Genomic DNA, 72,089 nt, shown 5'->3' with positions numbered 1-72,089 from the left:
CCCTCTTTCTCTCTAATCTCAATTGTATCCACCCTTCTCTATAAAAAGGACCCAAGGGCTCTTGAGAAGGGTTGGATTTTGCCCCCAGGTAAGGCAGAATGTTGATCTTGAGAAGTTCAAGGGTAGAGAAAGAGGAGGACGCCCAGGCAAGAGGAGGGGTTCCTACTTGCAATTCACCAACACCACTACTGCCACCTCTGGAATCAGATCCCAACCACTTTTACTTTATTTTAGTTTTAATTTTTGTTCTTTCAATTCTAGTTTCGTTATTTCCTTTCTACAATTTATTTTCATTCTGTTTGATCTTCGCTTTCTTTTTTGCAGATCTGCAATTTGGCAAGGTAAGACGGAAGGCCTAACTCGAGAAGTTTGAGGGTCAAAGGAGAGATCCGAAGACTACTACCTCTGATCAGATTACATATTTTTATTTCGTTTCTTTTGTTTATTTATTTTTGCATTTATTTATGTTTCTACACATTTAACTTTCATTACTGTTTGAATTCTATATTTTCCTCAATTTAATTAATTAATTTTTATAATTCTACACTTCCCTCTTGTATTCTCTTGTCCGGATTTGAGTATATATTAATTTTTCCCTCACTTCCCTATGGATACGACCCGTTCTCACCCATTTATTGCATTTGTATTTGTTTGAGAATTGAAAAAAAAATTATAAATATTAAAACTGGTGTTTCAAAGTGGTTACAACACGCTTTCGGAGACACCACGGCCCATCAGTTTATGTGACCCGATCCTACAAACGTGCACACCGGTTCAACTGGAAAGCCGTTCCGCGCATGGGGTGATTTCCCAACGCATAGATCCGTGCAGAGTACGACTCCCTAGTCACCTGACTGAAGTAGCAGCATAGTGAATTACTCACAGCTTCGGCCCAACTTATGAAGGCGGACCAGGCGAAGACGCAAAAAAGAATGCCACTGCAGGGTACACCTCGGTTGTCGAACCCACTGACGCTCACCACCACTACTCCCACCAATCAAAGCCGTATCCTTCACCTCGGCCTCGGGAGTGGGTGGTAAGTGATGTGGGGTGGCCCAGCCCAACCCATTCTGGGCTGGAAGGCCCAGCCCACAAGCGCCAAACCCAAGTGAGGGACCGAATCCTTAACCCCACTACAATACTTAAGTGTATTCACTTGGGGAATTCAGCGTCTATGAGCAACCTCCTCCAAGTCCTCGTCCAAACCTAATTCTCCTCCCTGTACCCTGGTACTAATTTGAGCTCTATGAGCAACCTCTAGGCGGCTCAACATGCATGCATTGTGCAAAATTAAACTCAATAAAAAAACTTCCCAAAAAGATTGGTTTAGGTCATTAGTATTACCACATTGAGGGCATGAAAACTCTGGGACATTAGTTTCCTCATTCCATGATGAATAGTTTCTTTTCCGTCGAAGAGTTTTTCCAGTCTTTATAACCTAACAATAGGTTACAAATAAAAATGTACAATAAACTCCATTAACAATCACTGAGGTAACTCCTGTACTTTAATGTTTCATATTGAATTAACGAAATGAACTTAAGTAATTTATCTCGAAAAAAAAATCACTTAAGTACCAAATTAGAAAGTTGAATATTGCATGAAAATAACATCAGAACAAAAACCTATAAAGACAAGAATATTGATTAAATAAAAATAAAAGCTAAAATACCCACACACTTTGATTTATACCACCATAATCTTCTCAACACAGATACAGCTATAGGAACTTTTTCAGATCCTTCATAAGCATACCGATTTTTTAAAGACTCAAAATACATACACAGGTATCCACACACATAAGAAGCAACAAGGACATTTTTTGCCCTTCTAATTTTTAAAGCCCACTGATTGCAAGTATGGTGTTTCTCTTTCTTGTACACAACCAGTGTGGGATTAGAAACTCTACTATTCATTAAGGAAACATGATGAGGAAGCTTCTGATATAATACTAAATATTCTTAAGGCATGATAATATAATACAAATCTTTCCATCTACAGAGAATTAATATTATCAAGTTTTCAATTTTGCTAGTATTTACAAAAAAAGCTACTTTCTACTAATCTGTGGTTGAATTTTAGTAGTTAAATTTCTGATAGTTAATTCCAATGGTTAAATTCAACTTAAAGATCACCACATATTGCATTAACTTTTTTCTATTAAGCAAATATAAGATAATATTTTCTGGACAAAACCTGTTATTACTAAACTATGTATTAGGGTAATTTTTTTGTTTGACATCAAAATAAAATATATCAGGGCTACGTTTGTTTGAGGTGTAAAAACAAATTTACACTGAATATAAAATAAGAACCGGTTTGATGAGAGTGTAAATGGGAACCGGTTGTTGACCCCATTTACCCTCATTATGTTTGGATGTAATTTAAACGTTTCACACTTTCACTGCCTACCCCCTACTCCTGCATCTTGTCACTGTTTCACTTCCTACCCTGCATCTTGTCACTGCCTACGGCTATCTAGCCAGCAGCCTAGCCTAGGCCGCAATCAACCAAGAGATTGGATTTACTTTTACAGTAAGCTCCCGTCAGCTACCACCCCATAAAATTCTACAAAAGATTTTTGGGGTCAAGCAACCTTTATAACTCTGTCTCCGGCCTTGGTAAAGAGGAGAGAGATTCACCAACCGGCAACCTCATGAAACTCACAAGGAACGAAAATAATGGCACGGCTCGTGAGAGAAGATTAGGCAATGGGACGAGGGTAGGCTAGTTATTTGTACTTCAGATGTAGCTACCATTGATTCTCTGGAAACGACACAGCGTGGTTTCATCGGCCCTTATTCAAACTAATAAACAAAACAGTGCGACCGCGAGTGTAAAAGCTTTGATAGCCGCTCTAGCTACTTCATCGGCCGTTCCTGGAAACCACGCTCAAATGGCTCTGTGCATGAATCAATGGAGGCGTTACCGGAGAGAAGGGAAGAAAAAGAACTTAATCTGAGCTGATTCACGACGATTTATATCCCGAGCAAAATTGTCGGCTACAGTAAATGGATCTGACTGTGCTAACAAGTGGCTGTATTTTAGATAGTGTGCATAATTTCCATATTATTTGTACTTTTTTTATTTAATTAATAAGTTAATTAATGGATTCTATTGTGTTTTAATTACAAAAATAGTAATTTGAAAAAATAACTGAAAAGACCTGCAATATAGCTGAAGGGATAGGAAATCCATCACATGGACGCTCAAGATTGCGGAATAAAGGGGTAGAATTGCAAAAATTTTTCTTTCCCTTCAACTAGGAATCGAATTCCCTATTTAGAAAATCATATTTTCAATTATCATTCTTGAACCATAAACTGAACCAGATCTGAACCAAAAGGAGGAGAGAGAGATAATACCTGATACAGAGAAACAATACCTCTCAATGGAGGTGTTCACGCCCAAGGTAGGATCCAAAATTTGCTCCCATTGAATATGACACAGTGCAGGGTGCAGCAGAATCAGTAGTGTTCTTCCCAAAAACTTGATCATTCCCAAGAATAACCTGGACGGCTTGTGAATACAACTCCTACCGATCTTTTCTCCAAAAGATTGGAATCAAAATCCAATATTGATTTCTCCCAAGGAATGGAGATCGAATTGCTGTAGGCAGCGGCTGCAGGAAGGAGGCGGCTAGAGAGTATTTGCAGGGTGCAGAATTCTCTCTTCTGTGATCTCAGCTCTGAAGACAAGAAAGTTGGTTGTCTGTTGTGATGTGTTTAAAGGCAGCCACCCCATCTTCCTTTTATAGACTTAAAGGGATCGGCTCCTGATCCCATTAGGAGTTGTTAACCCAAATCATATCTGGATTAGAAGTCCCTTTAAGATAAGGGATAATCCTTATCTTATCTGCAGATTAGATCAGCCAGCTCCTAATCTAATTAAGAAATTTCCAAATATAAATCTCATTTAGATCTGGGACTCTCTGAGTGGATAAGATGTGGGCCCAATCCTATCAGCAGACTTTATCTCAGAATTTGCCCCTTAAAGACTAATCAAATTAGCCCAATTTGAAATGGGCTTAAGGCCCATTTAGGGTTATGTATTCATTAAGCCTTCCAAACTGCTGCCCAGTTGGGCTTCCTTGTATGGCGTGGGACCCAAACATTGATCTACACATCAGCCACATGGGTTCGGCCCAGCCTTTGTTACAAGGCCTAGCCGAATACACTGTTATGGACGGTGCACCCCCTAAAACCCATCAAATGGGCTCTATGGGCCCAACACTTACCCTAAGTGGTCCCTAAGCCAAGCCACCTTATAACACCTAGGAACTATGGGCAGATGCAAGATTAGCCTATCAAGTATTATCCTCAATGGTCTTACACTTAACCTCTCAGCCCATAATGATCATACACTGCCCGAGAAGAGAGGAACTCTCCCTCGGCTGCAAGGACAGTATTGCACTCTCTCAAGTATGGATCCCAGGAATTAAAACCTTTTGCAAATCATTTCGAAACCATAATATATATATACTTTTATATCTCATATAAAATATATTTTTCAAAACAAATCTCAACGATTGAAATCGGTTGCGGGTAGTCTCGGTTTCCATCAGTGAGAGTGCATCCCCGATCATTACCTTTGTCCAACATACCCAGGTTTTGACCCCCGCTAAGGATCTCACTGATTGGTACATCAAAGACAACCAAATCCGACACCTAGTGCAATATCATAATCGAGTCTAGGGGTAGGGTGTAAATTTCTAGTTTTGCCCATCAATCTCCAAGGTTCAGGGCAATACTGGAAATCTGGTCCAGTTCAAATATTCAATTAATCCCACACTGTATGTGCCTAGGGTCTCACCCTGGTAGCTGAGACAAGCCACCCCAACCGACTTGGTGGCGCCACAGTGTCAGCCTTGTCAGGATAGGTCTCTCTAGACCGACCCACTGGCTGTGAACATTCTAAACTAACACGAGTCTCATTAAGTGTCCAGTTTAAGGGTATTACACAGAAACATACTAAGGGAACATGAATCAAATATGTACTTTTATTCATTTACAATAAACTCATAAAGTACATTATTTTGATTGAAGCTAAGGGCATACAAAACTGTCTAACAATAGCCCCAGCACGTTGGGAGAAGACCAATACGATTTCAGCATGCATGAAGTGGGCCCCATCAACCCTAGTACGATTCGGCTGAGTTGGAGGCGTGAGTCACCAAGAGTTTTTGATAGAGTTTCTATTTCTTGTTGTACTTCTAAAAAGAAAGAAAGTCAAAGTCTATCTTAGTTAGGATTTCTAATTAGAAGATAATGATAAGATTAGATCTGAATTAAGCATATCCCATTAGTAAATTAGACTTTCTATTTTTGAGAATGAACTCCTAAGAGGTGTTGGAAACAGTCCCTCCCCCTAAGGCTATATAAAGGGGGGCAGACTAGCAATCGAAACCATTCACTGAAGGAAGGAAGTAGAATTCGTCCTCTTCATCTAGAAGCTGCGATCTCTCCATGAAGTTGGAATATCTTTTATTTTCTGGTTGAAGGTTAAGGAAGTCTTGGTTCTACAAAATTGTGAGATCCAATTGATTTTATTTCAGTTCATTCTTTATGAGTATTTATATATTTTTTGCAATTTCTTGTTTAAGATTATTTTATTGATTGAGCAACAGAATCCATTGTTCAATCGATAAAATAACATATTGCCTATTAGATCATCAAATTCGTATATGTTTGTTAGATTTAATCTTTGTAGCAAATAACATAAACCGATTATGGACAAGTTTTCGGTTCATGTTATGAACGTATATAATCTTGATAAGAACCCACTAGAAGACCTGCTCTAGGAACTCTTAAATCAAGTTGTTATGTGCACCTAGAAACTAGAAAACAAGTTGTAGTTGATCAGATTAGAACCTTAAGGAAACTAAGTCCTTAAAGAATCCAATCTTGAAGACGCCACAAAGGTTGATCACTCCCTTGATAAGTCAAGATATTGTATCCTATCAAGAACACAAGAAGGCAAAGCTAAGCTTGTTGAAAATACCACTGTATTATTGATTGATTTTTGTGTTACATATTTGTGGCATTTATATAGGCATGTAAACATCATTATCTTATAAAGAAACCCCTAATCTTATAAGGAAACTCCTAACTAATGATGATCCTTTTAATTTAGGAAAGCAAATCTGCTTTGAAATAGAAATCTTTCTAAAATACTACAACTAATGACAACTAAGCATAGAAAAGTCAAAGTAAACCAAAACAAGACAAAACAATCCCATCAATCCCATCAATACATCTTACCATACGAATTAGGCCTTTTCTTATCATGTCCATGTACCAAGTCCATCAATATATCTTATGCCATGGATTCCAAGCTTTGTTCTTCAAGATCCAAGCCTTGCTCATCGTCTTGCACATAAAGATAGGTGATTATCCTTGTGAAGCTTTGGGCACTTCTAGAATAGTCTTAGAATCTTCTAGATTAACCTCTTTGTCATACACTTTCATGATTAAGCTTTGTAAAGCCTCTTTCATCATCTTTGTTATTGCCCTAGTCATTGGTCCACCGATTCCTTGCAAAGGATCTTGAGAATATTTGGGAATATTAGCTTGAACCATTTGGCCAACACCTCGATCTCCATTAAATCTGGTTTAAACGAACTGAGCTTGTGTGTTTACTGGCCAGAATTGGGTCTCTCAATTTCTTAATGTTGTTAATAGATTAAACCCTAAAAGCTTGTTTAGGGCTATCTATTAATAAGAAAATGAATCAAAGAGTTTGTTTGGGTTGCCGAAAATACAAGTAGAGATTGGTTACTAGAGCTTGTTAGTAGCTATAACCAATTTACTCATAAGTACTTGAATTCATCCTTGCATCGATGATCAATTGTAAGAATCAAGGCTAAACTTATCCCTTCAACCGGATGCTGCCTTCTATCGAATTTACCTTTATTTTATTTTCCTTATCTTTATAACAACCCTCTACTTCATTTTCTTGGAAATAAATCAACATAATCCCTGTAGAGATGACCTCGCTCATCACTATATACAAAAATATTTAATCCGAACAAGACTTTTATTTTTGGTTGGATTCGACACCCAGCAATTTTGTAAGGTGATCAACCACCACTAATATGACTGATTTGTCGGAGAGGTTGGTAGGCCTGTTATAAAATTCATAAAAATATTTTCGCAAACTTGCCTAGGTATGGGCCATACTTGCATTGTTGACAACCTAGCATGTAGATATGTATTTCTTTACGGAATTTAGGGTACCGTCCAATAAAACTGGGACGATACTCTCTTTTATGTGCGTAGGACTCCTAAGTATCCACCCATCGGTGTCGCATGGAAGTAATTCACTAGTTGATCCAAAAGGGCCGAGTCCGTTGGCAACACCATTCTACCTTTATAGTACAGCACTGACATTTCGATAGAATACATAGGTTTGATACCTGGTTGCTGCAACAACTGCGCATTTATTACTTGGAGTTTCTTATTATTGTTTGCTTCCTCCCGTAATTGGTCCAATAGTACTATATTGGGTTGTTGGAACACATGCAATTGGAGTATGCTCTTCTCCGCTAGTTGTTTGGGTTGATGGAACAATGCATCAACAACCCTATTTGTTGCTCCAGGTTTGTATTCAATAGTATAATCAAAGCCTATTAACTTTGAAACCCTGGTCTAGAGAAAGGACCCATTGTTCCAATAGTTATTTCACACTTTGGCGATCAGTCTTAACCACAAACTTACGGCCTAGCAGGTAGGAGCGCTAACGCTGAACTGCCAATACAACTGCCATCAATTACCAGTTGTAGACTGAAGAGTGATTTTGTGTGGTATATAAGGCCTTACTGCAGAAGGCAAGGGGTTGACCATCTTGCATCAGCACTACTCCCACGCCCAGTCCTGACGCATCGCACTCCGCCACAACAGACTTGTTGAAACTGGTAAAGCTAGAGCTGGTGGGGATGACACCGCTGCTCATAAGGCATCAAATGCTACTTGGGCCATGTTATTCAAGGTGAAAGAGTCTTTCTTTAGAAGGACTGTCAATGGTGCTGCTATTATCCCATAGCTTTTAATGAAGCGTTGGTAGTACCATGTCAACCCTAGAAAGGCCCGATAATTCATAGACAAGCGGGCCCAGTCACATCCAGTGGTACACTAAAGAGTCTTTCTTGCAGTCTTAAATTCATCCAGGAGCTCATCTATTACCGAAATTGGATACTTAACTGTAATATTATTTAGTGCCCGATAATCCACACAAAATTGCCATGTCCCATCTTTCTTCTTGACAAGAAGAACGGGTGAAGAGAATGGGTTGTGGCTGGGTTGAATAAAATTTTTATCCAACAGTTCTTGAACCTACTTTTCAATTTCTTGTTTTGAAAAATAGGGATAACGGTAGGGCCTTACATTGGTAGGAGACGCATCCATAGAATTCTGTGGTCATGACTCCTTGCTGAGGGTAGATTCGTTGGTTCCTTGAAAACTGTAGCATATTGTTGGATAACGTTGCTGAGCTGTTGTTTGTAATCAGCTTGAGTCGATGTATCCTGGGCCTAGAATTGGGCCTGTATGATTTAATCCCCAGATAATGAGTTGATTTGGGTCTTGTGCTTCTTTCAACAAGGATGCCAAGCTTACTGGGCTGGCTCGGCTAGCTAAGTGGCCTTGTAAATGCACTCTTGTTCCTTCTACCGTGAAATCCATATACAAACAGGCCCAATCGCATAGAACAGGTCCATGCTGCTGCAACCATTGAATTCCCATTACAATATCAGCCCCACTTAACTCCAGTGGGTAAAGATCAATCACAAATTGTTGCCTTTGGATGCGTAACCCAATATCCGTGCAAATTCCATCGCATTGGAGTGAGGTCCCATTTGCCACATGGACCATAAATGAGGTTGTGGGCTGAGCTAGTAATCCCAATTGTTTGACTAGCACTGTGGTTACAGAGTTATGGTGCTAACACTATTGATGAGGATAGACACTTGGCAAGCCGAACTAGACCCGTCACCCTCATGGTTTTGGGTAATGAAAACCTAGCTAGGGCCTATTGTTAGACAATTTTGTATGCCCTTAGCTTCAATCAAAATGATGTACTTTATGAATTTATTGTAAATGAATAAAAGTGCATATTTGATCCATGTTCCCTTAGTATGTTTCTGTGTAATACCCTTAAACTGGACACTTAATGAGACTCGTGTTAGTTTAGAATGTTCACAGCCAGTGGGTTGGTCTGGGGAGACCTATCCTGACAAGGCTAACACTGTGGTGCTACCAAGTCGGTTGGGGTGACTTGTCTCAGCTACCGGGGTGAGACCTTAGGCACATACAGTGTAGGATTAATTGAATCTTTGTACTGGACCAGATTTCCAGTATTATACTGGACCTTGGAGATTGATGGGCAAAACTGGAAAGTTACACATGACCCCTAGACTCGATTATGATACTGCACTAAGTGTCGGATTTGGCCGTCTTTGATATACCAATCAGTGAGATCCTTAGCGGGGGTCAAAACCTGGGTATGTTGGGACAGTCTGAGAATTCATCTGAGTGGGTGATCATAGTGACAGGATCAGCCCCTTTGTCGGACAAAGGTAATAATCGGGGATGCACTCTCACTGATGGAAACCAAGACTACCGGCAGCCGATTTTTGCAAAATATATTTTATATGAGATATAAAAGTATATAAATTATGGTTTCAAAATGATTTGCAAAAGGTTTTAATTCCCGGGATCCATATATGAGAGAGTGCAACACTATTCCTTGCAGCCGAGGGAGAGGTCCTCTCTTGTCGGGCAGTGTATGATCATTATGGGCTGAGAGGTTAAGTTTAAGACCATTGAGGATAATACCTGATGGGCTAATCTTGCATCTGCCCATAGTCCCTAGGTGTTACAAGGTGGCTTGGCCCATTGACCACTTAGGGTAAGTGTTGGGCCCATAGAGCCCATCTGATGGGTTTCAAGGGGTGCATTGTCCATAACAGTGTATTCGGCCAGGCTTTGTAACAAAGGCTGGGCTGAACCCATGTGGCTGATGTGTAGATCAATGTTTGGGTCTCACGCCATACAAGGAAACCCAACTGGGCAGCAGTTTGGAAGGCTTAATGAATACATAACCCTAAATGGGCCTTAGGCCCATTTCGAACTGGGCTAATTTGATTAGTCTTTAAGGGGCGAATTCTGAGATAAGATCAGCTGATAGGATTGGGCCCACACCCTATCCACTCAGAGAGTCCAAGATCTAAATGAGATTTAGATTTGGAAACTTCCTAATTAAATTAGGAGCTGGCTGATCTAATCTACAGATGAGATAAGGATTATCCCTTATCTTAAAGGGACTTCTAATCCAGATATGATTTGGGTTAGCAACTCCTAATGGGATTAGGAGCTGATCCCTTTAAGTCTATAAAAGGAAGAGGGGGCAGCAACCTTTAAACACATCACAACAGACTACCAACTTTCTTGTCTTCAGAGTTGAGAACACAGAAGAGAGAATTCTGCACCCTGCAAATACTCTCTAGCCGCCTCCTTCCTACAGCCGCCGCCTATAGCAATTCGATCTCCATTCCTTGGGAGAAATCAAGATTGGATCTTGATTCCAATCTTTTGAAGAAAAGATTGATAGGAGTTGTATTCACAAGCCGTCTAGGTGATTCTTAAGAAGGATCAGGTTCTTTTGGAAGAACACTGTTGATTCTGCTCCACCCTGCATTGTGCCATTTTTAGTGGGAGCAGATTTTGGATTCTACCTTGGGCGTAAACACCTCTATTGAGAGATATTGTTTCTCTGTATCAGGTATTATCTCTCTCTCCTCCTTTTGGTTCAGATCTGGTTCAGTTTATGGTTCAAGAATGATCATTGAAAATAAGATTTTCTAAATAGGGAATTCGATTCCCAGTTGAAGGGAAAGAAAAAATTTTGAAATTCACCCCCTTTATTCAGCATTCTTGGGCATCCATATGATGGATTTCCTATCCCTTCACCTATAACGATTTTTCTGGTTCTATGGTCTTAGCCCAGTGTTCACCAACCGGCGATCCTTCTTCCGGTTGTCGATCCTCTTCTTCATCCTCAATCTGTAATAAGAATGCTTGTTGAGACTTGCATCTATGGTCGGGGCCAAATTTCTCTTCACAACTGTAGTAGAGATATTTGTCTTGGCAATGGTGCATCTCTGCCCACGTTAGTTTCTTGAGTGGAATAATGAGATGTGGGCCTACGTTACCTGGTGGTTTGCTTAAGATGGTGCCTTCTTTATTGGGTCCCATTCCTTTTGGTTTGGGTGCCGTAAAAGATTTGTTCATCTGCTACCGCGAACGGTTCAGATGTCAGGCTCAAGCTATCTTTTCTTCTTGGGTGCAGGTCAAGGCTGCTACGTCTCCATGAACTTCTTGGTTAGTTTCATTAGTAGTGTCATTGCATGCGCAAGGCCAGGAATAAACCTCCTCATATACGAGACTTTTCCTAAGAAGGTCTTTAATTGGGACTCATTATTTAGTGGTGGTAGATCCAATGATAACATGAAATAATTATGTAATTTTATTCATTTACAATAAACGTATCTATACATTAATCTGATTGGAGCTAAGGGCATACACTGTCTAATAGCTCCCACTTGCACTTAGGTCCAATCGGGTATAAGTCAGAGCCACATACTTTCCACGTGTTTCTCAAACACTTTCTATGTTAGTGGCTTAGTTAATGGGTCTGCTACATTTTCCGTTGATGCTACCTTTTGAATCAGGACATCCCCTCTTCCAACTATCTCTCGTAATACATGGTACTTCCTCTTGATGTGCATTGACTTCAAGTGGGCTCGCGGCTCCTTAGCCTAAGCAATGGCTCCAGTGTTGTCACACAACAGTGGAATGGGTGATGTGCTAGATGGAACTACTCCTAATTCCTAAATGAACTTTTTCACCCAAACTGTTTCCTTGGCAGCTTCACTTGCAGCCCACTGCCTCGGTCGTGGAATTTGCTATGGACCCTTGTTTGCTGCTTTTCTAGCTAACTGCACAGGACCCCATTGTAAAGATGTAACTAGATATAGACTTTCTATCATCTGGGTCTGACTAGAAGTTGGCATTAGTATACCCGACCATCTGTAGTGAACTACCATCGAAGACAAGACAATATTATTTAGTCCTCCGTAGGTATTTGAGTATGTTTTTCATAGCGGTTCAATGCTCCTATCCTGTGTTTGATTGGTACCTACTTACCACACTCATAGCCTAAGCAATATCTGGATGGCCAAACCATGGTAGATGGTTGTGAAGGAAAACATAAAGGGGACTGAAAACATTTCTTAGAACACTAAACTATTGAAAATATCTCACGATAGAAAGCACTCTACCAAAGACAGGGGCTGGAAATAATAGAATCAAAATTGACAAACTACCCTGACTAAAAAACACACCTCCGAAAACAGGGGGCTGGAAAATCAAGTCACTATCCAGTAACTGTCTTTTGACAAGTTACTTTCTATCAAGATGCAGGGGGGCTAAGAGCTCCTCCAATCAGTCTAGTACAAAACTGCCTCTCGATAGAAAGCACCCTGTCAAAAAGACAGGGGGCTGAATTACAAAGAGAGTAAGAAGTTAACACAAAACAAACATTCCTGGCCCTCACCCAAATAAGACCATTATATAATACAAGAATGGTTGTTGATAAGCACACACTTATTAATAAGCAGGGGGGCTAATAACCTAGCCAAATTAAAAATTCTTGATGTACACAATCTGCCATGTATCCCAATCATGAATAGGAATGATCACCAGACCCAACACATTGAATGCAAAGAATTAAGGCGCCACAACACCCACGATCCTCTATCCTCATCACTCTAGCACGAACCTCCAAAGCGAACCCAATGACAGAAATGTTTATCAGTAAGCTCCCATATACCAATAAGCAAGGGGGCTAATGTAGGTATATGTTGATTTCCACAACCGTAATAGCATAAGGGGTGCTAAACCGGTGCCACAAAGACACTCACAACGAGTCCACAACTTGGCAGACATCTACGATGAGCTAAGAACTTGGATAGACTTGCGATGAACTTAAAGCCCAAAATGAGTTGCGATGAGCTCAAAACTCGCATAGACTTGTGATGAGCTTAAGTTCATCACAGGTCAAGAATGAATAAAGAAACACATGCTTCACTAATGACACGCGTGACAAAGTGTCCAGTAGGATTAGAAGGGACACACGAGATAAGTATTGATGTCACCCGCACCACGTCAATCTAAGAAACTCGCAAAAGGAAGTAGTACACATCATCCTTAGATGAAAGGAAACATCATCCTTGAGATATCTCATAAGACATGTGGCGAAACCCTAACAGTGTTCCCTGACAACTAACACCGAATCCAAGATTCCCTTCTCTAATGGGAATCAAATACTTTTAGCTCATTCCTTTTGGGACCTCGAGATTTCTCCTTATAAATAAGGGTCCAACTCATAATGATATCATCATCCTATCATTTCATTCACCTTACCCTTTAGCCTACCTCCTACTCTCTCTCTTGCTCTCGGCTTTCCTTTGTCCTTCAAGAAGACCCCTATACATAGCCTAAGCACCATAATCACAAAGAGGAAAGGGCAAGGAAAAGAAAATAAGGAGAGTTCAAATGGGTATTTTGGTCATTTAATGCATTTTGTCATTTGACTTAACAGCTAGGGGTGTGTTGTCGCAAAGTGAAAGTTCAGGGGCTCTTTGTCAATGACCCCAAAGTATAGGGGGTCTTCATAATTTACCTTTTTATTTAATATGATAAATATATAATACTAGAGTCATACTCATGTTGCTACAGTATTTTAAAATTTATTTGGTTTTTATATTTTAGCATTTAATCAATGATATTATGGTTTGATCCATTTTGACCCAAATATGGTTGCTTCACTGACTTATCACATGAATAGAAATATGGTTCAATTTTTGATTTCATTTCAAAGACATCAAGAATAATGTTTTAGAATTTGTTAGATAAAAAATTAAGGGAGGTTTAGAGATTTTTTTCCTAACTTTAAAATAGTAGAAGGATATAAATAAGAAACTACACATTATGAACGAGAGTTCAAATGTAAAATGATATTTTGGCACCCATTTCATCACATAGTCAATATTCAGAAATTTCACATTTTTTCATATCGGTGATGTAGCATTAACTACATGTAGGTAGGGGTGTAAACAGATCGAATTCAAATCGGATCAAGCAATATCCGAATTCGAATCCGATTAGAAAAATTGACATCCAAATTTGATTCGATATCCAATGGATATTAAAAAATAATATTCGAATTCGAATCTAATCAAATATTTGAATATTTCAATCGATTCGAATTCAACTAATTAATTAATTTAGGTAATTAATAAATATACAAATTAATTTATTTTATTTATATAAAGTATATAAATATACAAATTATTTATACAATTTGATTATTATATATATAAATTATATAAGACATTTAAATATTTTATATATTATATATAAGAATTAAATAATTAGTCGAATTCGGATATTTATCGAATCGAATCAAGTCATATTTGAATTCAAATCCGATTAACTATTCGGTATGAATAGAATGTCCGAATTCGACCGGTTAGATATTTGAATGATTTGAACTCAATTCGATTATGTCGAATCTCAAATTCGAAATCGGATTTTCGAATACCATTGACACCTCTTGATAAGAGCCCGTTAGATGACCTACTCTAGGAACTCTTGAATCAAGTTATTATGCGCACTCAGAAGCTAGAAAACAAATTGCAGTTGATCATATTAGAACCTTAAGAAAACTAAGTCCTTAAAGAATCCAATCTTGAAGACGCCACAAGGGTTGATCACTCCCTTGATAAGTCAAGATATTGTATTCTACCAAGAACACAAGAAGGTAAAGCTAAGCTTGGTGAAAATACCATTGTATTATTGATGATCTTGTATTACATAGTTGCAGCCTTATATAGGCATGTAAATATCATTATCTCATAAGGAAACTCTTAATCTTATAAGGAAACTCCTAACTAATGATTATCTTATCAGGAAACACCTAATTGATGAGGATATTTAGGAGAATAAATCTGTTTTGAAATAAGAATACTTCTAAAAGACTATAATTAATAACAACTAAGCATAGAAAAGTCAAAGTAAAACAAAACAAGACAAAACAAGCCCATCAATACATCTTAGCATGCGAATTGAGCATTTTCTTATCATGTTCATGCGCCAAGCCCATCAAGCTTTATTCTTTAAGTTCTAAGCCTTGCATATCGTTTTGCACATAAAGATAGGTGATTATCCTTGATGAAGTTTTGGGAACTGCTAGAATAGTCTTAAAATCTTCTAGAACAGGCTCTTTGTCACGTACTTCCATGATTAAACCTTGTAGAACCTCTTTCATCCTCTTTGTTCTTGCCCTAGTCATTGGTCCACCAATTCCTTGCAAAGGATCTTGAGAATATTAGTTTGAGCCATTTGGCTAGCACTTCGATCTCCATTACCTCTACATATAGGGATTAAATGATATAAACTAAACCAAATCCACATTTCGCTAATGCACCCCATTCATGCCCAACAACACATCCCAACCATACATTAGGAATATCTCCCCATGACAAGTAAAAAGGATATTCCCAATGCACATTGAGAAGTGTTATAGAGCACATGTGGGTGAATTTGGATCAACTACCAAAACACAATCCTAACAACGTCCCAACCGGCCATTACAGCCGGACATTGGAAACATCTACTCATGAAAGACAAGAGATGTTCTCATTGCCCGGTTGTAGTGGCTTGTTGGAACAGTATGGGAAGCGTTTTATTGGTAGCAGATCCCTACTATGCTCTGTGGGGAGACAATCCCAATTCTGCTAGACTTGGTCAATGGATTAATGGGTCATTGGGCACAAAGGGCCCATTGGCACACAATGTAGACTTGTGGAGGAATCCCTTACAAATTACAACGAAGTCAACATCAAGACCCACCCATAATTTAAGAATATGCAGTAGTCCATGTTTTATTGGGTGGTCATACGACAATAAATTCATACTTAATTTGGTTCCAAAGCATGTGCATATGTCACCCCCAGGCCCATTCTAGCCAATCAAACATTCTCAAAGTTTAATTCCCCACTTACGTTGGCTTTGGCAATTCAGATCTCAGAGATGTACACCGACACATTTGCTCTATTGATTATTTTCATATTTTTTCATGGACAGAGAGGGAAAGACCCAGATTAAGGGGCATAATAGGAATAAAATAAATTGCAGAGGTCATAGGTGGTTCATAAAAATCAAAGGCAATAAAGCCCAATAGGGGTGTTCGTTAAAAAGTCCAGATCACCGAATCGAACCAACCGAAATTTAATATGATATTGCTTGGACATAGAAACGGTTTGGTTCGTTTTGGGATTTTACAGTTCGATTCGATTTGGTTTGCTGTATTTTAAAAACCAAATCAAACTATAAACCATATACCTCTATATAAATAACATAAAATTATTATTTATGCAAGCATTTATTATTAATTAGATTAAAGTAAATAGAATCGCCCAAACGCATAAAATCGTAATACAACGGTTCGGTTTGATTTCTATCTCAAAATGGTTTGATTTGGTTTAAAACATTCTCAAACAGTCAAACCCTATTTTACTTATTTAATTTCTTATTTGATTCGAGATCTTTCCATTATTCCATACTGCAACAAATGACCAAACCAGACGGTCAACAGCCCCTTTAACCAGCCCATATCCCACTCACTAACCTCTATAATGGGCACCTCTTTTTATTATCTTCACTGAAAACGGATGAGAGAGGAATTTATCTTGCCACGTGTCAAAAGTTAATTAATTTGAAAATTCTAATGATAGAAGCTTACGTGGGAACCATCCAAGTCGTTGATAAAACAACCTCAGGCTCAGGAATGCTGATAGATACCCACTGTTTTTTGTTTCTTTTTATAAAGAGTGATTTTTTATGAAGGCATAAAAGCGTGATTTAAGCTTGATTATTTTGTCTTTTAATTATAGTTGTAGACAGTCTCCAGTCTCTACTGTGACTCTGCGATCTACCCCCCGAGTTTCGCTCTTGACAACGAGCGAGACTTCGACTGTTAATGGATCTCTGAAATCCCTCTTAATAGCTTCTTCTTTCGAATTCCAACCCTAGACAAGGAAAGATGGCGAGCTCTCGAGCAATCTCAGAGAGAAACAATGGAGGAGCCGCTCAAAGCTTACTCTTCCCTAACAGGCTCTTCCTCTTCGCCTTTGCCGTCTCAGTATTTCTCTTCGTTATTGCCTTTACTTTCTTATCCTCAACCTCTGATTCAAGAGCAGAGACTGATCTGGTAAGTAGTTCGCTTTCAAGTCCTTCTCTTTTCTGCTTTGTTCTGGTTCTTCTCAAGTAACTGAATCTTGTTTTTCTGCTTGAATTAGGGCGTCGTGGCTTCTGGTTTTAATGGCGGCCTATTTGCTAGGCGATCCGTCCTTTCTGTCAAATCCGATCCACTTAAACCACGCGTGGATCAGATCCGGAAGCAGGCCGACGACCACAGAACTCTCGCCCTTGCTTACGCTTCATTCGCGCGCAAGCTTAAGCTCGAGAACACAAAGCTTGTTAGGGGTTTCGCTGATCTCGCTCGGAATTACACGGATCTCATGTCCAGGCCGTCCTATCGGTCTCTTTTTAGCTCTGATGACGTTTCCATCGACGAGTCTGTGCTTCGGCAATTCGAGAAGGAGGTAAAGGAGCGGATCAAGGTGACGCGGCAGGTGATTGCCGAGTCCAAGGAATCCTTCGATAACCAGCTGAAAATTCAGAAGCTTAAGGACACGATTTTTGCTGTCAATGAACACCTCACTAAGGCGAAGAAACAAGGTGCTTTCTCGAGTTTAATTGCTGCCAAATCCATCCCAAAGAGCTTGCATTGTGTCACGATGCGGCTGATGCAAGAGCGAATTGAGAATCCAGAGAAGTATTCGGAGGAAGGAAAGACGCCTCCTCCGGAACTGGAGGATGCTAAGCTTTACCACTATGCAATTTTTTCCGATAATGTGGTCGCTGCGTCTGTTGTGGTTAATTCGGCGGTGAAGAATTCGAAAGAGCCATGGAAGCACGTTTTTCATGTCGTAACTGACAAGATGAATCTTGGGGCAATGCAAGTCATGTTCAAGATGAGACATTACAAGGGAGCTCACATAGAGGTGAAAGCAGTGGAAGATTACAAGTTTTTGAACTCTTCTTACGTTCCAGTGCTCCGGCAGCTTGAATCTGCAAACTTGCAGAGGTTTTATTTTGAGAACAAGCTAGAGAACGCTACCAAAGATACAACAAACATGAAATTCAGGAACCCAAAGTATCTCTCGATGCTCAATCACCTGAGATTTTATTTACCAGAGATGTATCCGAAGTTGCACAGGATATTGTTTTTGGATGACGATATCGTTGTTCAGAGGGATCTTACGGGGTTGTGGAAGATTGATATGGATGGGAAGGTAAACGGGGCAGTTGAGACCTGTTTTGGATCGTTCCATCGTTATGCCCAGTATATGAATTTCTCGCACCCTTTGATCAAAGAGAAGTTTAATCCCAAGGCATGTGGATGGGCATATGGTATGAATTTCTTTGATCTTGATGCTTGGAGAAGGGAGAAGTGTACAGAACAGTATCACTACTGGCAGAATCTGGTAAGACTAAACCTCTATGATCATATTTGGAAGTTGTTAACCAAGTTAAAGCTTGAAAACTAATTAATATCTACAGTATAAAATAGCTAATATTGGACAGAATTTACTTTTGGCTAGAACTCTTAGGTATGTAAACTGAACCGATATATTTTCGTTGAATTTGGATGTTAGAAATTTTCAATGCTAAGTTAGCATATCCGCTTGATTATCCGCATGCTTAACATTAATTATCAATTGATGAAGTTTAAAACAAATATTATGATTGGAATTCAGAAGTTGAAACTTGCATGTATGCTATTTCCAGACTAGTAATGACCTTTAACCTCTTACGATGTGCCTCTTCAGTGCATTATTTTAAGTTTTTAGTTATCATGTTAGAAGTTCATTTGTTTGTTACAAGCGTTTCTTTTTATGGATATTCACAATGGACTGAATTCAGAAGTTGAGGCTTCATGATTGCTATTCTGGACCAGTTATGACCTTTAACCTCTTACAACCTAATTCTCCAGTGCATTATTTGAAGTTTTTAGTCATCATGTTAGAAGTCCATTTCTTTGTTACAAGTGTTTCGTTTTATGGATATTCACAATGGAACGAATCTGAAATATTAAGTATAGATTGCTTACATGATTAGAAATATACTAATTGTCCATTGTATATTATGGAAAAATATTCATACCAACCGCAACAGACATTTCAACAGAAAATTTTACAATAAAGCCCAAAAAAGCTGTTCTCTTTGAACTCCCTGTTTAGCTTGAGAATCAGCCATTCCATTTACAGTTCTCCTAACCCATGTAAATGAGGCATTAAGTTCCCTTTCTATGCTTACTATCTCCCTTAACAGATGTTTGTAGTACCAAGGAACATTACTGGGTGAATTGGTCCAAGGTATCACTGTTTTTGAGTCCCCTTCCATCTCCAAGTTCTTAAAATCAGCTTGGTTAGCAATCTTTAGCCCTTCAAATAGAGCTAAAAGTTCATCTTTTAAAGAGTCACCTTCCCCTAAAGGTCCTCAGTACATAGCCAATACTTTGCTTGAGGAGTCCCTGGTTGCACCACTAGACCTGTTCATGGGCCGGGTGGCCCAACGGTCCGGCCCGACCCGGCCCCCGGACGGGCTTGAACATGTTTATAGGCCCTCGGGCTTAAACTCGGGCCAAAAAGCCCAGCCTGCAATAAATTCGAGCCGGGCTCAGGTTTTGTCAAAATAGCCCGGCCCGACCCGACCCGACCTAAAATTAGACTTAAAATGGGTTATGTGATTATGTCCATTCTGTTCATGGGCCGGGTGGCCCAACGGTCCGGCCCGACCCGGCCCCCGGACGGGCTTGAACATGTTTATAGGCCCTCGGGCTTAAACTCGGGCCAAAAAGCCCAGCCTGCAATAAATTCGAGCCGGGCTCAGGTTTTGTCAAAATAGCCCGGCCCGACCCGACCCGACCTAAAATTAGACTTAAAATGGGTTATGTGATTATGTCCATTTGAATAATTTTTTTGATTTAAGAATGTAAAATTGTGTTTTAAAATGTAAAAGAAAGGGAAAAAAACATCTTGTAGGCCCATTGTTCATTTAAATAGGAAAAAAAACCATCTGATTTTTTAATTCTAATTTGAATAGGGAAAATTGTAATTTTTTTTATTAGGTCGGGCTTTGGGCTCGGGCCTAGTGTATTTCCGTTAATGATGAGTAAAAGCCCGGCCTGAGCCTGGCTCGGCCCGACACATGAACAGGTCTACGCACCACCAATGCCTGCCATACCCGGATTTCCTATAGAGCTCCCATCTGTAGTGTGTGCCACTTCATTCCATGCTCTTACAATATCCGTAATTGAGGTATTTAAAAGAGCTAGAGTGATTTTAGCCAGTGTGCAACTTTTATCTTTATGGCCTCCACAATGGCCTCTTTTGGCCTATGCTTCTCATTGAACATTCTTGCATTCCTTTCCTCCCATATTGTCCACACCACTGCCACCCTTGCTGATTTCCACATCACCCTTTCTCTTTTTGTTGGCTGCCTTAGAAAGTTTGGATTAAAGAGGCTTATTACATCCTGGGGATAGGGGTGTAAATGGATCAAATTTGAATAGAATCAGACAATATCGAATCCGATTAGAAAATTCGATATCCGACGGATATTGAAAATTAATATTCAAGATCGAATTCGATTCCAATTCGATCAATTACTTATTTTAGGTAATCAATAAATATATAAAATAAATATTTTACTTATATTAAATATATAAATATATAAATTATTTATATAATTTAATTATTATATATAAATTATATAAAACATTTTCTTTTTTGGTATTTGATGCTATGCACCATTAATAACTTCCCCTTGACCCCTTTTCCATAAAATGCTGGTTACAGGATTTGATTCCACATCAACGTTGGAACAAACCAGCTAACACACCAATAAATTAAATAAAACATTTAAATATTTCATATATTATATATAAGAATTAAATAATCAGTTGAATTCAGATATTTATCAAATTGAATCAGGTCATATCCGAATTTGACTGATTAGATATTTGAATTATCTGAATTCGATTCGGTTATGTCGAATCTCGAATTCGAAATTGGATTTTCAAATACTGTTGACACCCCTACCTAGGGAGCACTCCACCTGCAGCCAAAGATAGAGCAAAGAGATTCCCAAACAAACAATACAAAAGAGCAATGGATCAATAAATGGGGTAGGGATTCACCATCTGCAGAGCAAAGAGAGCACATATGAGGGGAGAGGCATTTATTTGGCTCCTTTTCTGAAGCATGTCACAAGTATTTACCTTCCCTAAAAACACCTCCCAATACAGAGCTTGAATATTTGGTGGAATGGGCTTGCTCCAAATCTCTTTCACTGGGAAATTATCACCCCCAACATGAGTTTGTACTAGGGTATGGAAGAAAGAAGTACAGGTAAAGGTGCCATCAAAAAAAGCAAACCACACTCTAGTGTCCTCCAAGGATTGAACGAAGAAAACTGACTTGAGAGCATCAAGCAAGCAGATAAGAGACTCACACTTATTATCCCTCAAACCTCTTCTAAAACCAAAATCCCAACACAATCCAGAGTGAGAAAGTGTGACAAAATTTGAGATGGGTTTTAACTTGTAGTTAGAGACTGAATAGATCAGTGAAAAGGGAGTAGAAAGGAGGCCCATCATGTAGGTGCTTCAACTGTTGGCTCTTTTAGAAGTATTAGAGATAAAGGTAGAGGTAGAAGGCTTAAGTAGTAGGTTTCGATGGATTTCGAACCTTCTTTGTTATAAATATTAGGGTTTTGATGTTTGTAACTATATTTTGGATTTGATGGTAATGTTTGGGTATGTTTTTAATTTGGAAGGGCTCTAGTCACACAAGGTGCTTCAGATGTTAAGAAGTGTGTAATAGGAAGTTTTAAATTTTGTACCCTCGATTCCTCCCTCATGAACTAAATGATTGTTTTTTCTTTATTGATCTTTTTTGAGGTTTGGTCCATTTGGAGAAGTGCTTTTTTGTACATCTCAGAGGCCCCTTGTATTTTCTCTGGCTGCAAAGCTTATTATTCCTGTTTTGAATTTTCTTAATAAAATTATATCTTTAGTGTCCAATAAAACAAGTGAAAGCTTTCACTTAATGAAGGACAAATTCTTATTATCTTCCTTCAACTGTTTCAAACATCTGTATTTATAGCTTCTAGACCTACATAATAGATTTAGATACAAGCCTTAATAGCTAAAATATTCAAAAGTTGTGTTAATTGACTTCACTTTCTAAGACTTAATAACTAAGTTTTAACACATTTCTTTACTCACATTTATAGAGAGACATGCATACTAATAAAACAATAAATAACTTGATTTGAACTGGACCCTCTTATTGTGCACTTACATACCAAAATGGCCCTCCTCTTTTGCCTCACTCTTACTCGGCAAAAGGCCAAAATACCCACTTGCTTCTGTCTACATCAACATAGGCTGCAATTATGTGGGAGTGTTTGGAATGGAATATCTTTGAAAATGAAGAGTTAGAAGTGAATATCCTTGTAAACTTAACATTTGTAATGGTAGCTCATTTGGTTTCACATGGGGGGCATTGTTTGGTATAATGGTAAATCTTGTGCTGGCAAATGTGAGAATGTGGGTTTGAGTTTGAGCAGCCGCTTTGTGCAAGAAAAATGCCAAAGGTTAGGACAATCCTGTTTACACTTCTCAAGACCCCAGATGGCTGGGGCCAACATTGAGTAAATGACCTTCAGTTCATTTGGTTTCAAGAAGGTATGAATTTGAAGGGCTTCCCATCTTGGGTGCTGGAAATGTTGTAGCAAGTAATGTCCTTATGGGACTATTGGAAGAAGTTTGGTGCAGCAAATTTGAAGAAGCCAAGATAATGATATGGACTCAACTTGTTCGTTGTTGAGAAAGAAAAAGGTGATATGGACTTGACTTTGATGGTTGTACTCTAGAAGACCAATTTTGTGAGGTGTTCCACCATCCCAAGGCATGAGGTGCAGTGTAACTCAGAATGTAGGAGGTATAAGCCTCTTGAGCATGAATTTTAATTATTAAGTAATTAAAAATAAGGTAAATAAATATAAATATAGTAAGTATCCCATAAAAGTAGGAAACTTTGTGAGAAGTTAGAAAATCTCAAAATTTTAATTTCTAATAGTAAACTTTGACATTTAAATATGGAATTGAAATATCATTGCATGAAGTATCATCATTCATAATTGCATGAATATCATCAACCATCAATATATTACTCGCATAGTTGCAAATAAAAATTTCTGAGTTAGCAATTCACACAAATTGCTCACCATTAACATAAACAAATGTGTCATTATATATTACAATAAACAAATTTGGAGGGTTTTCATTCTTTGTATTATGTTAATATATAATGGGGAACATGATAATGTCAACAGACCTATAGCAGAATACAAAATTTATGGGGATGAAGAATGGATGATTCAACCCTACCCCAAGGGTCCTTTATATAGAAAGTGAAATTACAAGAATTCCAGAGAGGCCCTTATAGGGCTGAAGTGAAAATAATAATAAATAAGAGGACTACAATAAAATGGTACATCAGGGAGTTTCTTCACTCCCCTCAAACTGATGCAGAGGCATGAGCATCAGTTTGCGTACTAGAAATAAGTGTCTGGATCTCGTCATGGCATTCGTGAAGATGTCAGCAACTTGCATATCAGAGGCAACATGAGGGAAAGAGATAGAGTTTGCAAGAAACAGATCACAGATAAAGTGGCAATCCACCTCAATATGCTTTGTCCTTTCATGTAAGATAGGATTAGAAGCAATCTTAATAGCACCAGTGTTATCCACGTACAGAGGAATGGGCGTAGGAGAGGAATGTCCTAACTTTTGAAATAAAGATTGAAGCCAAACAACTTCACTACAAACAGATGACATTGCCCTATACTCTGCTTCCGTAAAGGACTTGGAAACAGTTTGTTGTTTCCTACACTTTCATGATATTAGAGAGTCACCCATGAAGACACACCACCTGGTAGTGGAGTGTCGTGTGTCGGGGCATCCAACCCAATTTGCATCAGCATAGGCCTTCAATTGGAGAAGAAGATGAAGAGAAGAAAAGACCCTATGATAAAGAACCTCGAATATAGCGGATGATTCGATGCACCGTAGTTAAATGAGGTTGACGAGGTGCAGAGACAAACTGACTAACAACTTGAACTGCATGTGAGATGTCAGGTTGCGTCATGATCAAATGAGAGACCCTACAAGTTGCTGATAGAGGGAAACATCAGGAAGTAGGGAGCCTTCTGATTTGGATGATTTGATATTCATCCCCAAGGGAGTATCAACCGGTTTATTATCAGTGAGGTTGGCCAACTTAACAAGCTTAGAGGCATACTTGTGTTGGCAAACAAAATAACCTCGGGAGCTCTGTTGGACTTTAAATCCCAAGAAATAGTTAAGAGGGCCGAGATCCTTCATGTGGAAGGAACTATGGAGAATAGACTTGAGGTCCTGGATTCCTTGTATATCATCTCTAGTCAATAGTATATCATCCACATACATTAAGAGAATGGTAAGGCCTGGGGTCTTTTTCGAACAAAGAGAGAGTAGTCTGGTGTGCTTTGGCTATATCTGGCTTGCACGACATCTCTGAATTTTTCTAACCAAGCTTGAGGAGCTTGCTTGAGCCCTTAAAGGGACTTCTTTAGTCGACAAATGAAGGAGGGATCACTATGGTACCTTGGAGGAGGTTTCATATATATTGTTCCCTTTAGATGCTCGTGTAAAAAGGGTTTTTTCACATCCAGTTGAAAGATTGTCCAAGAGTGAGCAGTAGAGAGGGCTAAAAGAACACGGACTATAGTAATCTTGGCTACTGGAGTGAAAGTCTCTTCATAGTCAATGCCATACTCCTGCTTATATCCCTATGCCACAAGCTTGGCTCTATAACAGTCCAGAGACCCATCAGATTTCAGCTTGATGGAATAGACCCATTTGCTCCTAATAATAAAGCCATCTGAAGGTGTTGGGACAAGGTCTCAGGTGTCATTCTCATGCGAAGCTTGAATTTTTGCATCCATGGCTTCTTGCTACTAAGGGCTACTACTAGCTTGTTGGTAAGAACAGGGAATATCTTTAGAGTTTCAAACAACAGAGAAGGAGCTATGGTTTGAAGGAAAACCATAGCGGTTAGGTGGTCTAGAGATACGAGCAGAACGACGTAAAGGAACAAGAGGAATAATTGAGGACTCTAAAACTGGGGCATCACTTACATGATTGTTTGTGATGGGCAAGGGATCTAGACTAGGAGTAAGAGGGGTCGTAGGTGTAGGAGCTGGACCACGCACCCGCTTGCGAGAGAAGACGAGAAGTTCCTTCTCAATAGTGGATGATGGAGAATCCTGTTGTTCAAAATCATGCAAAATTGAAACGGAGGGTGTAGATAACTTGGCAATTCCTAAAAAAAGGAGATATGCTCAAGAAAAATCACCAGATAGGCCGGTAGAAGAAAAGGCAAATGAGATGGCGGAAGATACCAGTTGTTGTATCTCTTTTTTATTATTCATGGAAGTAGAGGATTCTCCCTTGGCAATAGGGGTATCGGACACTCGTCCCTCAGACGCTTGATAAGCTTGTGGCTGATTTCTTCATGGGTCCCTTGGGTGGACGAATTGGGCAATTTGGAATGATATGTCCATGTTGTTCGCAATATGTGCTGAAATTCTTCTTTTTGCAATGAGAGGCTTTATGTCCATATGCTTTATATTCATAGCATTGAGTTTTAGAAGGGTCATTTCCACCAGATTTCTTATTCCCTTGTGCAAGAAAAACAGTATCAATCCCTAAATCAGGATGCTTTCCTTCTATGTTTGTAGCAGTTAGGAGTCTAGTTTCTTCCCTCAACAACTCTCCCACCACAGAGTTTTAAGTTTAGAAGAGTTCCTCTACTCAAAATATTTGACTTGATTATTTCATACTCAGGTCTTAGCCTCATGAGAAATTGGTTGACTTTTCCTATTTTTCAAAATGTTTCTGCAAATACTTGACACATTCAACGGGATCAGAGGGTTCAGTATGAACAAGTTCATATTCAGCCCAGAGATCAATAAATCCTAAATAGTATTATTGTATTTTTTTGTCCCCTCTGGCAATAAGCAAAGATTTCAGATTCAATCTGGTATTGCCGTGACATATTGGACTGATGATAAACTTTTTTCAAGTAGCCATACATCTCATAGGCAGTCCTCAGTGTTCTCATAGGAACACTAATGTGAGGCACAATGGAGCTCAAAATCCAGGAGACTAACTTTCCGTTGTCAAGCTTCCGTTGTGTATAGGCTTTACTATTAGCCTCAGACTCATCAAGTTTACTTACAGTCCCATTCAAGTAACCTTCGAGTCCCTTTCCCTCAACATAGAAATCAAAATGGAACTTCCACATATTGTAGTTAGTTCCATCAAATTTTACAGGGAGAAAATCAATCTTTTCAGCCATCATAAACGTGCAAAAAAACAACCTAGAATAGCAGTACTGATGAAAAGTACTCAAATCAGCAATGAACAAGGAAGAAAAAATTACTTCGGCTAAACACAGTAGTCTTCAGAAAAGTAAAATGAGGGCTGAGGCATGAAATACAGACAAATCCAAGGCAACTTCAGTAGTAAACTTTAGAGAAGAATGAAAAATCCTCCAATAGCACCACAGAATTAGGGCAGCACAAACTAGGGTTCCAAGGACTGATAACAGTTGATTATGACAATAGTGTGATGCACCAACCTGAAATGAGAAGTTTTCCAGATCAATTTTAAAGAGACGACCTGATGTCTATTGAAGTTCCTTGGTCAGAAGAAGAAACCAGGCTTGAATACTGCTGCTGTTGAGGGAGGAAGCAGCCAGACTGTTGAGACTCTTTAATCTGTGACTGTTTGAAACTGAACCACAGAGAGAAAGGCTGTTGCCGCCCAGGAGAAATCACTACACAGTCAGAGGAAGAAAACAAAACTTCTGCCCCCTAGGAGAGAAGACCGGAACTCCTCCAAGACTTGTCAGTTTCTTCTGATTTTCTGAGGGAAAGAAGAAGCTTCTGGGTGACACAGCTGGTCGGAAATCCTTCCAGACAGAATCCTTCAAGAGTTACCAGGGTTAGAAGAGCCCTAACACCAGCCAAAAGCACCCTGAGAACAGAAACCCTAATATGCCCAATGAATGAGCAAGGAAAGAACAGCCTGCTCTGATACCATGTCAACAGACCCAGTGAAGGGATAGGAAATCCATCATATGGACGCCCAAGATTGCGGAATAAAGGGGGGCGAATTTCAAAAATTTTTTCTTTCCCTTCAACTGGGAATCGAATTCCCTATTTAGAAAATCATATTTTCAAGGATCATTCTTGAACCATAAACTTAACCAGATCTGAACCAAAAGAAGGAGAGAGATAATACTTGATACAGAGAAATAATATCTCTCAATGGATGTGTTCACACCCAAGGTAGAAACCAAAAACCGCTCCCACTGAAGATGGCGCAGTGCAGGGTGGAGCAGAATCAGCAGTGTCCTTCCTAAGAACTTGATTCTTCCCAAGAATCACCTGGGCGGCTAGTGAATACAGCTCCTGCCAATCTTTTCTCCAAAAGATTGGAATCAAGATCCGATCTTGATTTCTCCCAAGCAATGGAGATCGAACTGTTATAGGCGGCTGCAGGAAGGAGGCGGCTAGAGAGAATTTGCAGGGTGCAGAATTCTCTCCTCTGTGATCTCAGCTCTGAAGACAAGACTTGAGTCAGTTGGTTGTTGTGTGTCTAAAGGCTGCCGCCCCCTCTTCCTTTTATAGACTTAAAGGGATCAACTCCTAATCCCATTAGGAGTTGCTAACCCAAATCATATCTGGATTAGAAGTCCCTTTAAGATAAGGGATAATCCTTATCTTATTTGCAGATTAGATAAGCCAGTTCCTAATCTAATTAGGAAGTTTCCAAATCTAAATCTCATTTAGATCTTGGACTCTCTGAGTGGATAGGGTGTGGGCCCAATCCTATCAGTTGATCTTATCTCAGAATCCGCCCCTTAAAGACTAATCAAATTAGCCCAGTTCGAAATGGGCTTAAGGCCCATTCAGGGTTATGTATTCATTAAGCCTTCCAAACTGCTGCCTAGTTGGGCTTCCTTGTATGGCGTGGGACACAAACATTGATCTACACATCAGCCACATGGGTTCAGCCCAGCCTTTGTTACAAGGCCTGGCCGAATACACTGTTATGAACAGTGCACCCCCTGAAACCCATCAGATGGGCTCTATGGGCCCAACACTTACCCTAAGTGGTCCCTGGGCCAAGTCACCTTGTAACACCCAGGGACTGTGGGCAGATGCAAGATTAGTCCATCAGGTATTATCCTCAATGGCCTTACACTTAACCTCTCAGCCCATAATGATCATACACTGCCTGACAAGAGAGGACCTCTCCCTCGACTGCAAGGAACAGTGTTGCACTCTCTCAAGTATGGATCCCGGGAATTAAAACCTTTTGCAAACATTTCGAAAGCATAATATATATACTCTTATATCTCATATAAAATATATTTTGCAAAATCAATTCTCAACGATTGAAATCGGATGCCGACAGTCTTGGTTTCTATCAGTGAGAGTGCATCCCCGATCATTACCTTTGTCAGACAATGGGGCTGATCTTGTCACTATGATCACCCACTCAGATGAATTCTCAGACTATCCCAACATACCCAGGTTTTGACCCCCACTAAGGATCTCACTGATTGGTACATCAAAGACAGCCCAATCCGACACCTAGTGCAGTATCATAATCGAGTCTAGGGATCGGGTGTAACTTTCCAGTTTTGACCATCAATCTCCAAGGTCCAGGGCAATACTGGAAATCTGGTCCAGTTCAAAGATTCAATTAATCCCACATTGTATGTGCCTAGGGTCTCACCCCGGTAGCTGAGACAAGCCACCCCAACCGACTTGGTGGCACCACAGTGTCAGCCTTGTCAGGATAGGTCTCCCCAGACCGACCCACTGGCTGTGAACATTCTAAACTAACACGAGTCTTATTAAATGTCTAGTTTAAGGGTATTACACAGAAACTTAACAAGGGAACATGAATCAAATATGTACTTTTATTCATTTACAATAAACTCATAAAGTACATCAATTTGATTGAAGCTAAGGGCATACAAAACTGTCTAACACCCAGAGCAGAATACAAAATTCTAGGGATGAAGAATGGATGCCCTACCCTAAAGGTCCTTTATATAGAAAGTGAAATTACAGAAATTATAGAGAGGCCCTTGCAGGGCTGAAGTGAGAATAAAAGTAAATAAGAAAACAATACAATAAGGACTATAATAAAATGCTACATCAGGGAGTTTCTTCACAGATAAAAGGTTTCTTCACTTTTATTTATAATTATTTTATTATAAAAAAAAAACTAGCTTAGAAGATAAGAGCTTGAAGTGTATGCCACCTGTATTTGGCCACTAAGAGAAGGTTTCTTATGGGTTGTGAGGACAAAAAAGTTCTACTCCAAACTAGAAAAATAAAAAATCTCCATAAAAAAGGTGCCACTTTTCATGGAATGAATAGATGTCTCACATCTTCACAATTGTTACACAAACGGTCAATCATGAGGATGCTGTCCAAGGCTACCAAGTACCGACCACACAAAAGCTTTCACCTTAGGTGGAACATGTTACCCCTAATCTCCCTTATTTTAGAAGCCTCCACTTGATTTCTGATAATTGAATTAGAATACAATTTCACTGTAAAATGACTTGCTACATTCTTTCCACCATCTTGCATCACTGTATGTAGGATTAATCTATTCTGATTCAATTTTGGTGTAATGGTAAAATCTCAGGTTGACAATCATGAGAATGTGGATTCAAGTTTGAGATTACTCTTTTGGTGTATCTAGGATTGCAAGTTGGGTTCGCCTAATTAAATAATTTCAACTAATACTTTAACCCCTGTCTTTCAGATCTTGATACATTCTGAAACCAACCCTACACGGTTACACTATCCATATCCAATCTACTACCCATCTCAACACCCCAAATAGCTGGGATCGTCATTGAACAATGGTCCTTTTGACTTGAGCAAATAATCTTCATCTTTCCTGATTCTGTCATTAGTGGAGTGGATAGATGCCTTTTTTTTTCTTTTACTTTCTTTGATAATTATTTTTTTTCCTTTTTTTTTTTGGGGGGGGGTGATATTTAGCAGTAAGACTGCCTTGCATATTCTGAATTAGAATTTGTCCAGCCTTGTGCTTTATGTCTGAACTCCCCCTTTACCCATCTTATGGGAAGGGGCCATCACTTTTTCTTGACACTCAAAAACAAGTCCTTTTTTGCTTCTTATGAATTATGATCAAAGGATAACAGACTGTTTTTTCTGTTTTACCATAACATTGTAACTTTGCTCTATTAATTAAATAAAATTCTTCTTTTGCTGATAAAAAAAGGCTCCTTTTCATTTCTCATTTTTCTGGTTCATTACAAAAAGTGTGAGGGAGGAGGCTGGACATTTTGCAAACAAACTCATGTTTGAGGTGCTGCTAGTTTGAGGTGTTTATTTCAGTCAATAAAATAGGCAATGTCAATATGTTTTGTTGTTTGGGGAGATCATTTTGGCAGTCTGTTTTGGACCATTCTTCTATTTTTTTTGGCATTGAGTAGAATGTGGTGATAAGATGAGATAACTATGGATGCCAAATGCTAGGGGTAAAATGAAGGGTAATCTTTGGAAAGAAGTAAGCTGGAGGCAAAAGGAAAAAAATTAGATGAATGAAGGGAAAAGAACTTGAAGTTTTCCATAGCCTGGCAAGGGGTGAAGCAAAACAATGAAGATAGCACTAGTGACCAGGGAAAAAGAGAAAGAAAAGCCTGCCTAAAGAAGAATGAGGATAGTCTTGAAATAAAACGAAGGGTAATCTTTGGAAAGTAGGCTAGAGGCAAAAGGAAAAAAGTAGATGAATGAAGATAGTACTAGTGACCTAGAGGAGATAAAATGATGCCAATGTCATAGTTTAAGAAACATTCTCCCTCAGGTTCATACCCAAAATGGAGAGGTTATTTTCATAAAAAAGTTGAGGGCTTACTGCTTATTTCTATATTTTTGTTTGACATGTTCCAACATTCCATGGAATTATTTACATGGAAGAGTGACACGATTTAGTACCACATACATCTATTAGCTTTTTATTTCCTGTTTCATTTGTGTTTTGGTAATCCTTGCCTCATTTTAATACTTGAATCTTTTCTTTTTTATTCATTTAATACTTGAATCTTTTTATGTGCACTGACCATTGATGTTGATATTGCTGCAGAATGAAAATCGGACCTTGTGGAAATTGGGGACCTTGCCCCCAGGCTTGATAACGTTTTATTCCACAACTAAGCCTCTGGACAAATCTTGGCACGTACTTGGACTTGGCTATAATCCAAGCATTAGTATGGATGAGATCCGGAATGCTGCAGTTGTACACTTCAATGGTAACATGAAACCATGGCTTGATATTGCCATGAATCAGTTCCGGCCGCTTTGGACAAAGTATGTTGACTATGAAAATGAATTTATCCAGCAATGCAATTTTGGTATTTAAAGAAATTCGTCATGGTTAAAGCCTCCAATCCTCCCACCTAGATAAGCATTACCCACAAGCTTGCAATTGTTGCACCAATAGTAGATTGTCTTATTCATGATGGTAGTTACTAGTAGTTCTCATCCAAGTGTAGTATGCTGTAATATTCCATTTGGTTTGATGCCTCAGAAAAAGCAAAAAGAATGGTACTTTGCCCATTTATGGAACATATACATAGTTGTCCCCACGAATCTTCGTCTCCAGGTGATCAGATCTGTATTTGTTTCTAAAGAAGCAATGTATATGGATTTGGTTATTCCCTAGAACCTTGAATTTTCAACTATTTAATGAATGGCTTTGAAGAGTGATCTGCTTTTTTCATTAAGCCGATTGGTACCCAATATAAGCCGAGTGATCGCTCTGATTGCATTAAACTACTTTCTACATAAACAGCACAGCAAATAGAAGAATATCTGAGATCCAAACTTGTTTCCTTTCAGAAGCTCAACAAGTTTCATGGAAAGGATTAGAACCTTCAAGTCAAACCACAGTTGAAATTTAGTTGCCACAACCCACAAGAGAGATTGCTTAGAATATCCTGAAATTCAAGCTGCTGATGACACATTCATAAGTAGGAAAACAGGGTTTCATTCATTCCGTATTTTCCAAGGGAGGCAATCATCAGATTGGGTTCTTTAACTATGATCCCCCCCAGTAAATGAAGAGGTTGTAAAGTCTAGAGACGCTGTATGTAAATAGAGAAAAAACGTTATAAAGAGAGCGTTTAAAAGTAGAGGTGGCAATTTCTGATGCAACCCACCCGACAATCCAACCCAAGAGCACGTCTGCTACAACGGTCACTGCACTACATTGCCATCCGCCCAGTGAAGCATGGATACACTGGTCATGGAAGTTCACGTGATGTTTTGAATTCATTTCCATCACTGGTGTGTTTGTTTTTCTCTGATCACTGGCTCACCATGGCAATGCTTGCAGTAGATGTGAGCTCATCCAATCCATATTTACTTATAATTCATTGAAATCCATCCTTTTAGGATGTTGAATTGCATCCCATGATGTATACTCAAAGGTTTTAATACATATTGGTGCGTATGTATCGAGTTAAGGACGTCTGCCAATTTTTAAGGCTAATACCCTTCCTTGTTCCTCAGTTCTTGAAGCTTAAAAAAATTATATTTTAGAGCATCAAATCACCCTTTTGAATCGTGCAATACGCAGTTTTTCTGCCTTTATTGTATCAATACTTTGAATCTTGTTATACCAATACGTGTTAGATACGGTGAAATTTTACATGACTGTCCCGTATTGCTATCACCAAAAAGTGACATTATCAAAAAGGCAATCACCCAATGCTGGTCCAAGATATAAGGATGGTCTTGGGAGGGGTGGTGGAAGTGTAAACGCATGGCCAACCCGGTTGGCTGATTGTTAAGACATTGAATACGGAAATGATAGAAACTATGTACTAGAAACTCTGCAATGTTCTGTGCTTATCATCTCAAAGAACTCTTCAACCTTACAATTACGAAACCTATTCACATTAGGTATGGCGAGCTTGCAAAAAACAGAGCAGAAATTTTAGCAACACAAGGCATGAAGATCTTTAGGCGGGCCCTTGTGGATTGCCTAACATTCATGGAGTATGAATTTTCAGGTTCTGTTACATGGTGTCAAGAGTCATGCCTATACCAGGAGATTCTTTCTTTGCTTGTCAATATGCCTTTTCACATTGCAAAGAGGAACTTTGACCTGAGAGGTACAACATCCAAATGGTTGAAATCTAACACCTATGCCTATCTAGAACTTGAAGCTGAGGAGCTTATAGATTCAGGAATTGAAGCCATCAAGATGGCTGACTCGCCAGATTGATTATCACCCATATCCTTCGTCTTGTGTAGAAGAAAAGTTCCAGAAAAGATAGTCACGAAACCACATAATTCAGTTGCAATTTGTGATGCATCTTGCGAGTCCCAGTCCTAAAATTTTTAACAAGTATAAAAAACAAAAGTAAAAGATTATGAATCTTGAAAATTTTAATTGTTATTGAAAACTCAGCTATTTCATTACAGTGGCATGATATCATGACTTGACTGATGGCAATCAAAAAAATAATTGGTTGTCAAACAATCATAGAAACAATGCAATGCATAAATTGTATCTATCAGGCATGACGGAAAAACTTCTTTTTCTTCTGTTTTTTTTATTTTTTTTTATTTTTTGGATAATGGGCATGATAATAGATAACAGGGATAAGAAACTACTCGCTAGTGCCCAAGCGAAAGTGGGGTAAATCCATGGATCTCATCAACAGTGGCAAATAGCTACTGATTAACAACCATGGTTCTTTTCTTCGATGATCTTTCGTTACTTCCTGCACTTGATCTTTGGAAATGCCGGGGCACTGTCAAGTATTTCATGTTTTTTGAAATATGTGCCTTGTCATACCATTCTCAATTGCAAATATTTTATGAGGATTTTAGCCTCTATGTGAACTAGAGGGGTAGGTTTCTTGATTGATTGAAAGTAGGAGAGAGAGGAGAGAATTTTAACAAAAAAAAGTTTGAGTAGAAGTGAAAAAGTGGGAGTTTTAGGAAGTTCAACAAAAAATTAGAAAGTAGGAGAGAGGGAAGAATTTTAACAAAATAGCTTTTTGAGTAGAAGAGAAAAGTGAGGAGAGTTTTTGGAATTAGAAAAATTAAGAGAGAGGTTGACTGCAGTAATTGGAATTTGGCAATGATAAAAAGGAAAAAATAGAAATATGAAAAAATAAAGGCGAGGGATCACATGCCTAATGCTTAATCTCATGCCTGAATTGAATTTTACAAATTTTTGAAAAAACATAAAAAAATAGGGAGAGCCATGTTACCATCTCCCTGCTATAATATATAGTATAGATGTCCTAAATATTTTAATGATGAAATAAAGCTTACAAAAATTACTTTCACTAAAAACATAGCAGATATTTCAATATGCACGGGCATGATTATTATGATCTGTGTGACAGTGTGAAATCTGGAACTTTACACAAAACTGGGAAAAATAAAGTGCTTTGCTAAATCACCTTAAACATGATCATGCTTGCTATGATAGTGAAAGATGTGAACATAACATAGTAAACAGGGGATATAACAGCAGTATTGAAGGTGTCCAATGCCTGCAGATATAAATTACACAGAAATGAGTTTTAAGAATTATTCCCAGTAGATAAAAACAAGACAATACACAAGATTAAATTGTAGAATAGAAAATACCAAATAACTATCTAATCAGATATGTCTTTTTTCATGGCACCTTAAGATAAAGAACCATCTACTTCAAAAAGAGATCACTTTTGTTGTAGTGCAGGGATAAAACCAAAAATCATGGCCTTAGATTTATTGCTGCAGCCCCACCAAGCACTTCATCTAATTCAAGGTGGGACCATATCAATACATCAAAGGCTTTGATTTTATTGTTTCAGTGCAGTGCTACAACATTGTCGTAGAAAAAGTGGTTTATTTCAAAAACAATACTCAAATGAACTTTACACTTCAGGTAGCTAGCACTCAAATTCAAGTGAAGTGAAGACTAGTTTTGACATTTCTAGTCAATGCAATGACTGGTCAATGCCTAGGTGCTGACTGGTCAATCAAAAAATAGATATACTCCAAATTTAAGATATTGATACTATCCCATAATTTAATGTAGACTAAAAATATAGTTTACAGTGTGGATTTTTTGAAGCTAAATGTCATTTCTCAAGACATATGCCTTGCCAAATTTAGTTAAATTTCTAATATGTCTGGATTTTTTATAATATGATTTGTTAAAACATACCACTTACATATTTTAGAAGTGTTAATGTTATATCATCAAGAAGTATCCATTGCAGTATCCAGTATCATATGGCACCAGTACATTAGGGAAGTCTCTGTATTAGGGTATCATAGAATTTAATAATGATATATTTGAAGAATACTAAAGTATATAAAGTAAATAAGTACAGATATTTCAGGGGGATATTCAAGAAATCCACCCTTTTTTAATCAATAACTGATGTAGCGCAATCCGGCTGCTCCCTGCAGGAGATGATCTGGTTACCAGCAATGACGGGCTCGATGAACCTGCAAGAGATGAACCAAAGAACTCGGGGTTGTTTACCCGGCGGGGTCGCTCTGATGCTTAAGTTAGCACTTGGTTGCAAGCTGAAAATGATATTAGATTGTGAGAGAGCTAGAGAGCAGAGATTACACATCCCCTTACCCCTGGGGGGTGAGGCCTTTATATACTGGAGTCCTTGCGGGTTCGGTGGAGTAGTTCCAGAGTTCTCGCTGCGATAGGATCCGTTTCCATGTTAGTTGGGGATAATGCCACCAATCGGTAAGGCTGACCATTTCCGCCTGAATCGGGGAGTGGGGAGATAATATTAGCCGTTACAAGGTATGATCCCGTAAGACGCGGAGTATGGTGACGAGATCCTCAGGGTTGCCATGCGGTGGTCGGCCAGCATTGCCTAAGCTCGTGCTCTTTAAATCCGACCTGATATGAATGCCGAAGTGCCTTGGGACGGAGGTGGTCCTGATGTGACCTTGCACCGAGGTATACTCGTCCCGAGGTAGACTTGTCCCAAGGTGGACTTGTCCGAGGTGGTCTTGTCCCGAGGTAGCCTGATTATCTGAGCTCGATCCATTGTGGACTTGGCGTGTCAGGCTGAGTTGTTCTACTAGTTAGGTCACCAAGTCGGAGCATGTGCCAAGTCGGCGCCTGGGCCAGGCCACCAGCTCACATGTGGGCCAGGCCGCCAGCTTGGACACCATCAACTTGGCAAGTTGTTGCCTGAGTGGTTCCGGGTGTCACCTAGTTGTTCTGAGGTGCCATGACCCGAGCTCAATGGCTTCGAGGTGTACATCCATGATTCAAACAAAGGAAGAGAAAAAGAAGAAAAAACTATCTCGCGGGAGGACTGCTAGCCATATCCGAGAGGTCCACCACTTCGACCTTGTCATCGCTCTCCTCCTCTGACGAGTCGAGCTCCTCGTTCGCTGCCTTGGCCACTCCGGGGACTAAGCCCGACATTGTGATGCCACCGAGGTCGAGATCGGGGAACTTCTGTCGGACCAGATACCTGCACAGCTTGAACTCGGAGGGGTAGGAGCTTGAGCCATATTCAACCTGGAGAGCATGGAACTCCAAGGACTCCTTGAAGCGCTCAACAGCCTGGTTCCTTTTTCTGACCGCGCCTCGTGGATGGCGGTCTCGAAGATTTGGGTACGCTCTTGGACCATCGCTTCGAGATTTTCGACTTCTCGTTGAAGTCGTGCCTTCTCCTTGGTCATTGTTGAGATCAACTCCTTCTGTTTTGCGTTCTCCTCAATCATCGATGAGATCAGCTTTTGCTTAGCGTTCTCCTCGGTCAGCAAGGAGATCTGTCCCTCCTGGTCCAAAATCAGCTGCTTCTGGCACTCGATTCTCTTTCTAGCCCAAAGTACCTCGCCCCGAGCTAGGTCCAGCTCGCGATGGAGCTTTCGTATCTCCACCTTGGCGTCCCGAGCCTCCTTTGAGCGGATCGCGGATTGGTAGGCCATTGCGTGAAGGGAAGAATTGACCTATCAAAAGAAAACCGAGGTAAGTATAAAAAAGAAAAAAGAAAGCGAAAATGAAGGAAGAATACTTACCACCATGCAATGGCTGGAAGCTAATCCCAAGAGCCGGGCCGAAACATGTTAGCCCATCATGCGACCTCGTCCGAAAAGAGGGCATCCTTGACTTGCGCACCGCGGTCATGTGATCCATGATGCTCTCTTTCTCGCTTGCAGGGGCGCTCTCTGGCTCGGCAAATGGCCCCTCTGATGCAGACGTGTCCTCTGGTTCCTGAGGATGAGTATCCTCCTCGCAGCCCTTGTCCACGACTACTTCAGGGCATCTAGGTCGGGCTTCCTCCCTGGGGGCTCAGTGGAGATCGGCTCCACGACCAGGACCTCAGTTGGTCTAGAGGTTGAAGGCCCGACTTCCCGGCGAAGTCTATTCGCGGCCTTCCGCTTTTTCCCCCTCTGGGAGCTTCTCAGGAGGCTCTCTGCGTCAACCTCTGGCATTGTAACTGCAAAAAGCGAGACAGTTAGTCAAGAACTTAAAGGGTATTTTAAGTAAACATCCGAAAGGAAACCTACCGGGAAGGCTCAAACCAGCTCGCACCAGTGCGTCTTCGGTCAAGAAGTTTTTCATCTCAAGCTCGAGGTCCCTCTACGAGTTGATCACCACCCTGGTCTCTCCATCGCACAGATCAAGCTGAAGGTATCCAAGGTTAGGGGTCGGCCGTAGGAGTGGAACAGGGAAATAGTGCCAACAATGTTCCGAATAGAATTCAGATGAAGCTGGTCAATGGTAATATTATAAAACCTAACTATTTCTACCAAGAAAGGGTGAAGTGGGAAGCGCAGCTCTGCCGCGAGCTACTCCTCAAAAATGGCGAGCTCATTGTGATCATGAGCCCAAGGTTATTGGCCTAAAGGTAAGCTAAAGACCAAGCTATCGGGGAGACGATAGCAGGACACTAAGTACAACAGTCTGGCCGAAGATAGTGTGGAAGGCCCGAAGTCACCGGGATCCCAACCTCGGGAAGAAGTCGGGGCCCCCGATCTGGACGACGGACCCTCTTCCTGAGCTTCGGTCTCCCCGGGCCGAGATGGCTCGACTTCAGGGTCAGAGGTTCCCTCTAAAGGCCGAAGAGGGGAGGCACCCTACCGAGAGGTGACTTCCCCGACAGGAACAACAGCACCCTCCACACACTATCTAAGAGCCTATCTACACTAGGACTTGACATGATTTGAAAAGCAGGAAAAAGCTAAGGAATGAGGACTCACCGAAAAGAAAAGACGAAGTGGAAAACAGAAAGAAAACCAAGCTGGAAGACTCCGACGCGACCTCGGGAGAGCTCAATCACTAAATTTGTGGCGAGAAAAATGAGTCGCGGACCCTCTATTTATAGCCGCTATGTTCGAGAACTAACGATCGAGATTGAAGCAATCCAACGGCTCCTAGGAAAACCGGCTGCGCGACCCCCAAGTATAAAATCGGTTTAGCACGTTTTTTGACGTCCGTAGAGTTTACAAATCGTGTGACGTCCGTGCGTAAGCTAGACACGACCTGGGTTTTCCTTGTTGAGTCGGGTGGCCGAACAAGTCCGACCCATGATCCATCTGACTGCTAGGGGAGTGGAGGGCAATTGATGTAGGGCGATTTGGCCAGACCTAGTAATAGGGGGACACGTGGACACGACCTAACTGACAGGATGACAACTCACTCCGACACATCAAGTCTGCAACGGGCCGAGCTCAGATAACCGAACCACCTCGGGACAAGTCCACCTCGGAACACGATCGCATCAGGACCACCTCTCTTCCAAGGCACTTCAGCATTCGTACCAGGTTGGATCCAAGGGGCTCGGGTAATATTGACCGACCTCTGCATAATGACCCCGAAGATCTCGCCACCAGATTCCATGCTTTATGGGATCACGCCTCGTAACAGCTAGCCTTATCTCCCCTGATTGATTTGGGCGGCAGTGATAAGCCTCATCAGCTGGCAGCGTTATCTCCTATTAATGCGGAAATGGGCCTCATTATAGCAAGAATCCCGGAACCACTCTAAAAAACCCGCGAGGACTCAAATATATAAAGACCCCAACCCTCCGGGGGCAAAGGTATGCGTAATCTTTGCTCACTAGCTCTCTTGCTTTCTAAACTATCATCAGCTCGCAAATCACTGACTTAAGCATCGGAGCGACCTCGTCGGGTAAGCACCCCCGAGTTCTCTGATTCCCCTTTTTGCAGATTAGCCAACTCCGTCGTCTACTGGAAGCTAAGTCATCTCCAGCCTTTTTTTATCAATAACCATGATTTCATTAATTGAAATAAAGTAAGAATACAACATCCAAGGGAAGGGGTAAACTCTCTTAACCTTCTCCAAGGATAGATAAAGCACAGTCAATGATTTACAGGCATACTTACAGTGAATGAACCCTTCCCACCCCTTGTTTAGTTAAGGCATCAGCAAAGGAGTTAGCACTCCTTTTAACCCACTGAAGCCTTACAACCATACCCCTTGACAGCCACTTAAATTCCTTTTTTTAATTTGCGTATTCCCAAAGTCCTTCTCTTCTTTTCCCCAGCTAGACAATAAATACCTTGGAATCACCTTCAATGATTAGATATTGTATATTTAGTTCTTTTGCTTTTCTTACCCCTTCCAACACAGCCAAGATCTCAGCCTTGAGAGAATTACCTCCACCCACTGACTCAGAGAGTAGTGCTACAACCTGTACTAAGTATGGGGTAACTACACCTATATATCATTATTTCGTTTTATTTTATTTTGGTAATAATATCATTTTTTTTTTGAGATTCAACATTTATTTGGTAACTATTATCTAATTTGAATTCCTTGTTAAATTTAAATAATTAAATCAGGTTTAATTTGTAATTTAAAAGTCTAATGAGTCTTTTATTTCAATTAGGAAATTGAATTACAAAGATTGATATGGGACCCGCATCTTTTAGAGTGGGTACATTTTCTTTTAGAATAGATAGACACAAGAAGAAAGCTTCTTGAGAGTGGAAAGTACCCATATCTTGGATACTGTTTCTTGAAAAAATAGAATTCTGTGTTTCTGAAGGACAATCTATCTGAGGGCTTTCCTTTAATTAAGGTGTGCAAGTGCATGTGGGTGTGTGTGTGATTTAAGCAGTGAGCAAATATTTATTTAGTATATCTTAACCCATCTTAAAATTATCCCTTGTACCTTAGTTATTAAGGGTAACAATGTCATATGTAAAAGCTTCTAATTTGGGATAAATAGTACACGCATCAGCAACCATATTTTTAAACTATAACTCTTGAAGTAAAATAACATTAATGGATAAATAATCACCATAAGATTTTATGTAAATACTGACTGTACCATGACTTAAGTAATCCTATAATTCCTTTCAAATCTCAGCAATGTCATCAATTTATTAGAAAAGTATATGAAAATTACATATCCACTAATAAATCAAGGCTTTATTAGTTTAATGTTGAAACTACATTGTCCACTGTGTAGCAATCTTCGAAGATGATATTTTAAAACTTAAAAGTCTTTCTTTTTTTGTTGTGCATTACCTTGTTCAAATAGTTCAACTGCATGAGGCAGCATAAAACAACTACAACAATGAAAACCCATGTTTGGAAGTAGATAAACTGATTCAATCCTGAAAAAGTTAACTTCAAAGCAATTCCCACTGCTTTGACAGACATAACCTGAACCAGAAGGGTAAAGAATGTCAGGTGCAGATATAATGTTTTTTTTAAGGTAAATTGTATTAATATCATACAAGCTGCTTATGTACAATGAGGATCTGCACATCCAGCCAATTACAAGTTAATAGGCCCCCAAAAAATCTATATACAAAAAGGAATGGCCTACATATCCATTGGAGGAACTATGAATGGATAGCTAGCCCCTCAACAAATCAAAGGAAGAGTTTATCACATTATCTACAGGATTTTTATTTCCTTCAAAACTCTAGCATTCCTCTCTAGCCAAGTAGCCCAAATGGTTTTGAGTTTGTATAAACTGAAAAAGATGCTAAACATACCGTAAGAGAGCCCATGAGAGAGCAAATTCCAACATATACCACCATATATTTTTGCCCATAACGTGGCACAAACTGGAAAATGAGCACAAGAACCAATAGTAAAACTATACAAATGTAAACAATGAAGCCTGTTGGAAAAAAGAAAAATTACATATTAGTTTTACTGATTCAAAAAAGAAGCCAAGGAATCAATAATCAATAAAAAGAGTTTTTCAGCTAATTTAAACCATATACATCAAAGAGGATATTTATAAAACTCCAAGTCAATCCATTCTTCAAAATAAGTCCACACATATAAACTCAAATGGATGCAATACAAAATTTAGAATGAATATGTAGAAAACAATCTGTAATTCATGTATATTTACAAAAATCAATTAAACAAGTAGTATGAAAGATGTAGCAAAGATTACAAGAAATCTTGGGAGGGTTGGATATCCAATTAGAAGTGTAACTAACAGATTTCAAATTACCTGGCCCAGTGGCTAGGTTCCATACTTCTTTAACTGATTCAACAGCTTTCTCTCGTGGAGCATGTAGAACAATAGTAACAGAGCCTACCACACAAAGAACACAGCCAAGAATGCCAAAAATGTGCAATTTTTCATCCAAAATGAAATGAGCCAGCACTGAGCTGCATTAAGGAATTTACCTTCAGAGATAAAATTAGATAATGATAAAGTTGAATGGTGAAACAAGATTCCCATAGCCAACCCCATATAGCTAGGATAGGATTTTGTTGCATTGAAGTTGATGAAAATTAAGTGAAAATTGGCATGTCCGAGAACTTGGATTGCAATGCTATCTTGAACCATACCTGAAGATGATACTCAGAGCGCCCATAGGAGTCACAAGAATTGCAGGAGCAAATGCATAAGCAGCAAAGTTTGCTATCTCGCCAATGGCCACTAGCAAAGCATATAGAAGCATTATTTATATAAACTGGAGAAATCTTCTAGGAAGAAAAGAATTATATGAAAAAGAAATATTCACAAGATCTAAAATAATAGGTAGAAAATAAAAGAGGTCAGTATAAGCACAGACATATGAACTGTCACAAAGCAAATGGGACTATCTAGTAAAGATTTATTAAAGACTGTCTATGAAAAACATCTAGTCCGCCCCTCCCAGGACTCCAGATAGCTGGGGCAAAAGCATTTTGGTTAAAAGGGTAAGTCACTTATATGTCCACAGTAAATATTTATATCCATGCTGCCCACATAGTTGATTGTAGGTGGTAGGTCTCCAAAATTGCCCAGTTGATACCTAGGCAGGCTAGGCTTGCCTAGCTTCACTGTTGTAGTGTCTCTGTAGTTTTTCTTTTTTTTCTTTTTAGTGATGACAAAATCTATATGGACTGATCAAGTGGATATGCATTGCTAATGATCTGTACTACAACTTTAAACTCTCTTCCTTTTTAAATAACTAGTCTTGGAGCCCAGTTAGGGATGTAAACATGTCAGACAGTTGTCAAGCTGTTGCCTAGTCACCTCGTATAAATAACATCATTTATAAATAGACGCCTGTCCAAGTAACTAGGCACCTGCCTAGACAATAAGGTACCCCCATAGGTGACAAAAAAACGAAACGGATGTGCTATATTGTAATATTGTTACTACAGCTACATATTATTACTGTGTGTGTAAATACATCCTATCATATATTATATGTATAACATATTTTTAAAGATTTTACCATTACAACATAAAAGATCCAAGGGTTTTAATAAGAAAAAGAAAATAAAGAGAATGGTAAAGACTTTTCTCTTTATAAACAGTTTCTCTCTACATTAAAAAGAAAAAGGGCTCTGCCACTTGTTCTTTTCTCTTTCCTTTACTCTCTTAAAACTTTTCAGTATAAAATTATAGCCTTATTTAGTTGTTGATGATTTTCTGACATGAAATTTCCCTATTAAATATTTATAAAGTTATAGAGTTGCGCTTCAAATATTGAAATTAATTGATTTGAAATACCATTATCTTTTATGTATAATGATTTGCTATGTTTTGAGAGAAAAATTAATGTTATTACTTATAAGTAAAGAGTATTATTCATGTTGATTGGTATGTAAACCTAGGGAACTAACCTAGGATTTAGTCATTTTTTGCAAAACTTTATCACCTAGACAATGCCTAGGTGCTCCACTATTGCCTAGAATCTCTTAGACGCCTTCACAACCATGATATCAGATTTAAATTGGGTTCAAATATCTTAGTTCGCTAGTATTAGATGCTTACTAGATCCAGATTTGATCTAAGGTCCATTCCATCAACTCTATATCCATATTAGAACTTGATGTGATCAAGGCCGGACTCAAAACAATCTACACTTGTAAAGTCAAAGAAAGAAATGTTACATAATCTGCAACATTTTTATTGCAAACACAAAAACTTGGACCAACCAAGGTAATAAAATATTTGTTGGTTTTTATGCATTAAATATATGAATGTCTATCTTTTGTGATGAGATAAAAAGAAAATAGAAATAGTTCTCATAATGTCATATGTTAAAGCAGCTCTACATCTAGGATATGCCACTGTTTGCCTCTTCTTGCAGTAACCTTTTGATAGGTTATCTCCTTTTCCCAATGCTTCCACTTTGCCCAAGGTTTAGGTGGCATTACAACCTATGCTTTTTGGTTAGCTACAAAATTAAATTATATGGAGAACAATTTTAGTAAAATAAAAATATAAATGAAAGAACAGTTAAAATGATGGATGAGAATAACCCCCTGAAACCGACCATGAGTGAGAGAAAGTACTCACCTGGTATTTGGGAGGATAAAATTAGACATTTTTACATATGGAACATAGATCCCATGCCAATGATACCTTGATATATGGCACAGGTGCCAAGTAGTCAGATGTTCAAATGTGCGCAGCATGTCAATCTCCAAAAATCATCACAGAGGTACAACCATAAATAATATTTATTACACAAGGAAAAAATGTTTCCAATCAGGTCGAGTAGGAAGCCTCCTTACAGAACTAATCTTATTTATTTCACTTGTAAGTATGATATGGCAAATACAAACTGTTCATCATATGTACAACCATCTTGATTGGCTAGATATTCAACCCTCCAATCCTATTCAGCGTTATAGAAATTGTATTGGTGATTTCTTCACAAATATTTTTTAACTGTAATTTCTTCACAAATATTAGCTGTTAAATATTTTAATATTATAATATAAAAATTTGCCCAGAAAGCACTTATTTTTGACATTTATCAAGTCTTTTGGGGCTGAAACCTGCCTCATGAATAGAGTCCACTGAGACAGCTAGCGTGTGGAATCCTTGTGGGCTCCCAACTAAAATGCCAAGCTGAATGATCCTAGATCATTAAGAGAAGCTCACTAAATGACCTGACTAGCAGACCTGCTTCCATTACATAAGCAGTTAAAAGATATAGTAAAAATAAGAAAATCCATGTGTGGCCTCCTTAGATATGCCCCTTCTTATGAGTTATGATATCTTGTTTGCTAGTGTTAAGTACCCAGGTTTTCCGCTGATTTTTCTTGGAGCATCATCATCTAGAGCCTATAAAAGGGGTTATTTCAAATGCCAAGTTTTAGCATAACAGAACCTTTAGTATCAAGGTGAGCTGGTAAAAATGCCCAACAACAACAAAATCAGGAAAAGTCAAATAAGATGGTTTATTCATGTACATTGAATGAGAAATTAAGATGGAGTGGAATGGCAGAGAAAATGCATCTAGCCAATCCCAAATAAAGGCTAAAGCTGCTCATGCATCAACTTATGTATCCTATAAAATTGATAGACACTGAATTAAGAATTCCTGGTCTGAAATTATACAATATATGTGCTTATCAGCTCGACAAAAAAAAAAAGTTCTTTAGACAAGCATGTTGTATTTGGAAAATCTCCCAGTGAATCTTTTGAAGGTGCAGAACCCATAGCATTTTATGTGTGAGGACTTTGTATCATTGAACAGGAGTGAAGGATTACAGGTGGATTCAGAGAGGCAAAGGGGCAATAACGCAAAGTTTTTGAAAACTCCATGTGCTTATATAAAGTGAATCCCATATTTCCTTTGTAAATTACTAACTTAACACCCCCTCAAATTATTTTTCTATTGGCTCCATCTCTGTGGAGGATGCAAGGGAAGTCTTAATATCAAGCCCAGAATTTTATTATAGACTAAGAGAAAGGGAAATTTCTGTACAAATATAAATAAATAAATAAACCTAAGGAGGATCAAGTAAAGTATGAATAACTTTCCAAGGGAAACAATTCATTATCGAATTCCATAATTAAAAATAAACTAAAATAATCATGAGTAGCAGGTTTCCTATAAGTTTGAAATAAATAGTTTGATAACCACAATACCATTCATGACTTTCAGGATGGCAACTATGAGATCAATTCAATCCCAGTTAACCAACTAAAAAAAGGAAAAAGGATGCAACACAAAACAATTTAACATTTAGGGCCTCTTCATTCATGTCTGCAGTCTGACTCCGAATGCAGTTCTGAATTCTGAAAATTGACAAATATCCATTTTAACTTCATATATAAGAATTTCCTCTGTAAGAGATAAGAGATAAGAGGAACACACATTTAAGAGGAACTAACAGGTCCTTAGCTTCTATTAATTTCATAAAAAATGTTCCCATTGTCGAGCCAAATAATAGAAGAGGCACTTACTGGATATCATTCCAAGCCACCACAAAGGCTCGTACAAGTATGAGAACCCACCTAAACCTGAATAGAATAAATAATCTCAGTACTGGAGTAAAAAGAAATAAAGAAATACTGAAATTTTCTATTGTGCTGCCCAATCTGATATCTACGATATTTTCAGAAAAAAAAATGGTCACAACCCAAATGCTGAAACTTACTGGAATAAGGAAAAAGAAGACAAACCTGCTCTGACTCCATGCATCCCTGCTCTCATAAGCCCCTTTTTCTTCACTATAAAACTCGAACCAATAAAAAAGCTCGAAGAAACGGCCAAAACAAACCCACGTACGTTGTCAGAATTCATCCCCATTATAGAAATGAGATCAAGATCTTGCAGAGCTAATGCCACCAAATCAAACCCGTACAGACCAACACATGAAAAAAAAAATGATCAGTAAAAACAAAACCAGGAAGCCAATAGATTAAACAATATTCAGGACTTACCCTCTTGGTTCTATCATCTACGTTGCCATTCCAAATCTGTATAACGACCCAAAAGCCTCATGAATTGACGATGATTGAGACGGGTTAGATGAGGAGGAGGACGACAACGACGATGGGTTGTGTTTCTTGGAAGCTTCCTTTGCAAATGAGGAAGGGAGAGAGGGTGTTGAGGATCAGGGCCAGACTCAGGTCAGGCTCAGGCTGAGAGGCTCAGGTCAGTGTGGAATAGAATGCAGCGCCAGAGCAACGGGTATTTCCGTTACGTCGAGTCCCAGACGAATACAAACACCACCATACTTTAAGATCCCGCGTTTCCTGCGGCTTAAAAGATACAGCTCCTTTTTTCATTTTTACCCCTACTTATTTCCCTTATCTTCTCATTTACCTGTCATGTCATTCTCAGGAGATCAGATTTGTTCCTTACACCTGTCGCCCCACACGCACATCCTATCGGCAGCATCTTCCATACTTATTAGTTATAATTCACGGGATGATTTCAATGCACGGTGTATGTACTTGTGAAGCACTGAGGAGCAGATCCCCTCACCATTCTCAGTCCATCTTTTCGTTGAACAGTTCTCATGCTTTCTTTGCTTCCCAAATTACCCCTATTCCTTTTTCTCTTGACAAATCATCCCCTGACTATTTTGGCCAAAGGCAACCCGATTTCAGAGTTCAGACTCCCCACATAGCACCCCTTACAAATCATTCATGGGGTACGACAGATATATGATACCAATGAAATGTTCTTGTTGAGCAGGAGCCGATTTGAGTCAAGCCGAGAACATTAGTTATTTGAGCTTGGCTCGCAAATAAACCATCAAGCTTGGTCTCAAATTCAGCTCGAGTCAAATGCTCATAAGTTAAAGCTCAGTTCGGTTCGAGCTGGATTATAAGCCAAACATTTTATAAAAGTAATAGATATATATTTATAAATTGTTTTTTACTTAACATATAATATATTAAGAATATAAAAATTAGTTGTTATTATATATATATAAAATAAAAATATTATATATAATAATTTTTATTATGTATATTTATTATTTTTTATATGTATAATATGTTTGTATCTATGTGTATATATGCATGTATGTATATGTACATATTTATACTACTTATAAAAGTGTGAATAAGGTATTGGCTTATAGAATTTTTCCTTACTAAAATACCCATTTTCTTGATTTTGGTCCATCTCCATTGTAAGGGTAGAAAATATAATTAAAATAATACTATTAAATACATTCAATTACTTCTCATTAGGTCTCACATTTAAGTCATCAAATAAATCACATTCTCTTTCTCACTGAATACAGCATTATACTTGTGTTTCTCATCATTACATTCCACTAATAAATCCATACACAATAATTATTAATACAATGAAATTTTATATTTTAAAATAAACCTATAAATAAAATCATATTTTTCTATTTAGGTGGTGGTGGGTAAGTAGTTCAACCATTTGGGTCAGAAGGATAATTCTATGATGTTATAAATAAATAATAAAAATTTAGAAATCTAAAAATATAGAAAATATAGAACACAGAAATTTTGAAAAACCAAATTCGACACATTTCTATTATTATGTATTTGTCATATTAAAAAATAAGTATGATAAAAAAGACATAATTTTATTAATGATGGACACGGAATATACAACTTAGAACTAATGGGAAATGAAACAATTATCCTATCTAGGGGATGGGTTAGTGGTTCAACCTTCCAGGCCAAATGGGTTAACTTGTAATGTATAATAAAAAATATAAAAATTTTAAAATAGAATAATAAAAAATATGAAATGATTTTGGGCACATCTATAATATTATATATTAATCATATAATAAAATATAAGTATGATGAATAATAATTATTTTATTAGTGATATAAATTAAATGCAAAATTCAAAACCAACTTGAAAATGAAACCAGTTTCATATCTAGATGGAAGGTCAACGATCTAATCTTCGAGGCTAAATGGATCAATCTATGATATCATAACTAAGTAATAAATATTAAAAATTATATAAAATCTCAAAAAAAAAAATATAAGCTTTTTATAAAGAATTTTGATACAGTTCTACTGTTATATAATCATAATACTGAACAAAAATAAATATGAAAATAAGAATTACTTTTATTAATGATGAAAATGGAATACAAGATTTAAAATCAACTAAAAAAGAAAAATGACTTTTCCATCCAAGTGGTGGATTAGTGGTTCAATTGTCCATATCAAAAGGATCAGCACATGATGTTATAATTAAATAATAAAATTTATAAAATTATAGAAAATTATAGATAAATTTGCGTACATTCTATAATATTATATATTCACCATATAAAAAAAGTGTGATAAATGAGAATTATTTTCATTAATGATGAAAATGGTACAAAAATTAAGAGAAAAAAAGCATTAATGTCCAACACATGACTCCACTAACCACATCAAATGGTTTGGTTGTAAATGAACCTACAATCTTAAAGTGAATGGTTGGTTAAGCAATCTAATAAATTGATTTGACTCCAATATTAAAAAACAATATCAAATAATATATTGGAATTACATTTCCTCTCGGTAAATAAGTAAACTTTATTATGTTATAAATTAAATAATAAAAAATAAAAATATAGAATTTTTTATAAATTTTATAGAAAATTTTGAGCATGCACTAATATCATATATTCTTCATATTAAACAAAAAATTCTATTATTCTCAACACTCTAAATGTAAAAGAATTATCTTGATATTTGAACAAATGAGAATTATTGTTAGTAAAAATAAAAATTAATGCCTTAACCATAGCCCATTTTCTTGGTTAGATAGACTAGTGGTTCAACCAGTAAAGACCTCATTTGGTTGTTGACCAAGCCAATGATTTTTTTGCAATAAATTGATTTAGGCTAAAACGTACTAAAAAAATATGTCCAAATGATAAACTAATAAATCCAACTCCATGGTTCAACCACATGTTGAAAACATTGATAGAAACTATAAGAACACTTGAAATTAGGTCTTTGAGTTGAATGACAATATATACACTGCCACGTGCGACGCGTGTTCACTTTTACTAGTATATGTCAAAGCTCAATTAAGGTCGTGAACCTCATGAGCCGAGCTTTATTAGGCTCAAGCTTGACTCTAAACTTGGTTTAGATTGATCTGAATTGAGTTTTTCGCAAGTCAAGCTCGAATAGCTTGTTAAAAGCTCGACTAAGCTTGGCTCATGACCACCCTACCGATGAATTGAGATCTTCTGCCAACAAAACATTTTCCAAGCCTCTACCAACTTGATCTAACACCGCACATCTCGCTATGAGGATAGGACCCATCATGTATAAGATGTGTGGTGTAAGATTATGTTGGTAGAGAATGTGTTTTGTTGGCAGGTGATCTGAACTCGTTCCCGATGTGATTGGGACAGTGTTAGGAGTATATCTGAATTCATGCAAAGTTATAATCTCTTGTGGGGTTGACGTGGGAGTTGTTAGTGGGGAGCCAATACAAATTCAAGCAAAAGATACTCATGAAGTTTGGCCAATACTAGCTTTGATTTTGAAAGAGCTCATAAAAATTAAATTTGATTATATATAATATTGATTTATATCTTTGCAATGCTATTTAGGCTCAGTTTAGAAAGAGTACAAATAGAAATATGTACCGTTCAAATACATATAAAATAATACAAAATATAAATTTTTACACTCCTTATTTACACACATGTATATAATAGATACCCTTACACTATTATTGATAAAACAACAATACTAAGAGTTGTAAGAGTTTGAAAAGAGTTGTAAGAGTTTTTGATGGAAAGAATAGAGATGAAAAGTCGGGGGCATTTTGGAAATTTTAGCATAGTAAGAGGACAAAGATGGATCATGGATTTAAATTGAATAGGATAGTAATTAACTAATTATTATTTGGGGTTAATTCAAAAACGAGATGGTGAGTTGTGAGTGGTTGTGACTTGTTAAGCTGGCTGTGGGCCTGTGGCTGTGATGAGTCTTGACAAGATGATTTCTATTATAATAGTTGACCCAATTAACCAAGTTTGGTAATTTCATAAATCTCTACATGCTAAATTAAGCAGAATAAAACCTCCAAAGGAGAGCAGATTTTTCTAGGAGAAAAAGAACAAAGCCTCCAAAGGAGAGTCAAGATTTTTCACTTTTCAGCAACAACAAAGTTAGGCATATCATAGGTTTTGTGCCATCTGTCCATCAATACATGTGAGTTTTCAAAAAGTAATGTGTATAAATGCATTTTCTCATATATTTATGGACATGTGGCAGAAAATTGTGGTGTGTCCAATGTTGTTTTCTTACTAGCCGATCTCAGTCGGGTTTTCATCTCTCATCCAAGCATGGTCCAAAATATCACTATATATGTAACAGTGATTCAAAATTTCATAATGTATTTCTACAATATATGTAACAGTGATTCAATATTTAACGTTTCATCTCATGCATGGAAAAATGGCTTAAAATATTGCAATATTATATGGTTCAAAATATCATAATGTATTGGTCTGTATTGTGCAATATATATTGATTTTTAGAATTTAGTGGTCCATTAAATATATGGATTTTTTTTAGAGGTGTTATGTATAATCATTAGAACCTCTCCCTATTTACCTCACCTTAAAACTAGGGATGACAATGGGTAGGGTTCTCATGAAAAATTGTCTTTCCCATTCTTGAGTCCACTAACTACCTTTGATCCTAAACTTACTCCAAATTTATTTAAAATTTTTCTCCCAATTTCTGATTATAATTTGGAATATCCTATTATTGGTGTCATTTTTCAAATTTGAAATTCAAATTCAATTACCTCAATTAATGCCCATTAAATTTACTATAATTATATTTGACTCAATTATCTGTATCTCATAATTAATTCAATTAATTTCATTTTAAGCCTTGGAATCCCTTTGGTTTCTAAGTGTTACTACTGTCTTCAAGCTGAAATGAAAGATGTTAATCATTTATGGGTTTGAGGTTGTTTGGCGAGGAGGGTGTGGAGGTGTTTTGCAGTTTGGGAAAATTGGAAAAGAAAGGAACGGGTGCAAACTTGAAAATAAATCACGCTGCTCACAATCGGTTATTTGGACAGTGTTAAAGTGGGTTCACGAAGTAGCTCCTTTGCCGAGTTACAAAACCTCTGTTAGCTATGGTCAACAGATTTCCATTAGAGGGTTGGACTTAAAGGTTCAGTATGTCCCAAAAAGAAGAGTGACGGTAGCCCATATGAATGTGATTACTGCTGGTTTCTTTAAGTTAAACAAAGATGGCGCTTCTAAGGGAAACCCAAGACCTTGTGGCAGATGTGGTTTAATCATAAGTGGGTTTAATGGTATTGTTAGTGCATTTTCCAACAGCTATGGTAATGATACGAACATGATGGCCGAAGCTAAAGCTCTATTGGATGGATTGCATCTTATTTCTGCCCTTGGGCTTAACAAAATTTTGGTGGAATCCGAATCAGCAATTCTATTTGATATTTTAAGAGGAAGTTTATGCAGAACCTTGGTTTTTTTTTGTATTTGTTAGATAATGTATGTTCTTAGCTCCAATCAGAATGATGTACATTATGACATTTAATGTAAATGAATAAAGTACATATTTGATTTGTGTTATTATGGATATATATATATATTATGGTTCCAAAATGTTTGCAAAAGGTTTTATTTCCCGAGATCTATGTGAGTAGAGAGTGCAACACTGTACCTTGCAGTCGAGGGAGAACTCCTCTCTTGTCGGGCAGTGCTTGATCATTATGGGCTGAGAGGTTAAGTGTAAAACTATTGAGGGTAATACCTGATGGGCTAATCTTGCATCTGCCCATAGTCCTTGGGTTTTTATAATGTGGCTTGACCCAATGACCATTTAGTGTAAATGTTGGGCCCATTAAGAGCCCATGGTGATGGGCTCAGGGGTTCATTGTCTTCTATAGTGAATTCGGCTAGGCCTTGTAACAGAGGCTGTGCTGAACCCATGTTGTTGATGTATAGATCAATGTTTGGATCCCACTCAATATAAGGATATCCAACCGAACAATAGTTTAGAGGGTAAGTGAGCATATGGACTTAATGGGCCTAAAACCTAATTTGAATTGGCTTAATGAGATTAATTAAAAAGGGGCGGTTCTGGGATTTAGATCAGCAGATAGGATAAGGGATTATCCCTATCCACTCAGAGAGTCTAGATCCAAATAGAGATTTGGATCAGAAAACTCCTAATTAGATTAGGAGGGTGATCTTTATCTACAGATAAGATAAGGGATTATCCTTATCTCTTAAAGAGAGTCCAGATCCAAATACAAGATTTGGATTAGGAAACTCCTAATGGGATTAGAAGAACCTCTCTTTAAGGCTATAAATAGGAGAGCAGGACCAACCCTTAGTACAGAACAAAAATCTATTAGATTGTTGAATTCCAGAGAGAAAGACAACACAGTTTGATTGCACTGTCTTCTTCTCCTTGCTCTTGCCGCCATACCAGTTCGATCTCCACCTGTAGGAGCGATCAAGAAGTGTTCTTGATATTACCTTTTGGCAAAAAAGGTAATCAGAAGTCGTGCTCACTAGCCCTCCATCAGATTCTTGCTGAAGAATCAATTTCTTGCGGAAGAGCCATCCTGCTGATTCTGCTTCATCCTGCACCATGTCATCTTTGGTGGAAGCAGTCTTTGGACCTTTCCTTGGGCATGAACACCATCATTGGAGGTTATTGTTACTTCGTATCAGGTATAACCCTCCACTCCCTTTTTTATTTCAGATCTGATCTAGTTTAGGTTCAAGACTGATCATTGAAAATGCAGTTTTCTAAAATAGGGAATGTGATTCTCACATGAGAGAGAGAAATTTTTGAAATTTCGCCCAACCTACCTGTAGGGTTTGGCCATCCATATGATGGATCTCTCATCTCTTCAGTATTGGCATGTACAGGTTAAGGAGATTATAGAGTAATTAGAGATTTTTTGCATACATATTTATAGAGAGGTTAATCAACTAGTAGATGCTCTTGCTAAGCTCCAAAGTTTGGCGTCTCAATAGATTATTTACGTTAACTTTAATAGTTTACACTCACATGTATAGAAACTTATTAAAGATGATGGTAGTGGACTTCCTTTTCTTAGAGTCAGAGTCCGTTAGTCTTATAGGTTCCGTTCGATTTTGCTTGTTTATTTATGAGCCAGTGGCTCTCTGTATAGGCTCATTGAGGGGTAAGGCTTTTATCGTCCTCCCTTGCTAGGTGGTTTTGAGCTTTTATTAATAAAATTTTTGGTGGTCATTGTTAGACAATGTATGCCCTTAGTTTCAATTAGATTGATGTACTGATGCATTTATTGTAAATGAATAAAAGTACATAATTGTTTCATGTTATAATTGGTGTGTTTTTGTTTAATTACCCTTAAACTGGACACTTATGAGACTCGTGTTAGTTTAGAATGTTCTAAGCTATTTGATAGACTTGGGGAAGTTTGTCCTGCCAAGGTTGACACTGATGTGTTGTTAGGGCAGCCTGTCTCAACTGCCAAGGTTGGACCCGAAGCACATGCAGTGTGTGTTTGTTCGAAACACTGAACCCGGACCAATTTTCAGTTATGCCCTAGACCTTGGAGACTGGTGGGCAAAATTGCAAAGTTACACATAACCCTTAGACTCGATTATGGTACTGCACTGGTTGTCAACTTTAGAGGTCCTCGTTCTTTGCAAATTCACTTTTGCTTTAATGGCAGAAAGGGTGCCATGACTAGTTGACCTCTTTCTCTTTGTACCCTCATTGTTTTCGATGTAAGTTTGAGAGAAAAGAGTGGATCTTTTTTTGCCTCTCTATGGAAAGGCAATGGTGTTTTTGGTTACTATGTTTCATTGTTTTTCTTTTGGATTTTCTTCTTCTATTTTTGTCTATTTGTTATACTAGAAGCTTCTAAGCTAGTTTTTGCCTTTCCTTTTGACCAATTTCATTGTTGCAATGACTATTCTTTGGCGGCTTTTTAAACTGTTGAGTTTGTCAATGAAGAAACAAGTAGAGAAAGTAGGATGTCTGGTTTGAATTATGGTAGAACTATTGTGATCGGAAGGGGAAGACTCGTTGGGAGCAAAAGATTATGATGACCCACTAACACCATTTCTCTCTATTGCTAGATCTGAAAACTGGGTAACAGTTTTGCTCACGGGCGATGATCCTTACCTAGCTTACAAAAGAGGGACGAAGGGTAATATTGGATTAAAAGAATTATACATCATGCAATGTCATGTGTGTACAAATTTTGACAAAACAATAATGGATGCTAACGACAGGGGTAGACTTAATTAATTGTTTGAAACAGTATGGGTGGTTTAAGTAGGGGTGGCCACGAACCAAACTCTTTACGAGCTATTCGAGCTCGACTCGTGAAAATATCGGCTTAGCTCGATTTCAACCGAGTTCGAGCCCAATTTACAAGCTCATTTATTAATCGAGTCGAGCTCGAAAAGTTACATAATAATAATAATAATAATAATAATAATAATAGTAATAATAATAATAATAATAGTAATAATAACAATAAGAGAAATTGTCTAAAACTCACCATGTCAATAAGTTTTTATTTTCCAAAGCTCACCTTTAGTTAGTGCACCGTTAATGCTTCTTAACAGAGATGTCTATGTCAGCATAAATAACAATTTTCATAACCAAATTACCCTTGCAGGGTGAGTTAGAAGAAAAATGGTCTTTTTCAGTTTCAATTTTCTTGTTTTTTTTTTTTGCATGTTTAAGGTTTTGTTATTATTTTCCTATATTTTTGTTATTTGTTTACAATTTTTGTGTTTTTCTATAATTTTATTTTGTGTTTTTTCTACAATTTTTATTTTCTAATTTTGTTTTTTAATTTCTATAATTTGAAAATAATTTTTTATTTTGTTTACAATTTCTGTAATTTTTTTTATGTTTTTTTGTATTTTCTATCTTTTTATGTATTTTATATTTGAAAATATTGTTTTGAACTTTTTCCTTTTCTCATATATAAATATTAAAATGGTAATATATTAACACCCGTTAATTTATTTTGTATATATTTTATATTTTCCTATAAAGGTTAAAATGGTAATATATTAACGCCTATTAGTCCGTTTAACGTCAAGTTAGTGACATGGTGAGTTTTAGACAATTTCCCTAATAATAATAATAAATTATAAAACTATAGAAAATATATAGATATATATAATAACTAATTATTATAATTCTTAATTTTTTAAATATCAAATAAAAAGTATTATATATATATTATTTTTATAAAACATTTTTCTCAAGTCGAGCTTGAACCGAGTCGAGCTCGAGCTCAAGGTTCTATCTTGAATCGAGCTCAAGCCTCGTATTGCCTTGGTGAGCCAATCTTGAATAGCAAGCTATTTGGCTTGGCTCAGTTCGAATCCACCCTTAGGTTTAAGACAATAGTTACACAGTAAGGATATAATTTGTCAATTAGCTAAATAGTACGGGTAGTTTAAGAAATTTTACCTATTATTAATTATATCTAATATATTTTATAAGAAATAATTTACATAATAAAAAGAGTTAAGAGAGGATTCAAATCCTTGCCCTTAAGTCTGTTGATGCTCGATTTGGCCGAGGGCAACAAAGTAATTTCACTCCTAAGCTTTGAGGGAAGGCCAAAGGCTTTGAGGGTTTAGAGGAGATGAGCCGAGGCCGAGGTGAATCGCTCCTTCGGATACTGTAGAAGACAAGGGCTACTACTGAGAAGGGTGTTCGAGGGAGGATGAGATGTTGTTCTCGTTGTAGTGAGTCTGCAAGGGAGAAGATGTCAGAGGCCTCGGGTGATTACCCGAGGCGAGGACTCCAACGATCAAGTTAGTATGTGCACAAGGTAAATGATGAGTCTGGAACCGAGGGTCCAAACAAGGTCTCAGATAGCATTGGGTCCTTAGAGGAGAGAGCACTAGAGATCACAAAGGTTTCAAATCATTTACCTTGTGGGGGGTCTCTTGCATTTATAGTCGGAGCTGCCAGGGGGTAGTTGGGCTCGAATGGTCTAGATGCGAGTTGTACGAGGGCTTGGCAAGATGTTCTGCCAAAGCCGTGTGGTGCCATTAGATTGGGTCCGCGTGGCCTGTGTCAGGTAACCCTGAGCATCCTCATGGTAAGCCTATGCGGGCATCCTCCATTCTCCACATGGACAGTGCGGCCGAGGGCCACATCTGAGGTGCTTGCCAACTTAGAAAGGGCATCGGCTCTTGCATTCCCGGCTCATGGGACTTGCTGCAAGGAGAAGCGTTGGAAGTGGCGGGTTATTTCTTGAACTTTGGCGAGGTACTTGGACATGCTTTACTCTTTGCCTCTTACTCGCCATTGACTTGATTCACCACCAGTAGCAAATTGTTGAAGGCTTCAACATGTAAGGAACAGAGGTCCTTGGCAAGCTGCAAACCAGCGAGGAGGGCCTCATTCTTGTCTTCGTTATTGGATGCAGGGAAGTTGAACCTTAGTGCATACTCTATGACTGCATTGTCTGGGGTGAGGAGGATGAGGCCTGCTCTGCTTCCTTTGGCATTGGATGAACTACCAACAAAGAGTGTCCACTTGGGGTGATTCTCCTCGACCGAGTGGTCCCCTTCAGTATTTTCGGGGGCTCAGCATAGGGCTCGGATGAAAGTGCATTCTGCTACGAAGTCTGCTAGGGCTTGAGCTTTGATAGTGAGCCTTGGCTGGTACTATATGTCAAATTTAGGCAGCTCAATGGCCCATTTGGTCAAGCGTCCTGAGGTCTCGGGTTTGGTGAGGACAGCCCTAAGGGGCTGGTTTGTTAGGACCGTTATAGTGTGAGCTTGGATGTATGGCTTGAGCTTTCTAGTTGAGACCACGTGGGTGAAGGCCAATTTCTCCACCTCGAGATATCAGATTTCGGCATCATAGAGGACCGTGTTGATGTTCGGCTTCTGCCTTCCATCTTCTTTATTCAGCACTGGGCTGACTGCCTCGTGCCTGGCCGATAGGTATAGATATAGGTCTCTTCTGGGGCTGGCCGAGAGAGGAGGTGAGGTGAGGCGAGGTAGACCTTTAGCTCATCAAAGGCGTGCTGGCATTCCTCTGTCCACTAAAAATCCTTCAACTTTTTGATGATGCGGAAGAAGGGAAGGTAGCGGTCAGCCGACTTCAACATGAAGTGGTTGAGAGCAGCTATTTGGCTGGTGAGTCTCTAGGTTTCCTTCACCGACCAAAGGGGTGCCATGTCTAGTATGGCTTGTATCTTGTCAATGTTGACCTCAATGCCTCTTTGAGTAATGACAAAACCTAAGAACTTGCCTGAGGTGATGCCGTGAATCTGCGAGGGAGAAGGTGTCAAAGGCCGTGAATCTAGATTAGAAGTCCCTTTAAGATAAGGGATAACACTTATCTTATCTGCAGATTAGATCAGCTATCTTTTAATCTAATTAGGAAGTTTCTAGATCTAAATCTTATTTAGATTTTGGACTCTCTAAGTGGATAGGGTGTGGGCCCAATCCTATCAGCTGATCCATCTCAGAATTCGCCCCTTAAGTGACTAATCAGATTACCCAGTTCGAAATGGGCTTAAGACCCATTTAAGGTTATGTATTCATTTAGCCTTCCAAACTGCTGCCCAGTTGGGCTTCCTTGTATGGCGTGAGACCCAAACATTGATCTACACATCAGCCACATGGGTTCAGCCCAGCCTTTGTTACAAGGCCTGGTTGAATACACTGTTATGGACAATGCACCCCCTGAAACCCATCAGATGGGCTCTATGGGCCCAACACTTACCCTAAGTGGTCCCTGGGCCAAGTCACATTGTAACACCCAGGGACTGTTGGCAGATGCAAGATTAGCCCATCAGGTATTATCCTCAATGGTCTTACACTGAACCTCTCAGCCCGTAATGATCATACACTGCCCGACAAGAGAGGACCTCTCCCTCGGCTGCAAGGAATAGTGTTGCACTCTCTCTTATATGGATCCCGGGAATAATAACTTTTTTGCAAATAATTTCGAAACCATAATGTATATACTTTTATATCTCATATAAAATATATTTTGCAAAACAAATCTCAACGATTGAAATCGGCTGCCGGCAGTCATGGTTTCCATCAGTGAGAGTGCATCCCCGATCATTACCTTTGTCCGACAAAGGGGCTGATCCTGTCACTATGATCACCCATTGAGATGAATTCTCAGACTGTCCCAACATACCCAAGTTTTGACCCCCGCTAAGGATCTCGATGATTGGTACATCAAAGACAACCCAATCTGACACCTAGTGCAGTATCATAATCGAGTCTAGGGGTCGGGTGTGATTTTCCGTTTTTGTCCATCAATCTCCAAGGTCCAGGGCAATACTGGAAATCTGGTCCAGTTCAAAGATTCAATTAATCCTACATTGTATGTGCCTAGGGTCTCACCCCGGTAGCTGAGACAAGCCACCCCAACCAACTTGGTGGCACCACAGTGTTAGCCTTGTCAGGATAGGTCTCCCCAGACCGACCCACTGGCTGTGAACATTCTAAACTAACATGAGTCTCATTAAGTGTCCAGTTTAAGGGTATTATACAGAAACATACCAAGGGAACATGAATCAAATATGCACTTTTATTCATTTACAATAAACTCATAAAGTATATCATTTTGATTGAAGCTAAGGGCATACAAAACTAGATAACCCCAAATCTTCAAGTGTCTAACACTTGGTTTCTTTCCGGTCCAAAGTTCATATGGAATGTTTGGAATCGATTTGGTTGGAACCCGATTCAGCACATAAATCGCAATCTCTAATGCGTAACCCCAAAAGGATGTGGGTAACTATGATTGTATGAAAAGTGATCGGACCATATCTAATAACGTCCTATTCCTCATCTTTGAAACAATGTTAAGTTGTGGTGTAGCAGGAGGAGCTAATTGTGAATCTTTGAAACAACGTTCAGCTGCATAACCCCACCCCCTTTCTGTGAAGGATCATATCCACTCATCATATGAGTTTTCCCTTTGGCCTTTGTCAAACAAGGTTCAGAGTCGTTTTCAGGTTAACCTTTCTGTCCAGTGAGTGCTTACCCATCATATTCGTTAACGCCCAGGTACCGTGAGAGAGTTCCCATTTTCTGGTGAAGCCCCTCCCACATCGGTCTATGACGCCCCTATCATCTTATGAAACACTCAGACAAGCCCAACAGCAAATGGATAACCCATTTTCTGGTGTGTTTCCTCATTTACTGAAGGACCCATCCTCATGCCAATGATGGAAGGCCTTTAGAGAGTTCATCATATGAATCTCCCTATCACTTGCACTCATATTAGCTGGAGGGAACAAATAATTACGCCCTAGTTTGATAAAGGTCAAACCAAAGTGGCTCCCACTGACTTTCATAAAGCCAGATTTCAGTGGGCCTTAAATCGGTTAGGGTTCCGCACGTAACCTCTTGATGAGGTGTGGGGCCCACCACTGAGGGAGGTCATCCAATGACCAAAAGGGGCACTATGGCATTGATGTGCATTCAGCCATGGTGTGCGCAAGAGCCACTGTCGAATGAGCATGGGCCAAGCACTTATGGCCCATGCACGCAACACATCACACATCCAAACATCTCATGCAGGGATAAATTGATCCAATCAATTAATTATCTGTAAGGTCCATTGGAAGCCCATTAAAAATCCATAATATTAACCATTAATATTATCTAGGTATATGGGCTGAATTAGGGTTACCCAGTTCGGCCCATATAGCTTTATCTTTTGAAGTGGGCTTTTAGCAGTTTTAACTATTTAAAATTGGGCCTTTATAGGTTGGGCTGAATTAACCATTTAATTAAATATCAATCCTCAGGCCCATTAGTGGGAAAATTAGGGCTGACTTTCAGCCTTGATTGAACCCTAGATTTGGTCCAAACAGTTTGAACCAATCTTGGTTCGAATGGGTCTAGGGTTTGATCTTTAATTAAATCCTTAATTCAAGAAAATAATCTGAAATTAAATAACTGATAAAAGAAAAACAAGAATCAGTTAAATAGGACTGTTCGCACACTCCATCCTGCAAAACAGAGGCTAGATCACAGATTGCAATTTCACAAACTGCAAATCGTATATTCTATGTCTCCCATCTGCGAAATCTCCCTTTCTGCGCTGCCATCTTCGATTCAAAAATAAAAATAAATAGAAATCCTATTTCTATTAATTATTACATCAGATCGAATGCTTATACATTGAGTCTAAAAAAAAATTATTTACAAACCAAATGTAATAAATTCAAGAAACTGCAAATCTTGCAGTTCTCCCTGCACAAACCAAGAATTCAATCTCCTCTTGTACGAACAACCCATAAATCAAGAAAATTATAAAGAACTATTCTAAATAATAATCAGATTTATATAAAATTAATTTCAGATTATTTTCCCATCTGTTTTGGGAACAAATTTCCCAAAACCCATATCTGTGCAAATTGGGTAGAACGCCTTCTCCCTATTTGCGCAGGTTCAGATCTGAAACTGAATGGTTCAAGATTTGAACCATGGCTCTGATACGACTGAAGGGATAGGAAATCCATCACATGGATGCCCAAAGATTACGGAATTAGGGGGCGAGTTTCAAAAATTTTTCTCTCCCTTCAACTGGGAATCGAATTCCCTATTTAAAAAATCATATTTTCATTGATCATTCTTGAACCATAAACTGAACCAGATCTGAACCAAAAGTAGAGAGAGATAATACCTGATACAGAGAAATAATATCTCTCATTGGAGGTGTTCACGCCCAAGGAAGGATCCAAAATCTGCTCCCACTGAAGATGGCGCAGTGTAGGGTGGAGTAGAATAAGCAATGTTCTTCCAAAAGAACTTGATCCTTCTCAAGAATTACCTGGATGGCTTGTGAATACAACTCCCACCAATCTTTTCTCCAAAAGATTGGAATCAAGATCCAATCTTGATTTCTCCCAAGAACTGGAGATCGAACTGCTGTAGGCGGCGGCTGCAGGAAGGAGGCGGCAAGAGAGTATTTGCAGGATGCTGATTCTCCCTTCTATGATTTTATCTCTGAAGACAAGACAATCTGTTGCTTGCTTGTGATTGATTGTTATGTCTAAAGGCTGCCACCCCTCTTCCTTTTATAGACTTAAAGGGATCAGCTCCTAATCCCATTAGGAGTTGCTAACCCAAACTATATCTGGATTAGAAGTCCCTTTAAGATAAGGGATAACACTTATCTTATCTGCAGATTAGATCAGCTATCTCCTAATCTAATTAGGAAGTTTCCAGATCTAAATCTTATTTAGACCTTGGACTCTCTAAGTGGATAGGGTGTGGGCCCAATCCTATCAGTTGATCCATCTCAGAATTCGCCCCTTAAGTGTATAATCAAATTAGCCCAGTTCAAAATGGGCTTAAGACCCATTTAAGGTTATGTATTCATTTGGCATTTCAAACTGCTGCCCAGTTGGGCTTCCTTGTATGGCGTGGGACCCAAACATTGATCTACACATCAGCCACATGGGTTCAGCCCAGCCTTTGTTACAAGGCCTGGCCGAATACACTGTTATGGACAGTGCACCCCCTGAAACCCATCAGATGGGCTCTATGGGCCCAACACTTACCCTAAGTGGTCCCTGGGCCAAGCCACATTGTAACACCCAGGGATTGTGGCAGATGCAAGATTAGCCCATCAGGTATTATCCTCAATGGTCTTACACTTAACCTCTCAGCCCATAATGATCATACACTGCCCGACAAGAGAGAACCTCTCCCTCGGTTGCAAGGAACAATGTTGCACTCTCTCTTATATGGATCCCGGGAATTAAAACCTTTTGCAAATCATTTCGAAACCATAATGTATATACTTTTATATCTCATATAAAATATATTTTGTAAAACAAATCTCAACGATTGAAATCGACTTCCGACAGTCTTGGTTTCCATCAGTGAGAGTGCATCCCCGATCATTACCTTTGTCCGACAAAGGGGCTGATCCTGTCACTATGATCACCCACTGAGATGAATTCTCAAACTGTCCCAACATACCCAGGTTTTGACCCCCGCTAAGGATCTCACTGATTGGTACATCAAAGACAGCCCAATCCGACACCTAGTGCAATATCATAATCGAGTCTAGGGGTCGGGTATAACATTCCAGTTTTGCCCATCAATCTCCAAGGTCCAGGGCAATACTGGAAATCTGGTCCAGTTCAAAGATTCAATTAATCCTACATTGTATGTGCCTAGGGTTTCACCCAGTTAGCTGAGACAAGCCACCCCAACCGACTTGGTGGCACGACAGTGTCAGCCTTGTCAGGATAGGTCTCCCCAGACTGACCAACTAGCTGTGAACATTCTAAACTAACACGAGTCTCATTAAGTGTCCAGTTTAAGGGTATTACACAGAAACATACCAAGGGAACATGAATCAAATATGTACTTTTATTCATTTACAATAAACTCATAAAGTACATCATTTTGATTGAAGCTAAGGGCATACAAAACTATTTAACAGGCCTCCCTTTCTTAGTTATCCTGGCCGAAGCCTCTTAGGCCACAATGTATTTTTGGGCCTTCTTGAGGAATTCTAGCTTCGTCTTTGGTGGGGTCTTGGCGACCGAGCACTTTAGGACCGAATTGGAGTGGAGCCCATTGATGGCAGCGTGCATGAAAACCATGTGGTCGAGGTCACGGACCTCAAGCTCTTCCTTTCTGAAGCGGTCGATGTAGGACTGCAAACTCTCACCTTGCTTTTGCTTGATAGACACTAGCGAGACTATGCTCTTCTAGCATCATCTGCTTCTGATGAAGTGAGCCAAGAATAGTTTTGCAAACTACTAATTAACCGAGGTGGGAGGCTGGAGAACCAACAATGGGCAGACCCCTGGAATGTGGCCTGGAATGTTCAGCAGGTCAAGGCGTCAGGATACCCATAGAGTATCATGAGCGGTCTTTAACTTTCCAGGTTGTCATCGGGGTCTGAGTTCCCGTCATACATCTCCAGCGTGGGGGCATTGAAGTGATGGGGGAGAGGCTCAGAGATGATATTTGGGGTGAAGGCATCCATTCTCCTCGTCAGATTGCTTTGGTCGGCCAATGCGTCAGCCAGGCTTTCTCGGACTTGATAGAGATTGTCCTTGATAGGCCTCTGTCTTTGTCTTCACGGGCACGGTCTGCACGAACTCTGGATTGTTCCAAGGCAGGACCACACGCCTCCCATCTGGTGTAGCGGTCGTTTAGGACATCATGGAGGTCTGATACCAGCGTGGGAGAGGCACGGCGTCGGCCCTTGGCCCTTGAGTGGGCGCTATGACGGCCGAGGTGCTCGCACTCGTCCTATGGGTTCTCCCTCCAACGATGGTGGTGTTGCTCAGAAGGTTGGTAGCAGTCTTCGGACTGCGCCGATTCTTTCTCCCTTCGATTGGGTGGTCTCTCATTCCTATGTGGTGTGATGGCAAGTCGGCTGTTGCCAGACTCGACGGGCTCAACCTGTTGGGGGTCAGCTAGGCTGAGTGCTGGGGGCTCGATGTGCTCACATCGGCCCTAGTGATCTGACACCCCAATGAGGTGGTCGCCTCAAGAGGGACCTCCTACCTGGGAGTAGGCTTCTTCCATACATTGCATGATGTATTCCAAGTGGTCAAGGATTGCCAGAAACTGTTCATTCATGACCAAGTTTTGGGGGTTCCTGGCTCTTCGTACCTTGGTGTTTGAAGCTTTAGGAGAACTTGAGTATGTAATATTTTGGGGGATCGTCTTAGCAAAGGTTCCCACAGACGACCCCAATTGTTGATGCTCGGTTTGGCCAAGGGCAACAAAGTAATTTCAGTTCCAAGCTTTGAGGGAAGGACAAAGCCTTTGAGGGTCCAAAGAAGATGCACCGAGGCCAAGGGCTAGGGGCCGAGGTGAATCGCTCCTTCGGATACTGTAGCAGCCGAGGGCTAGTACTGAGAAGGGTGCTTGAGGGAGGACGAGATGTTGTTCCCGTTGTAGTGAATCTGCGAGCGAGAAGGTGTTAGAGGCTCGAGGACTCCGACGATCAATTTAGTATGTGCACAAGGTAAGCGATGAGTGTGTAACCAAGGGGTCTAGACGAGGTCTCAAATAGTGCTGGGGGTGCCTTGCGTTTATAGCTGGAGCTACCAGGGTGTAGTTGGGATTGGATGGTCCAGATGTGAGTCGTACGAGGGCCTGGTAAGATATTCTGCCAGAGCCACATGGCGCCATGAGACTGGGTCTGCTTGGCCCGTGTCTGGTAACCCTGAGCGTCCTCATGGTAAGCTTATGCGGGCTTCCTCCATTCGTCACGCATTAGCCTTGTATAGGCCAGCCGAATGTGCCTACATCAAGTCCCATTATAGGTATCTTTAGCACTATCATACCCCACACCATTTCTTTAGCGTAGTTGAGAAATTGGGTGGTGTGTTTTCAACTACACCTATGGTGTGGTGTGAATAAAAACACACCACACCCCAATAGGGTAGTTGTTCTACACTGTGGACAAAAATGTGTGGACCAATCCACACCATAATTCTATGGGTATTCTACAAGGTGTGGTGCATTTCAGTCCACACCTTGTGTTTGATTCCATGCTTCCCAACTACAACATTTAAGATAACCTATGCCATTAATCATCAAAAAAACAATATTTTATTTTTTAGTAATATACATGATATAATAATAATAGTAAATTGATAAGAATTTTAATAATTAATAAAACTAATATTAATAATAATTAATAATATTAAATAACACATAATAATATTAATATTAATAATAAATGAGTAGTAACACTAATGATATTTGATAATATTAACAACAATATTAATAACACTTCATAATAAGTAATAATATCAAAACTTAATAATTATATAATAATATTAACATTATTTAATATTATTTAATAATAAATAATATTTTTAATAATGATTAAAAAATTATTAATATTAGCAAAAATAATATTCAAAATTTAATAATTAATAAAATAGTAACAATAATAAGTAATAAAATAATATTTGAAACTTAATATTTTATTAATAAAATGAAATAACATTTTTATTAATAAAATAAAATAATATTTTGAAGGGATAGGATTTCCATCAAATGGACACCCAAAGATTGTGGAATAAGGGGGCAAATTTCAAAAAAAAATTTCTTTCCCTTCAATTAGGAATCACATTCCCTATTTAGAAAATCATATTTTCAAAAATCAATCTTGAACCATAAACTGAACTATATCTGAACCAAAAGTAGGAAGGGATTATACTTGATATGGAGAAACAGTATCTCCCAATGGAGGTGTTCACGCCCAAGGAAGGATCCAAAATCTGCTCCCACTGAAGATGGCGCAGTGCAGGGTGGAGCAGAATCAACAGTGTTCTTCCAAAAGAACATGACCCTTCGCAAGAATCAACAGGATGGCTTGTGAATACAGCTTCGATCAATCTTTTCTCCAAAAGATTGGTATCAAGATCAAATCTTGATCACTCCTATAGAGTAGGAGATCGAATTGCTGGAGGCGGCGGCTGCAGGAAGGAGGTGGCAAGAGAGTATTCGTAGGGTGCAAAATTCTCTCTTCTTGTGATTTCAGCTTTGAAGACAAGAGTGTGTTGGTTACATGTCTAAAGGCTGTCGCCCCCTCCTCCTTTTAGAATCTTAAAGGGATCAACTCCTAATCCCATTAGGAGTTGCTGATCCAAATCATATTTGTATTAGATGTCCCTTTAAGTGATAAGGGATAACTCTTATCTTATCTGCAGATCAGATCAGCCATCTCCTAATCTAATTAGGAGGCTTCCAGATCTAAATCTCATTTAGATCTTGGACTCTCTAAGTGGATAGGGTCTGGGCCCAATCCTATCAGCTGATCCATCTCAGAATTCGCCCCTTTTTAATTGACTGATCAAATCAGCCAAGTTCAAAATGGGCTTAAGGCCCATTTAAGGTTATGTATTCATTTAGCCTTCCAAACTGCTGCCCAGTTGGGCTTCCTTGTATGGCGTGGGACCCAAACATTGATCTACACATCAGCCACATGGGTTAGGCCCAGCCTTTGTTACAAGACCTGGCCGAATACACTTTTATGGACAATGCACCCCCTGAAACCCATCAAATGGGCTCTATGGGCCCAACACTTACCCTAAGTGGTCCCTATCCTCATGCTAATGATGGAAGGCCTTTAGAGAGCTCATCATATGAATCTCCCTATCACTTGCACTCATATTAGCTGGAGGGAACAAATAATTACGCCCTAGTTTGATTTAGGTCAAACCAAAGTGGCTCCCACTGACTTTCATAATCAATTAATTATCTATAAGGCCCATTGGAAGCCTGTTAAAATTCCATAATATTAACCATTAATATTATCTAGGTATATGGGCTGAATTAGGGTTACCCAGTTCGGCCCATATAGCTTTATCCTTTAAAATGAGATTTTTGCAGTTTTAACTATTTAAAACTAGGCCTTTACAGGTTAGGCCGAATTAACCATTTAATTAAATATCAATCCTCAGACCCATTTGTGGGAAAAATTAGGGCTGACTTTTAGCCTTGATTAAACCCTAGATTTGGTCCAAACAGTTTGAACCAATCTTGGTTCGAATAGGTCTAGGGTTTGATTAAATCCTTAATTCAAGAAAATAATCTAAAATTAAATAGCTGATAAAAGAAAAACAAAAAATAGTTAATCAGGGCTGTTCGCACACTCCATCCTGCAAAACAAATGTTAGATCACAGATTGCAATTTCTCAAACTGCAAATAGAATGCCTATACATTGAGTCAAAAAAATAAAAAAAAAAATTATTTACAGACCAAATGTAATAAATAAATTCAACAAACTGCAAATCCTGCAGTTCTCCCTGCGCAAACCAAGAGTTCGATCTCCTCTTGTACAAACAGCCCATAAACCAAGAAAATTATAAAAAACTATTCTAAATAATAATCAGATTTATTTAAAATTAATTTCAGATTATTTGCCCATCTGTTTTGGGAACAAATTTCCCCAAACCCATATCTGCGCAAATTGGGTAGAACGCCTTCTCCCTATTTGCGCAGGTTCAGATCTGAAACAGAATGGTTCAAGATTTGAACCATGGCTTTGATACTACTGAAGGGGTAGGAAATCCATCACATGGACGCCCAAGATTGTGAAATAAAGGGGACGAATTTCAAAAATTTTTCTTTCCCTTCAACTGGGAATCGAATTCCTTATTTAGAAAATCATATTTTCAAGGATCATTCTTGAACCATAAACTGAACCAGATCTGAACCAAAAGGAGGAGAGAGAGATAATACCTGATACAGAGAAATAATATCTCTCAATGGAGGTGTTCACGCCCAAGGTAGAAACCAAAATCTGCTCCCACAGAAGATGGCGCAGTGCAAGGTGGAGCAGAATTAGCAGTGTCCTTCCTAAGAACTTGATTCTTCCCAAGAATCACCTAGACGATTTGTGAATACAACTCCTACCAATCTTTTCTCCAAAAGATTGGAATCAAGATCCAATCTTGATTTCTCCCAAGCAATGGAGATCGAACTTCTATAGGCGGCGGCTGTAGGAAAGAGGCGGCTAGAGAGTATTTGCAAGGTGCAGAATTCTCTCTTCTGTGATCTCAGCTCTGAAGACAAGACTGTTGCTGGTGAGTCTATTGGATGTCTAAAGGCTGCCGCCCCCTCTTCCTTTTATAGACTTAAAGGGATCAGCTCCTAATCCCATTAGGAGTTGCTAACCCAACTCATATCTGGATTAGAAGTCCCTTTAAGATAAGGGATAATCCTTATCTTATCTGCAGATTAGATCAGCCAGCTCTTAATCTAATTAGGAAGTTTCCAAATCTAAATCTCATTTAGATCTTGGACTCTCTGAGTGGATAGGGTGTGGGCCCAATCCTATCAGTTGATCTTATCTCAGAATTCGCCCCTTAAAGACTAATCAAATTAGCCCAGTTCGAAATGGGCTTAACGCCCATTTAGGGTTATGTATTCATTAAGCCTTCCAAACTGCTATCCAGTTGGGCTTCCTTGTATGGCGTGGGACCCAAACATTGATCTACACATCAGCTACATGGGTTCAGCCCAGCATTTGTTACAAGGCCTAGCCGAATACACTGTTATGAACAGTGCACCCCCTGAAACCCATCAGATGGGCTCTATGGGCCCAACACTTACCCTAGGTGGTCCCTGGGCCAAGCCACCTTGTAACACCCAAGGACTGTGGGCAGATGAAAGATTAGCCCATCAGGTATTATCCTCAATGGCCTTACACTTAACCTCTCAGCCCATAATGATCATACACTACCCGACAAGAGAGGACCTCTCCCTCGGCTGCAAGAAACAATGTTGCACTCTCTCAAATATGGATCCCGGAAATTAAAAATTTTGCAAATCATTTCAAAACCATAATATATATACTTTTATATCTCATATAAAATACATTTTGCAAAACAAATTTCAACGATTGAAATTGGCTGCCGGCAGTCTTGGTTTCCATCACTGAGGGTGCATCCCCGATCATTACCTTTGTCCGACAAAGGGGCTGATCCTGTCACTATGATCACCCACTCAGATGAATTCTCAGACTGTCCCAACATACCCAAGTTTTGACCCCCGCTAAGGATCTCACTGATTGGTACATCAAAGACAGCCCAATCCGACACCTAGTGCAGTATCATAATCGAGTCTAGGGGTCGGGTGTAACTTTTCAGTTTTGCCCATCAATCTCCAAGGTCTAGGGCAATACTGGAAATCTGGTCCAGTTCAAATATTCAATTAATCCCACACTGTATGTGCCTAGGGTCTCACCCCGGTAGCTGAGACAAGCCACCCCAACTGACTTGGTGGCACCATAGTGTCAGCCTTGTTAGGATAGGTCTCCCTAGACTGACCCACTGGCTGTGAACATTATAAACTAACACGAGTCTCATTAAATGTCCAATTTAAGGGTATCACACAGAAACATACCAAGGGAACATGAATCAAATATGCACTTTTATTCATTTACAATAAATTCATAAAATACATTATTTTGATTGAAGCTAAGGGCATACAAAACTGTCTAACAGTAACTTTCCAGTTTTGCCCATCAATCTCCAAGGTCTAGGGCAATACTGTAAATCTGGTCGAGTTCAAAAATTCAATTAATCCTACATTGTATGTGCCTAGGGTCTCACCCTGGCAGCTAAGACAGGCCACTCCAACCGACTTGGTGGCACCACAGTGTCAGCCTTGTTAGGATAGGTCTCCCCAGACCAACCCACTAGCTGTGAACATTCTAAACTAACACGAGTCTCATTAAGTGTCAAGTTTAAGGGTATTACACAGAAACATACCAAGGGAACATGAATAAAATATGCACTTTTATTCATTTACAATAAACTCATAAAGTACATCATTCTGATAAAAGCTAAGGGCATACAAAACTGTCTAACATATTTTTATTAATAAAATAATATATAAAACTTAATTATTAATAAAATATACAATTATTTGCTTAAATGTAATTAATTTTTTTTATGCAAGCTCAAATAGCATGATATATGCAATTCCAAAAAAATGTTGATTTCATCTATGTCAACTGAAAGTTAATCATCAAACTGAAGGTCAACCATGCCAAAACCATGTTTAAAAGTCAACATCATGAAATGTAAAACTAACAAAGGAAAATACATAGCAACATTAATGTCAAGTGTCAAACTGGTACAATTGATATTGCTCCCACATCCTATCAGCTATGTTATCTCTAACATTAGTCGTTCCAAACTCCATTTGTTCACTATCATCATTTGTATCATCATCATAATTTTCGCCTTCATCCCCAATTGGCGTGTCCTTCCTTGACCATGCATCAATATCTATATTGTGAACAGCTTCTCTTTTAATGAATTGTATGTGATGAAACAAGCCATAACGATTTAATATTGCATCCATAAGTCAAATGATGCCATGTTTTGTAAGATAGGAAACTTACCTTTCAATTGAAAGAACGGTAGAATCCATCTTATGGACACCAAAAAGATTGTGGAATGGGTGGGCGAATTTCAAAAATTTTCCTACCTTCTCCCAACTGGGAATCTTATTCCCTAAATTTAGAATACAATATTCAAGGATCCTATTTGAACCATAAATGAACCCGATCTGAACCAAAAAGAAAAGGGAGGATTATACCTGATCCGGAGAAGCAGTATCTCCCAAAGTTGGTGTTCACGCCCAAAGAGGACACCAAGATCCGCTCCTGCTAAGGATGACACAGCTGTAGGTGATCAAATCTTGATTTCTTTCTTCTGCAAAGATCAAATCTTGCAAGAAGGAATGGCGACGGCTGGAGGAGAACTCCTAGGATGAAGATGGTTGAATTGTTTCTCTTCTCTCTGGAGTGTGTATGAGATCTAATCTCGGTTCGCAGGATGCTTTCTTGCTTGAACCCTTGGTTCAAAAATCTCTTTTTTCTCTTAGGGTTTCTCCTCCTTTCTTCTTGTTTAAGAAACCTCCTAAATTAGGAGTTATCTCAATCCAAATCAGTATTTGGATAGGGGATTATCTTAATCTTATCTCCAGATTAAATCAGCTTACTCCTGATCTTATCAGAAGGTTACTAGATTCAAGTCTGATTTGAATTTGGTCTCCCGGAGTGGATAAGGTTAAAGGCCCAATCCTTTTGCTAACATTAATCTCAGATCCGCCTCATAGATGGGTGATCATATCAGCCCAGCTCGAAATGGGCTTTTGGCCCATTAAGTGTTCAGTGCTTAACTAGTTTCCAATCTGCTGCCCAGTTGGGCTTTTTTGTATGGCGTGGGACCCAAGCATTGATCTAGACACCAGCCACATGGGTTCGGCCCAGCCTTTATTACAAGGCCTAGCCGAATTCACTTAAAACCTCAGTGAACCCCTGAGCCCTTCACATGGACCCTATGAGCCAACACTTACATTAACTGGTCTCTAGGCCAAGCCATCTTATAAAAACCCAGGAACTATGGGTAGGTGCAAGATTAGCCCATCAAGTACTATTCTAAATGGTCTTACACTTAACCTCTCAGCCCTCGATGACTAAGCACTGCCCGACAAGAGAGGAACTCTCCCTCGGCTGCAAGGAACAGTGCCACACTCTCCACTCACATGGATCCCAAGAATGTAAATCATTTGCAAATATTTTGAAACCGTACAAATATATATATATGTATATATTAATTTTGTAAAACAAAATTCCAATGATTGAAATCAACTACCAGCAGTTTGGTTTCCATCAGAGAGAGTGCATTCCCGATCTTACCTTTGTCCGACAGAGGGGCTGATTCTGTCACTATGATCACCCACTCAGATGAATTCTTAGACTGCCCCAACATGCCCAGGTTTTGACCCCTGCTAAGGATCTCACTGATTGGCATATCAAAGACAACCCGATCCGACACCTAGTGAAGTGTCATAATCGAGTCTAGGGGTCAGGTGTAATTTTCTAGTTTTGCCCATCTGTTTCCAAGGTCCAAGGCAATACTGGAAATCTGGTCCGGTTCAAGGATTCAAGTAATCCCATACTACCTAGTGGCCGAGACAGGCCATCCCAACACTTGGTGGCACACAA

The 72,089-nt window shown here is 38.9% G+C and overlaps 2 protein-coding genes across 4 annotated transcripts; one reads left to right on the top strand and one right to left on the bottom strand.

The window, feature by feature from the left end:
* The first annotated feature begins 16,913 nt into the window (after positions 1-16,913).
* QUA1 (Nucleotide-diphospho-sugar transferases superfamily protein) lies at positions 16,914-32,140 on the top strand. Its single transcript, XM_088963510.1, has 3 exons — positions 16,914-17,328; positions 17,417-18,667; positions 31,501-32,140. Exons 1-3 carry the CDS (start codon positions 17,161-17,163, stop codon positions 31,774-31,776), a joined length of 1,695 nt encoding a protein of 564 aa, XP_088819636.1. The 5' UTR covers positions 16,914-17,160; the 3' UTR covers positions 31,777-32,140.
* A 1,099-nt stretch (positions 32,141-33,239) lies between these two features.
* Positions 33,240-47,019, bottom strand: LOC148874635 (putative magnesium transporter NIPA2). 3 transcript variants are annotated; one of them, XM_088963511.1, is made up of 9 exons: positions 46,535-47,019; positions 46,274-46,429; positions 46,055-46,111; positions 42,205-42,295; positions 41,861-42,021; positions 41,388-41,515; positions 40,912-41,049; positions 34,838-34,930; positions 33,240-33,752 (listed from the first exon to the last, which is right to left on the bottom strand). In XM_088963511.1, the coding sequence occupies exons 2-9, from the start codon at positions 46,398-46,400 to the stop codon at positions 33,570-33,572; spliced, it is 978 nt and encodes a 325-aa protein (XP_088819637.1). In that variant the 5' UTR covers positions 46,401-46,429; positions 46,535-47,019; the 3' UTR covers positions 33,240-33,569. The 3 variants fall into 3 exon arrangements, with proteins under 3 accessions (XP_088819637.1, XP_088819638.1, XP_088819639.1); XM_088963512.1 differs by lacking the exons at positions 46,055-46,111; positions 46,274-46,429; positions 46,535-47,019 and adding an exon at positions 45,737-45,886; XM_088963513.1 differs by lacking the exons at positions 46,055-46,111; positions 46,274-46,429; positions 46,535-47,019 and having other exon boundaries at positions 41,861-41,944; positions 42,040-42,279.
* Positions 47,020-72,089: the final 25,070 nt, after the last annotated feature.

Source organism: Nelumbo lutea, chromosome 1, assembly GCF_056320005.1.
Source record: "Nelumbo lutea isolate HS-2025 chromosome 1, American lotus-T2T, whole genome shotgun sequence".
NCBI classification, from domain to species: Eukaryota; Viridiplantae; Streptophyta; class Magnoliopsida; order Proteales; family Nelumbonaceae; genus Nelumbo; species Nelumbo lutea.
This window is presented reverse-complemented; position numbering and strand designations above follow the sequence as displayed.

Bases quoted from the DNA above. Each gene is read 5' to 3' on its own strand.
- QUA1 (XM_088963510.1), top strand. From the start codon at position 17,161: ATGGCGAGCTCTCGAGCAATCTCAGAGAGAAACAATGGAGGAGCCGCT. The intron at 17,329-17,416 runs GTAAGTAGTTCG...TGCTTGAATTAG, and splicing joins CAAGAGCAGAGACTGATCTG to GGCGTCGTGGCTTCTGGTTT. The intron at 18,668-31,500 runs GTAAGACTAAAC...ATATTGCTGCAG, and splicing joins ATCACTACTGGCAGAATCTG to AATGAAAATCGGACCTTGTG.
- LOC148874635 (XM_088963511.1), bottom strand. From the start codon at position 46,400: ATGGGGATGAATTCTGACAACGTACGTGGGTTTGTTTTGGCCGTTTCT. The intron at 42,296-46,054 runs GTAAGTGCCTCT...ATGCTTTGCTAG, and splicing joins GTGGCTTGGAATGATATCCA to TGGCCATTGGCGAGATAGCA. The intron at 34,931-40,911 runs GTAATGCACAAC...TTATATCTGCAG, and splicing joins AGTTGAACTATTTGAACAAG to GCATTGGACACCTTCAATAC.